We start from the raw sequence: 72,089 nt of genomic DNA, 5'->3' as shown, positions 1-72,089 counted from the left end.
AAACCCCTCAATTTTGGATATTCACATCCCGACCCCACCCCCTGCCCAAAAAACCACAGTGAAAAACTTCTCTAAAGCAAATTTCACACTCCTCAAAACCGAGGTGGAATCCTTCAAAGCCCCCGGGCCTGTGAAAAATATGGCCCAGACCGCACAATCCTTTATAAACGCATTCTATGAACACCTTCAGGAATGCATGGATCATGCAATCCCAAATAAAACCAAGACCCAATCCTCCAAAGGCAGACGTCCTGTCTGGTGGACCCCAGCCATAAACAAACTATACAATAGAAGGAGGAGGCTACTACATGATAGAGCAAAATCCCAAAAAGGGAAGGCATCTCTGATCAGTATTAGCAAAAAACTACGGGCACTCATAAAATCGTCTAAGGCCAGCTTCGAGAGAAAAATTGCACAGGACACTAAGGATAATCACAAGGCTTTCTTTAGTTATGTTAGGAACCTGGGTGGGAATTCCCAGATATGCTCAGAATTAGTCCAAAATGACAAAAAATACACTGAGCCCACAGACATTGCCAACATCCTAGCTGACAGGTTCAGCACAAACTTCTACCCCCCTCCCCACGAAAAGGGCAAATATCTATCCCAGCAGAGTGCTGCCCCCCGACATCTCACATGCTCAGGTTAGAGCGACCCTCTCCAAAGGAAAAAACACAGCATCAATGGGACCAGACGGTGTCCCGGGCTGCATCCTATATGAACTCCAAGAAGAGCTAAACCCAAACATAAAACTACTGTTAAATCTTACTACAGGATATTTACCCAAAGAGTGGCATACAGCAACAGTGGTCCCTCTCCACAAAGGTGGTGCCTCAACGTATCCTGGAAACTATCTCCCCGTAAGCCTGGCTAGCTTGGTCTGCAAAGCTATGGAAAGGATCATCATGGACCTCATAAATAAAGATATTGGGGACCTACAGACACTGGATCCTACCCAGTTCAGCTTTGTTAAGGGCAGATCCTGCCTCTTAAACCTGGTCAATTTCTTTGAAACAGTCACCAAGGCCGTTGACGAGGGGAAGGTGGTCCACACAGCCTACCTGGACCTCACAAAAGCTTTCGATACAATACCCCACTCGCGCTTTATAGATAAACTCACCAGCTTAAATATAAACCCCTATGTCACTAGATGGGTTGCAAACTGGCTCAAGGACAGAATCCACATGGTTAGAATTGCTGGAGCCATGTCAGACTCCAAACCAGTTACAAGTGGCATCCCACAAGGCTCAGTCCTGGGACCTCTCTTGTTTGGTATATATTTCTCGGAGGTACAGGCCAACACGGAAGGACTGTGGCTGACCAAGTTTGCAGATGACTGCAAACTGGGTGCCATAATCGACTCTCCAGCCAACACAAGCATCCTCCAAAAGGGCCTCATAGAAACAGACAACTGGTGCCAGAGCCATGGCCTCAAGCTAAATGCCAAAAAGTGTATAGTCATCCCTTTGGCAAAAACAAAGTGCCCACAAATTACCACATAGGTGGTGATCCATTAAGTACAGAAGAAGTAATTAGGGACCTGGGGACCCAAGTTGATAGAAATCTCTCATTTGACAACCACGTGGCCAAAGTGGTTAGAAAAACATTTTATATAGCCCACCTAATCATGAAGGGATTCACATCTAGATCAGGGGAGGTCATCGTTCCTCTTTACTCATCCCTCATCAGGCCCGTAATTGAGTACAATGCCCCTTTTGGGATGTACCTTACCAGACACCTGCAGCAACTGGAAAGACCCCAAAAGTACCTCACCAAGAGGATCAAAGGGCTCAAACAGATGCCATATGCTGCCTGGTTAAAGAAACTCCAGCTCTACTCAGTGGCTTACTGCCTGCTCAGAGGCAATCTGTGCCTGACATATAAAGCCATGTCCAACCCGGAATTAATGGACATGCTGCACCTCAGAAAATCCAAATTCCATCGAGCTACGCCGAGAGACTTGATCCTCAGCACTGAAATAAATAGGACATGCTGGAGGGACAGATTCATAACCCAGAGGCTCCCTTCACTCTGGAATAAAATCCCAGTCCAGGTTAGGCAGAGTCCCTCATTGACTCTCTTCAAGAGGAATCTTGATGAGTGGATGGGAGATCATAGGTTTACCCCAGGTATCACTTCTGTGTCACTGTTAGACACAGGCACAGTATACTAACCTCAAAAAGGGCATAGCAAAATTAATTTAAAATGGGTGGCGAAAGCCAAACACACTCTGGCTAGGCTTATAAATGCCCTAGGGTGGATAGCCTAGTATGAACTTATGAATCTATGAACCTATGACGCAGGTAGACTAAGTGTGCTATGCAGACTTATCTGGTAGGTATCCTTATTAAAAAGTGTTATTCTTGGCTTGCAATACCTGTAGGGATAAACTGGACCATAGCAGTGGTTTTATCTAACAATGTTGCAGTTGCTGGGGGGAGGGGGGTGAGCTGCGATGATGCAGGTAGACCAAGTGTGCTATGCAGACCTGTATGGTAGGTATCCTCATTAAAAAGTGTTATTCTTGGCTTGCAATAACTGTAGGGAGAAACCGGACCGTAGCAGTGGTTTTATCTGGCAATGTTGCAGTTGCTGGGGGGGATCCGAGCTGCAATGATGCAGGTAGACCAAGTGTGCTATGCAGACTAGTCTGGTAGGTATCCTTATTAAAAAGTGTTATTCTTGGCTTGCAATAACTGTAGGGAGAAACCAAACCATAGCAGTGGTTTTATCTGGCAATGTTGCAGTTGCTGGGGGTAGGGGAGTAACCCGTGCTGCGATGATGCAGGTAGACCAAGTGTGCTATGCAGACTTGTCTGGTAGGTATCCTTATTAAAAAGTGTTATTCTTGGCTTTCAATAACTGTAGGGAGAAACCGGACCATAGCAGTGGTTTTATCTGACAATGTTGCAGTTGCTGGGGGGGGGGGGACCTGAGCTGCGATGATGCAGGTAGACCAAGCGTGTTGCAGGTGTCACACTAAAAAGGGTCTGGGGAAGCTTCCTTACCACACGCAGGCCAAAAGATAACTTTCAAAATCAGATCTTACTGGGGACCACTTTATTCCCACCTCTATTAAACAGAAAAAAAACATGGGAAGCATTTTGGGACTGTTAACACTTCATTGAGGGGACTCTTGACAGTTTAAAAATGTACGATATATATATATATATATATATATATATATATATAAAAGCAGTCTGGTTTTTTTTCTTTGCTTAAAGGTTACTGATACAATTTTTGTTTGCATTCTTTTCTCTCTGCAGCTGACCATCAGCAAACCTCAATGTCTGTCCTTCATCACTAAGTCCACTGATCTCTCCTGGCTACCTGCAAAAGTACTCAGATATTGGCCAAGGCCAACAAGGATATCAAGGCATCCTGGGTTCATGTCATATTGCTGGCCAGAGTGTTTTTACGTAATTTTCTTCCCTGACCTTGCACACAGTCTGGTTACACACCATGAGTCAGACATGCAATGTGCCGACTGAGTCAAACTGCCCTTCCTGCAATAGGATGACATTGTCAAGCCACCCTGACAACCCCCATAAAGCAGTTGTTTGCCTGGCCTAAGGGAAACCATGGTGCCCTCTCTCCTTCCCTTCAAGAATGGGTGCAGCCATCCTCTTCAGCCAGTGACTCTGACACCATGACACTAAGCAAACCTGGGACATCTGCACTACAGTCAGGCTTTTAACCCTTTTCTCCAACAGGATTGGTTGATGTGAGAAGAGTCTGCACCATTGCCTTTTGGTTTGAACTTAAATATTTTTAAGAAAGCAGTGGATTTTAATAGTTTTATATGTCACAGTAGTCAGTATATCTGGCACATTGTAGAACACCTTTATATGCCAAATATAATTTTTTTCCTGCATGGAAACGCTGAGCAAATTCACTCCACCCAGACAGATAACATTCCTGTGGCAGAGTGTGCTGTCAGTAAAGCTGTTTGAGAAAACTTAAGCATTCCTGTAGCATGTGCTGTGAGCTTTTGATTGGACTGCACCTGCCTTTACACCAAGTTGATGACCGATGAGCAACTGCTACCATATACCTTATACATAATTTATGCTAATTCTACCAGTGTTTCCAGGACTTTAAATTATCATAGGACTGCTCAAATATTAGGACCTTGTCATATACCTTCTCCAAGTCTAGGAATGCCCGGTTGGACCCTTTCCTCATCTGTAGCTTCTTCTCAGGTATCTGTCTCACTGCAAACATCAAGCCTGTTGTGCTGCATCCTGATCTGAATCCAAACTGCCCATCTCCAATGCTACTTTCTACTAGTCTGTATATTCACTTATAAATCACCATCTCCAGCAATTTCATGCAGTGTGACACATTTTTGCTACCTTTGTAGTGGCCACAGTTGTGGATGTCCCCTTTAGTCTTATTCTGCAGTCATTTGGGACACATCTTTCTCTTCAGACAAACATGAGTACCTTCAGGAGCCAGTTCTTCCCTAACTCTCCCAACAACTTGATTGTGTCTGTTAAGACTTCATCCGAGCCTGTTGCTTTCCCCTGATTTCATTTTTCTTAGTGTTGTTTTTACTTCTTCTAGGGTGGCTTCTTCTTCCTCCTACATTGTAGGCTGTGAGTAATACAGTATGGCTTTTGTGGGGGTTTCCTTCATTTTGAACCTAGTGGAAGTACTCCTGCCATCTGCCTTTGGTGTCCTTGGACTGTTGAACAGATTGTTGCTGGCATTCCTTATAAATGGTGTCTGATGACTGCCTTGTTTATCTTTCTGTCTTTTCAACATGACTGAGATTCACTGTGGTAACTGCTGAGTCAGTTTTCAGAAGCAGATAGAGTTCTTTGATACCTTGTCCATTGCCATTACATCTCCATTCTTAACTTTTTTGTTAGCCAGACAGTATTCCCTACTATCCCGTTCCTTCTTTTTTATCACCCACTTTTTCCTCCACTTCTTTTTTACTTTTGATAACTACCTGGACTTCTGCATTTGACCTCCAGCTTAACTTATGTACTTTATTTCCATAGCTGACTTGGCTACGTATTGGTTCGATAGTCTTCATATATTTCCTCTTCTTCCTGATGTGCTGGAGCTCCAATTATTTCCTTGAACTCTTGTCGTCTCACTCCAGTCATCTTCCAGGTCTTCAGCTTCATCTCAGATGACATTAGAGCCTTTGTGACCATTATTGTTTAATGCTGTGGGATGACTGTTTCACTATGGCTGACTTTTTAATTTCTTGTTCTGTCATAAAGCTCTTTGCTTAATCAGATGAAACCCACCTGAATTGCATATTGATTCCTCTTGCATTAGATCTAGTGACTTTCTCTACAGGTCAATCATGGTTTGGTGCTTAGCACAGAGGGTTAAAGCACTTAGCTGTAGTTCCTGAGGTGCAGGGTTTGACTCTCACTATTCTCAGTTGCCTACTGTGTGACTCTGAGCAAGTCACTTAACCAGGCATAGATTCATAGATTAGTACTAGGCTAACTGCCTTTGTTGGCCATTTTCAGCCTAGCCAATTACCCCATGTGAGAATCAAACCCTGCACCTTGTGTTTGTAAGGCAAACACCTTAACCATTATGCCAACATCTCTCATTGTTCCCAGTTCATGTCTAAAAAGGGACTGTGTGTCCAGTTGTCCTACATGGTTAACAAATGGGTTTTGTTATTTTTTGTGAGTTTGGGTGTTGGTTAAGATGTTCACCTCACAGACGCAAGGTGCAGAGTTTGATTCTCACCTTTGAAAGGGAACTTGGCTAGGCTTAAAATGGCCCGAAAAGGCAGCTAGCCTAGTATTTACCTATGAACCTCTGATCCTGTGGCTTGGTCACTATCAAACAATTTGCCAGCCAGAAGTCTGGAATGACCCTTTCTTCTTTATTCCCATTGCCCCGTCTGTGAGGACCTGGACAGTCCTCATATCCTGTTCTGCCTATTCTGATATGAGTACTGTGGTCTCCCATTATCAACACCAACTCATTCTGTCCCACTTCTTGTAGGTCTTGCAACTGCTGTATGAATGCACTATTTTACTTGCCATCACAACCCTGCTGTGGGGCACAGGCTGAGATGATAAATGCTGCTCTATCTTTACACTGGGGTCTGATTGGCACGAGTCTGTTTTTAATTCTGATTACATCCATCATTGCCTTAAGAAGAGTCCCCCTCACCACAATTCCTACACCATTTATCATCTGTCCTCCTGAGTAGTAAACTCTGGATTCTAAGCCAAGTGGCTTTAATGCACTGTTTTTCCATCTTGTCTCCTGGATAAACAGGATGTCCAATCTCTGCCTTGCCATCAGATTACCCTCTTCCAAGATGCATCCCATCAGTGAATTGTCAGATATTCAGTGCAGCGGTCCTTAGTTCATTTTTGGCAGGTTGATTGGTTTTACTTCCAGATTTCACTCAACAGAGCGATCCTAGGTAATCAAAGCTGGGTGACTGGACACTGATCAGCCAGTAGCTTATTGACACAGGAGGAGCATTTTAAACTGAACAATAACATCAATAAAATCTGTTGAGGAATATACTAAAAACTAGGTCTAGTTAATGCCATGCCTCCTGTATGCCATTAGAGAGGTACCACAAACCTTGACAAGGTTCAGTCCCAGGCATCATCATAAACTGTTAAACATCACTAAAGAAACTTGGCAAGAAGAGAATTTGAAAGCATCATGGAGCACTATATACCAGCTCACAAGATAGGCTGAAGGTGGTGAGTGCATATCATACTAAAATCACCCAGGCTATGCCGTATAACAGAAACGCTAGGACCAAGATATTCATAGCTGAAGACCAGGTGGTAGTTTTGGTGCCTTCCACAGAAAACACATTTTTGACTAAAACCAGGGTCTTGCTAAAATAGTAAAACAATTAAATGATTTAAAATACAGGGTCAAATAGAATGGCAAGAGAAGGCCTGAACAGATATACCATATTAATGTTTTGAAACCATGGAAAAAAGCACAAAGTTCTGCAGTAAGTTTATTAGCAGAGACTAGTCAATCTGCTGAAGAGAAAACCTGATCTTTATGTCCCAGTTCTAGTAGATGGCACACTATCTAAGCCACAAAAAGAAAACATAAAGGAGTTTCTACAAGTGACGGTGAAGCACTATATCACACAAAAAAGACTTTAATCCACTGGCTTAGCTCTTTCAGCCCAACAATTAGGCCTTCATCAGAACTGACATATATATGTTCTTATTACGTTATCGAAAGATAATGTAATCGAACAGCCAAAACATCGAAATAGCCTCATTTCGAAGTTTGAATTGTGGGATCGCAGTACAGTGAAGATTAGGATATTTTCCCTTTCCTCACTGTAGTACGATCTCGGAGTTGGAATATATATTTAGCAGAGGGTGTGGGGGGTGCAGCCCCCCACAATAAAAGTTTTTAAATGCGGCTGTTTCGATGTTTCGGCCATTCGATTACGTTATCTTTCAATAACATAATATGAACCTATATATACATATATATCTATATATATATATATATATATATATATATATATATATATATATATATATACACACACACATATATAAAAACACAGGGAGTTAAGAAATAATCTGTATTATAGTAGAGGTGTTTTCCCCCTTAGTAATGTGCATTATACCTAAACCTAACCCTGCCCCTGTCTCAATGCTAACATTACACTTTACCATAGAAAAAAATGTCTGTAAAACTATTTCTACATAAGACAGCTCAGACACAGACTACATACAAAAGTTCACATGTACACACACTAAATCAATCCCCTTATCTAACCCTTATTGCAACTCTAACCCAGAAACAGTCACAAACGCATCGTAAATCTGTCTCCTTACATAGCCCTTACTTTAAGCTTAACCTGCCAAAACCTCACACACACATATGCCTAACCATCATGCCAAAACTTTTGGTATGTATCTGAAAGCTTTGGAATTACCACAGAAACCCATTTACCTGTCACAAACCTTCCCCATCAGTTCAATAACTATAAATTTTGACAAAAGTGCATTCAACCACTTTTCTATGCAAAAAATACTTTCAGAAACAAAGGCATTTGATGACCTATGGCAGATACATACCATCATCATCATCAGCAGCAGCAGCAACACCCTTTTCACAGTTTCATACATGGGTTTGGGGTGTCATATCAACTGTTGCCATCTCTCTCATTTCAGTGCCACTCTGCTACCTTTTTTAATAGTCATGCCTGACTGTTGCAGGTTTTCTTTCACACAATCTATCCATCTCTTTGATAGATGCCCTCAGTTTCTGTTGCCTTCTTCCTATCTGTCTCAAATTTTCTTCACAAGATTTTCTTCTGCTTTCATCCACATCTGCCTGAACCAAAGTGATCTATTCTCTCTGACCTTGTCTGAAAGTCAAGGTACTTAGGCTTCTAATTTGATCTCCTTGGATCCATACAGTATACATATGTATATATGTATATGTATATGTATATGTATATGTATATGTATATATGTATATGTATATGTATATGTATATATGTATATGTATATGTATATATGTATATGTATATGTATATGTATATATGTATATGTATATGTATATATATATGTATATGTATATGTATATGTATATATGTATATGTATATGTATATATGTATATGTATATGTATATGTATATGTATGTGTATATGTATATGTATATATGTATATGTATATCTGTATATGTATATGTATATATGTATATGTATATGTATATATGTATATGTATATATATATATGTATATATATATGTATATATATATATATATATATATATATATATATATATATATATAGGTATGGGAACACTTTATAAGTTCGAAATACTGAAATCTCAAAATTCAGTATCTCGAGTTCACAAAGTGGAAGGATCGGAAGAGTGCTACCCCAGAAGCATGAAATTCAAAATCTCAAATGTGGGAGATTTTGAATTAGCGGTTCTGGTGTTGCGCTGTGTTCATGGATTCAGGTAAGTGTTTATGTTTAAGGTTATTTGGTAGGGGGTGTAGTGTGTGTTAGTGTGTGTTGTTACTGTGATATGTGTGTGCGAGAGGAATGTAGTTTGTGTGGTGGTATTTTGTGTCTATGTGTATGTAGTGCGACCTTGGAGTTAGAATATTTATGTAGGGGGTGTGGGGGAGCACAGCCCCCCACATGGGGCTGCAGGGGGCTTGCCCCCTTGAATATCATAAGAGCAGGTGTGTGTGCTTATTTAGTTGTGTGCGTATGTGTTGTAAAGGTGTTTGAAAATGTTGGGAGTTTGAATTTTGCGGTTTTGCTTTTTCGGGATTTAGGGTTTTGTTATTGCGTAGTTTCGGGTATTTGGATTTTCTACTTTATAGGCTCAAGATTCTGTAATTCGAGATTTCAGAAGTATATATAAAAACACATATACATACATGTGTGCGTGTATGTATTCATAGAATACATATTTTAAGTCATTGCATTCCTGTAGTGTATGTGCCATCCAGAACATGGGATTGTAAAATGGTTTTATGCCGTGTGGTTGCAATGATCATGTACGCTTTCAAATGTGCTTCAGTGTCAGTCTGACAATGTGTTCGGCATTACTTGTACCTCCTGTTGCATCACACTGATGAATGGAGTGAGTTGGAGAAGTTATAATTATCTTTGTGGAAAGGTCATGCAAGCAGCTGTGTGGATTCTAAAGTGCTAATATTTTGGATATCTGAACCAGTTTCTGAGCATTAGTGTGTACAAAGTACCGTACATATTGTCTTATAATTACCTTTATAAAAATGTACTTTGTATTCCTATGTAAGTTCTGAAGTACAGGTGCTTTCTCTGCATGAAGCAGTTCCTGAATGTTATTTTTTACACAGAACTCTCAATGTCTTCCACATGCTTTCAGTTTTACCTCTGCCTAGTATAAATCTTTATGTTGTCAGACTTCTGTATCAAGGTAAACCATATCAGACTACTGCATCGAGGTATAATAAAGGAGGTTGTCTAAACCATTCTCTTCCTTCTACAAAATTTACCTCTGTTCTACTCCCTCATGTCTTATTCTCCTCCAAACCACTACTAAGAAAAGAATATTTAATCCAATTAAAACCACTAAGTAATGTTCTTTCATCGGTACCAAAATTTCTACTTAAATCTTTCTAGTTGTTTTTGTATAAAAAAAAACTCAAGGGGGGGGTGAAGCCTAGATTGCCAACTGAGAGCAGTGAATTTTGAGCACTCCATAAACTAGTATGATAATATAGGAAACTTTTACTATTTTCAAGTTTAAAATGTTAGAAATCTATAGATAAACTACTAAACTACATAAATATCAATTTTGGTGGAGATGTACAAAAAATTTCCTGTCAAGTAACTTGGAGATTTATTGAGTCACTGAATATGAACAACTCAAGGAATCCTCATCCAGATGCTGCTTTGAAAAAAGAACTGCAATTGATGATGTCTACCTTACAGGAACTATCTTTGAAGATGGATGGCTTTAAAAATGACTTAGAAAACCTCAAATTAAATTTTCAAAAAGAGACTGATACTCTTAAGGAACTATTACAGCAACACCATACAAAAATAACAAATATAGAGGTTTCTCTAAATGATATTGAAGGGAGACTCAAAGAGGAAGAATTTCAAAAAGAATTTCTTCTTAAACAGAATACATGGCTGCTTAACAAAGTAGATGACTTAGAAAACAGGGAAAGGAGAAACAACATAAGGATCTTTGGTCTGCCTGAAAACATTGAAGATGAAGACATTATTTCATTCCTAACAACCTAGATTCCTGAATTTTTAGACTTAAAAGAGGCACTTTCATTTGGAATTGAAAGGGCACATAGAACACTGAGGAAACCTGCTTCTAACTCAACAAATACTCCACCTATATCCATAGTTATAAATTTTCTTTCATTTCTGGACAAGGAGCTAATATTAAAATCTGCTTGGAGAAAATCACCCTTAAAATACAATCAAAGTCTGATAAGGTTTGACGATGATTATTCTTCCAGAATACTAGAACAAAGGAAAAATGTCTGGCCAATAATAAAACTGTTGAAACAAAACAACATTAAAACACTGCTGGCCTTTTCAGCCAAGATAAAAATACTTTTTAACAATGAGATAAGAACCTTTAATGACTTAGAAGAAGCTACTGTATTCATCAAAAACAACAACATAGTGTCTATCCCAGAAGAAATGGAATGGATGGCCCCTACTTATAAAAGAATAAAAGAAACAAATCCATGGACTTATGCTAGAAAGAAGAAAAAAACTAATTCCAAGAAAGCTGTCCCAAAAATAACTCTTACAACTACATCTCTCAAAGTATCAACTGATGGTACATCACTTGTCATCTGTTTTTATTAAAAAAGGAGGGTTTCTTAAACAACTGAGAAACAGTAATGATTTATTTAGAATGTTCAAAGAATCCAGTAATTCTTCACAAAGGTAGGTCAAGATGGGTTACTATTTACATTATATATAAGCCAAACAAAGCAACATATAATACAAACATAGACGTTTCTATTCCCCTACTTGAGCTCAGTGAATACTTACATTGTTCATTTTTCATTGATTTTACTTATAATAATTTAAGTAATTAAGTAATTCAACAAGGTACCATTCGTCAGAGTTCAGACTCAAAGGTAACAAATTAACATCACATATAATAGCAGTAACATTAGAGTGTTTTGAAAAAAATGCTGTCATGGAGATGAATGCCTTCTTCAGTTAAAGTATGATTTAGAAATGTCATGTGTATCCTGGTTAAATAATAGTAGCAAGCTCTTAGTACAAATGTCATCATTATTCTGTCTAAATGTAGTTAATATCAATTATGGCAGGTATCACAGTTATGAGTGCTGTTTGAACAATCCTGATATGGCATGCATGGATGCAGCTATGTCTGGCAGCTAGTACAAATGTCATTATTATAATGTCTAAACATAGTTAATCTCAATTATGGCAGGTATCATAGCTTTGAGTGCTGTTTGATTAAGCCTGACATGGTGTTTATGGATGCAGCTGTATCTGGCAGCTGTTATATGTTGCCATTTTCATCTCCGGGAAGCTGTGGGTTGCAGCTTGTGATTGAGGTTTACTGATGCTTGTGTATTAGGAAGAGACATTTGGTGTTTTAGCCTGGATCCAGGGGAAGGGGGTGGATAAAACTGTGATGTGGGATATTTTGGAATAGTTTGTTTATACATCTGCTGAGTAAGAGGTAGGAAGGCTGGAAGAATGTGTTATCTCTTGTTGTGGTGGCTTGTTGGGAGTTATTTTTTTCTTTTTATCTGTTTGCTCTCTGTTCTTTTCCTGGCTGCTGCCTCGCTGAAACGGAAGGAATTTAGGCTTGAAGTTGCAGTGAATTGTAGCTTTGCTTCAGGTGCATTGCATGCCTCTGGTATGCAGTACACAGACACACTAACAGAAACAGATGCTCCCAGGTTGCTATGGTAACAGAAACAGAGTGACGATAATGCTTAAAGGCTCTGAGGAGCCTCCGAGATGATTCCCGGCAATGAAGTTTTTGTTTAAAAAAAAAAAAAGATATATATATATATATATATATATATATATATATATATATATATTAATATGTGTAATGAAAGGACTGCTAAACCACAAGTACACATATTGATGGTCTCCCAACACTTCATTTAAATCATTAAGTTGATTCTTGATTAAAAAAAATAATAATTAAATAACTGCAGTTTTATATTTAAAATATATTTTGGTCCAAACACATTAAGGACTTACATAAGAGTGGAAGTCTGAGTTATTGTGAAAGACTAAGACCACTTAGTCTTCTGCAATACCCTTAGCAGTGGTTTGGGAGGTAAGCTTGCTTGGACGTGTTGGGCCTATGGGGATAGCTGATTCTAGGGGTGTTTGTGGTTGCTGGGAAGTAGAGTCATCAGATTTCCTTTGTGGAAATATCTGTGGGAATGGAAGGTGTGTTGAGTGGTTCACTGGCAGAGTTTCCACTGCATGGAACAGGCTGGTAAAATGGAACAGGATAAGTATTGGTTTGGATATTTTAAGAACAGACTGGAAACACACCACCTGAACTAGTGAATGGTTTTCTAGCAAAACTGGATGGGCATTGTTGCCCGTGTTTGAAGTACTGATATGTGTGTATGTAAGGATGGAAATGTACTTATAACAAATAATAAACTAGAAGGGTCTCATAATTTAAAGGCTATGGAATGTATAAACATGCTTGGAAGGAGCTTATAATAAGAATAAGCATTACAGCTTGCGGTCTCTCAAATAACTAAGCAACAGCCAAAAAAAAAAAAAAACACACACACAATAGTTATGTAATGTATGATTTTAGTAAATCTAGACATAAAATATATAATCGTCATATAAGATGCAGCAGTCTGCTGAATTTAGATATTAAAGACAGGTTTTAATAACATGAGCTTGTGTATAATAACACTACTGTCTTAACTTGTCATAAATGACATATACTACACTGAACATCAAGGGGAAGCATGATTATTTTCTCATAAAAGTAAATGTGCATAACAAGTCATATAATTTATTTAACTTGAATTATGGTTTTGTAACCCATCTTGACCATACATAATACTTAGGCTGTTACCAAGGTAACTAATGTTTTATACATGACATCAAACTGACATAGTTGTTCAGGGGAAACAATAGAAGCCTGAACTAGGAATGTCACAGAATGTAGCAATCACAGTCTGAACAAATAGTATTACATTATTAATAATCACTCACTTTAACCTCTGCTGATTATACAAAATAGAATGTTGCCATTTAAATCTAAAAACATTCAGTATATGCCATAAAATGGCAATTTATAAACATGGAAAGGGAATTTGTAATCATTAATCACAATAAGTGATCTTTTTGTTTTTAACCTATAATTTCACTCATTTATAATAAGAAATGAGAGATATGAAAATCCTTATGTGTAGGGAATGGGGAAGGGGAATGCACTGATAATTAAAATGCACTAACTTTCATCAATGTTCACATAAAACAAACTTGATGCTTTAAACAAGTTAGCAACAAACAAAGTGATTACTTAAATGCTGGCAAACAATGAAGTATAACTTCTGATATATCCAGTAAAATACATTGTATTATAAACATTAGGTATAAATATTATTACCATCTATTTATATTAAGTAATATGTTTTGAAAGACTTCATCAATAAGGGTGAGTATGTTAAATAACTGTGTGCTATAATCTTTTACTGAGGTTTTATATATGATACATCCTACTTTACTATGATTGAATTGCTTGTCATCTATCTTTCATGTAAATATTAATTGCTTATAGAATAAGTAGACATTTATATTGTATTAGAATTCTGTCTAATCAACGATAGTACTACAGCTGTTCAAAATAATATAAATATTGCTTATTCCTATTACAAATATTCCCCACATGATAATTCAATTTATGGAGCTCAGATGTTTTAGATTGTAAAGGTATGAATGATAATCTGCTGGACTGAGGTTCATCCATCAGATTAGGAATGATTTCATTCCATGGCTAGTGCGGATCTTAGTTTTGTTAACATTTATTAATTTAAATTTGTTATTTCACAAAAACATTTTTAGTATGCCTGACCAAAACATTACTTTATTGGTAAACACTCAAAAGTATAAACCTGATAATTTCCTTTAAAAGCTCAAACATATACTTTATAGTTATCAGAGGAAAATGTTTAATAGCCACAATTAAACAAAAAATATATAGTCTAAATAATCTAAGATGGATGTAACTTTATTATCTTCAAATAACAATGGCTTAAACAATCCTAGCAAGAGATCAAATCTACTGAAATATTTAAAACTGAACAAAGCACAAATTGTCTCCCTTCAAGAAACTCATTTCAAAACAAATGACAATTACAAATGGAATCCTAAGGAATGTATAATATTGGCACAATCCACTTATAAGACAACGACAAAAGGGGTAACAATTTTAAGGAAAACAAATGTAATTAACCCGGAACTCATTTATACGTATGAAGATAAAGAAGGCCTTATGGCATTAGTAATAGTTAAATATAATAACAGAATATGGACCCTAGCCAGTCTATACTGGTTCCCAGGCACTGGAGCAGGAACTATTAAAAAACACTTGGATTTCATTTCCAATAATTATAAAGGCAACTTAATATTAGAAGGCGATTTTTAACTGTATGTTTGGTATTTCTGAAAGTACAAATAAAAGACCACTGTGTACATCTGCTGTATCAAAAGTTTTAAACAAGTGGGTAGAATCATTTTATCTTGTAGATATAGATTTAAAGAAGATAAATCGTTGTTGTTTTCCCATCAGGATCACAGATTTGGTACACAAACTAGAAGAGATAAAATATTTGCTGCCCATGACTTACACTCTAAAATCATTAATTTCTCAATCACTCCCTGCCCTTTTATAGACTACAATTCATTGACACTAAAACTTCAAAATGGGTACAAACCTTTAACATTTGACTCCAGAATTCCAGCATATATAACTAAAATTAAAGAGTTCAAACCCTGGTTATTATCTGAATTACAGTTCTTCTAAGATATTAATTACACCACAGAGATACATAAAATAATGATATGGGACTCATTAAAAACTTACATATATGGTAAAACCCTTAGTATAAAAAAAAATCAGAGAATGGGATTCTGAATTATTAGATCTACAATCCAAACTTTTGTCAGGAAAAACTGAAAAAAATCAAAATCATTTGGAGATGAAAAAGAAAGTAAACGTATTAAACGATAAATAGAATGAAATTCTAACACATACAACTAGTTTAGCTTTAGAAAAACTAAAAAATAATACCTTGGCCACTTCTCCCAAATATCTACATAATTTATCCACAAGAATCAAAGTGCAATCAAAAGCTAATAACATTAAAAGTATATTACTTGAATAGAAAAGAGAAATTGTCTTGGATATAGGTGACATTCTTGATGCCTATAGAAATCACTATATGGAACATTTCCAAAAACAAAATATGCATATTGATCAATTAAATCTAGATGAAAAATGTTCTAATATAAAAAAAAATATCAGAAAAATTAAAACTAGATCTGCAATCACCCATATCATACAAAGAAACTATATATACAATAAAAGAAAGAGGGTAAAAATAATAAACCCCCAGGTATAGAGTGCATAATTATGGAAATATATAAACTTTTTCCTTCAAAGATACTATCCCTCTTCCATAAAACTCTATTAGATATTCAGTCATAAGCTTTAATACCAACCGCTTGGAGATATTCCTTAATCACACCAATCCCCCTAAAGGAAACCAAATCCCCACACCTCTGTACCTCATATAGACCTATATCATTATTAAATAATGGCCATAAGATATTTATGACAATATTAATTAACAGCATGAAAATACAACTATCCAAAATAATAAATAATGATCAAACTAGATTTATATATCATAGACACACGCATGACAATATTGAAATGATAATTTCTCTTATAGATTATGTTAATAAAGAAAATAAAGAAATACTCATAATTGGCTTGGATATAGAAAAAGCCTTCTATTCCCTAAATTGGGACTATTTATTCAAAATCCTAATGCTATTTGAATTTCCTGCATCCTTTGTTCATCTGCTAAAGAATATATATAAATATATATATATATATATATATATATATATATATATATATATATATATATATATATATATATATATGGGTCCCCTTTACTTTACCAAAACGACACTTCACCGACACACGGAAGACCGAGATGAAATGACCGACAGGTAAGTTGACCGAAAAGGTGATTTGCCAACAGCCGAAAGACCGACAAGGGTAACGTGTGAGCGACTCGTAAAGTGTGCGATAGTGACGGAGTTAGGGCGGTCAGGTAAGTGTGCAATATTGTGGGATTTGGGTTAGGTGTGGGAAAGGTGAGTGTGTGGTACTGTCGGAGTTAGGGTTCGGGTAAGGTAAGTGTGTGTGATAGTGACGGATTGTAGTTTAGGACGGGTTAAGTGAGTTAGGTTTAGAGTGCGGTAGGATGAGTGTGCGATAGTGGCGGGCTTTATGTTTTAGGGTGGGTTAAGTGAGTTAGGGTTAGGGTGCAGGTAGGTTAAGTGTGCGATAGTGACAGTCTTTAGGTGTAGGGGTGGGTTAAGTGAGTTAGGGTTAGATGCGGGTAGGGTAGGTAACTGTGCGGTAGTGTCGGACCTTAGGGTTAGGGTTTTAGGGTTAGTGGATATGTCATTGTGTGTCATGTGTAGTTTACGTTGTTTATGTCGGTGTAATTGTGTTCGGTTTTGTGAGTTGTCGGTGTGTGGTTTCGGTTATTTGGGGTCGGTGTTTTGTGTGTCGGTGAAGTGTCATGTCGGTAATGTAAAGTAGACCCATATATATATATATATATATATATATATATATAGATATATATATATATATATATATATATATAGAGATATACACACACACTCACACACAAATAATTTAGTGTATGTCAAGTTAGGTCCTTTTACCTCTGAATCTATACATGTAACAAAAAGCACTAAACAAGGATGTCCCATGTCACTGATTCTATTTGCTCTGGCTATTGAAGGAATAGCTGTTTATGAACAATACAATTCTAAAATAATGCTATTTACTGATGACATATTACTAACATTAATACAAAAGAGACATTAGAAGAATTAGATATATTAGTTTACAAATTTCACATGACTTCTGGACTCCATTGCTATAGATCAGAATCAAAAATTTGATTTTTAAATAAAAAAAAAACTGCAGACTAAGGGGGATCACATCATAGGGAAACAAGAATCTACCTTAAAATATCTAGGAATTGAGTTATGTAAGGATAATAATGAATTAGTCTCAAAAATCTACAATAATATCATCAACACAATTAAAATCTATGTGGAAAAATGGAACAAAGTACTAGTAACATTTGAAGATAGACTACAGTTAATAAAAATGGTTTTACTGCCCAAGATCCTATATATAGCATTAGCAATGCAAATGTTACCGGAAAGGAATATACTTAAAGAAATAAATTCATGCCTAATAACATTTTTATGGTTTCCGAAAAGAAACAGAATAGCTTTACTACGTCATATCAGACCATGGAAACAGGGAGGATTGAACTTTCCTGGTATAGAAAAATATATAAAAGCATCAGTATCTAAAACAATCTCAGATTGGATAAGTCTAAATTACTTTGCAAATTGGAAAGAATTACTAACTTTAATATCAATAAATGAATTTGATTTACAAAAAAAATATTTCAAATAACAGATAAAAACAAGTTGCCATGGCACATATGTATTAGTATGCAATATAACATAACTGAACCCACTAAAACTCGTATGATTAATTATTACATTGACTCATTTAGGAAAATTATTAATGCAAATATAGATTTAAAAATCTATTTGATTTTTTAACACAATTTATAGTAACAAAGAACTTTCTACATAAAATATATAGAGAAATTATTAATTCCAGGGAACAGAAAGGATTTGTTGGTTGGCTCCAATGTATCAAATAACTAAAAGTTTTAGATATGCAAGTAATAAAAACAACATACAAAATTCCACAACAGGACTGACTAACTTTACTGAGTATTCTGTCATATTCGCAAAATATAAGTAGAATAATTAACAATTCTTAATTTAAAAAAATACCTAAATTTATGAAATACATATATGAAATCATATACAATGACTTTGACATGGGAAACAGTATTTCAAAACTTTATAAAATATTGATAAACTATAAAACAGCACCCAAAACCTCATATTGGAAATATATAACAAAAGGACACTCAATACAGTTAACTGAAGATATTAAAACAGATATCTTATTATCAATAAAATATACATCCTTTACACAATACTGGGAAGTTTTTGATTGAAAATGCTTGCACAGAGCATTCTTAACCCCAGACAGACTCAGTAAAATTAGTTCTTCCATAAAAGGAATATGTTGGAGATATGAGCAAGTACACAAGGCAGATTGGAACCACATTTTCTTTGATTGGTAAGGTTTCTCTAATGTTGAAGAAGGGAGTCCAGCTGTAGGGAAGGGGCTGGCGTTTAGGGGTGTTTTGTAGAATGGGGAGTTGAACTGATGTGGTGAGAGGAAAACAGAATTAACTATATTAAGAGGTTTTTAATGTCACTGAAGACTATTGATTACCTGTGCTACACTTGTTGTTAGAAGGGGGTGCATGTTAAGGAGGTAAGGAGGTTGAGGGGCCATGCTGAGGGGAGGCCATTTGAGTTGTGGGTAGAAATGTTTAAGTGATTTTGATGCAGAGTCTCTGTTTGTGAGAGATGGACGAGGTTTTGTTTTTTTTTCCTCAAAATTTTTCTTTTATTTTTCAAATAAATTTGAATGAATTCCATAGTAATTATACATAACATCTTAAATAACTATGTGCACTATTTACATTAGCCTGACAGTATAACAGATCTTAATGTATACAGTTATTTATAAGTTTGTCCAATCCATTATCAGAGTGTCTGATCAATTATTGTATAGTGTCAATCAATGACAAGACTTTTCCTCAAGGGTTGTTGATAAATGGCTTTGGATAAATTCTTAGTTCTTTAATTTTAATTTACAATAATGCTGTGGTCTGAAGTAGGCTGTAGAAGTCTTCCAAAGTTGGTATTATGTTTGCATTCCATCTTCATGTTATACACTTCCTTGAAATTGCAAGTATAGTCCATACTAGATACATGTTTGACCTATTCAAATGAGGAACTTCATTCACATTTAATAATAAAAGAGCTTTAGTTAAATAAAATGATTCATTAAATGAAGATTGTAGACATATATTAATACCATTCCAAAATGGCTGAGAGATTAAACATATGGGATGTGGTTTGGAAAGCTATACAGCACACATATTTAGGAATCCTCAGAATATATACCTAGGGTTTGGATTGTATTTACTGTTGAGTTTTTGAAGGATTTTACTGATAGATATTGGTAAGGTTTCTCTAATGTTGAAGAAGGGAGTCCAGCTGTAGGGAAGGGGCTGGCGTTTAGGGGTGTTTTGTAGAATGGGGAGTTGAACTGATGTGGTGAGAGCAAAACAGAATTAACTATATTAAGAGATTTTTAATGTCATTGAAGACTATTGATTACCTGTGCTACACTTGTTGTTAGAAGGGGGTGCATGTTAAGGAGGTAAGGAGGTTGAGGGGCCATGCTGAGGGGAGGCCATTTGAGTTGTGGGTAGAAATGTTTAAGTGATTTTGATGCAGAGTCTCTGTTTGTGAGAGATAGACAAGGTTTTGTTTTTTTTCCTCAAAATTTTTCTTTTGTTTTTCAGATAAATTTGAATGATTTCCATAGTAATTTTACATAACATCTTAAATAACTATGTGCACTATTTACATTAGCCTGACACTATAACAGATGTTAATGTATACAGTTATTTATAAGTTTGTCCAATCCATTATCAGAGTGTCTGATCAATTATTGTATAATGTCAATCAACGACAAAACTTTTCCTCAAGGGTTGTTGATAAATGGCTTTGGATAAATTCTTAGTTCTTTAATTTTAATTTACAATAATGCTGTGGTCTGCAGTAGGCTGTAGAAGTCTTCCAAAGTTGGTATTCTGTTTGCATTCCATCTTCTTGTTATACACTTCCTTGAAATTGGAAGTGCTCCACAAACTGACTGTGGTTCCCTCTCTGCTGGAGTCCCTTACTGGTCTATTCATGGGCCTATCTTATTCTCTCTCTCTCTTTTATTAATCACATTCCACATCTATCCCTTCAAGTGAAATAACGTTTTATGGAGATGACATCCTATACAGAAATAGACCAGTTCAAGCTGCTGTTCAAAAGGAAATCATACCCAATGTCAATAAGATTGCCTCAATGTTCTGTGTCTCCAAACAGAAACTTAAAACTGCTTCACTTCTGTTAATCCACTACACAGGATAGCCAACTGGAAAGCATGGTTAAACAGTGTAAGTACCTTGGCCTAACACTTGATAAAGCCCTCTATTTTAGAAGCCACATTGATAATGTGGTTGCAAAAGTTACTACCCAACTGAATTACTCCTACTTTATTTTAAACCATCCCACTAAATTTGCCATAAAAGCTCTGTGAAAGAACCTATTTATCCAAAAGCTAGACTATGCTATACCAATTACTACTCTAAGTCTGCATATTATACCTCTAAAATGCAAAAACATTTCATGCTATATCTAGATTCATTTATATTTTACCCCATCTCTAACATCACTGTCTTAACATGCAAAAGGCAAAATAGCTTCCAGTCATAGCTTATTCCATACTCCTATACACTCTAACTTTCAAAATTCTAAACACTTCTTCCTTCCCATCACTAAGATGTAAACTCCAAATAAAACCCTCCCCTACTCTCCCAGAAGCCAGGCCAACAGCAATCTAACTCTCGTTGACCTGTTCAAAGAGAAAAAAATCTTCAGTAAATCTCTTGCTAATAATTAGAATAATTTCCCAGCACAATTCTGGCAACTTGAAGAGTACTCACAACTTACAGAGTATTCACATTGCAGGAACAGACTAACAAAACATATAAAAGACACATACACATCTACCTGCTTTAGCTAGAGCATCTTCTGTGTGGAGACATGCGTGAGTGGGCGTACCTTCGTTGAAGGTTGTGCGTCAGGGTCGGCAACTCGGCACGTAAAAAATCTACTGCCAATCATTAGCGGACCGGAGTTCCGCTGTGGCAACCCCTAACCGGGAAAAGCCGAAAGATACAACAACAACACATCTACCTGCTTCACAGACAAATGATAATGTCCACCACCAGATATAGTCATCTATCTTGTTGCCATTGTCACACATAAGCCTTAACTTCTAAAGATTCTTATAAAATGACAGAGGGAACTTTCACTATTATAAATGTATAAATGTAAAATCCTTTTTCCTGTACTAATAATAATAATAGTAATAGCAGTAGTAGTAACAGTAGTAGTAATAGTAGTAAAAGCAGTACTAGTAATAGTTGCAATAGCAGTAGTAATAATAGTAGTAGTATTATTAGTAGCATCAGTAGTAGTAACAGTAGTAATAGCAGGAGTAGTAGCAATAATAGTAGCAGTAGTAGTAATAGCAGTAGTAGTAGCAGTAGTAGCAGCAGTACTAGCACTTTTAATGTAGTAGTAATAGTAGTAATAGCATTAGTAATAGTAGCAAAAGCAATAGTAATAACAGTTGTAGTAATAGTAACAGTAGTAATATTAGTAGTAATAGCAGTAGTAGTAGAAACAGTAGTAGTGTACGAAGTAATAGCAGCAGACGTTGCAGCAGTAGTAGCAATAGTAGTAGTAATAGTAGCAGCAGTAACAGTATTAGCAGCAGTAGTAGTAGAAGTAGTAAAACTATTAGTAGTGATAGTAGTAGTATTAGTAACAGCAGTAGTGAAAATGACTGTGTAGTTCCAGCATTTTTATTTGAAGTTCATGCATGTTTTGAATGAAAGTGCTTATCTGACATTGTTTTAAACAAGTTTTTATTTTAAAAGGCTACTGGATTAAAGTTCTTGTGGATTTTATCTACACAGTAAATAGGTATATATATATATATATATATATATATATATATATATATATATATATATATATATATATATATTTATATGGATTCCTTTCACAAGTTCGAACTTTCAAACCTTATGTGTATATATATATATATATATATATATATATATATATATATATATATATATATATATATATATATATATATATATATATATAGGTCCATTTCTAAATCTGGAAAGCTCAAAATCCCAAATTTCAAAAGACTGAGTCCAAAATCTCAAAAGCTCAAAAAACTGAAAACTCAAAATACTGAATCTCATAATATTGAAAAAACACAGGACACCAACACTTACTATATTCCAGCACAACTACATAGAGAAACATATTACTCTTCCCCAGCTGTGGCAAGATCATACTCCACAGAAGAAAATGCTAAACATATCATTACGTGCTTCATGACTGCCTCTTGTAACCTTAGTCATGTTCCCTTTTAATTTGCTATATTACAACATAACTTATCTTAGTGTAGTGAAGTGTGATCTTGGAGTTGACTTTTTTAAGTAGCAAGGGGTGTGGGGGTGCAGCCCCCCACATGGGGTGAGCAGGGGGTCTTGCCCCTCTGCTTATAATTGGAGTACGCTAATATGGTTTGTCTTTTATTTGTTTCTGTATGTACTTGTGCTGAAGTATAGTAAGTGTTGGTGTCCTGTATTTTTTTTGGACTCAGTCTTTTGAAATTTGAGATTTTAAGCTTTCAAGATTTAGAAGTGGTCCCATCTATATATATATATATATATATATATATATATATATATATATATATATATATATATATATATATATATATATATATATATATATATATATATATATATATATATATATATATATATATATATATATATATCTGTGTGTGTGTGTTCACAGAGGCACATTTTATATATGTATCTATATTTACATCTAATCTATACACACACACACACACACACACACACACACACACACACACACACACACACATATATATATTTAAAAATCTTCATTTTTCCTTTGATTCGATGAAATGGGAGTTTAATATTTTGAGTTCTGACAAAGTCAGATTTGATAAAATGGAATTTCAACAAACAGAGGTCGACCCATATATATATATATATATATATATATATATATATATATATATATATATATATATATATATATATATATATATATATATATATATATATATATATATATATATATATATATATATATATATATATATACATACGTATATATGGATCCACTTATAATAAGTGAATGACTCAAATATTGATGTTCACAATACTAACCACAATAGATCGACTTCAGAACTGTGGACATGCTACTATGCATGCATTTAGCAAAAATCTCAGTGCATGCAAAACCAAAGTAAAAAAGTAAAAAAAATAAGTATAAAACATAGCTTCCATATATCCTGCTGGTTAAGGAATCTGTCAAAGTTATTTTAATGATTATTTATTGCATCTGTTGAGAGGAGAGTGCTGATCCCACTGGACCATTTTCATACTCTGCCCACGCTAATAATACTATCAGTAATGCATAATTCACTAAATAAAATACATCCAGATGGTTAATAAAGATTGCACATTAAATTATCCATTATCACAAAGTATCAATGGCATGATCCGAATTATTCTTATAATGGATAATATCTAATTTTTGACCCTAGGATGGGTAAGGCCAATCTATAACTGGGATAGGTTATATCAAGCACATGAAAAGGAAATTGTCTGGGCTTAAAAATGACCACAAGGGCAGCTAGCCTAGTACTTACCTATGAACCTATAGATTTTGTAGCATTGGTATTTGATGTATAACAACTTGCATTTGCTATGCAAGGCTTATTCCTTGATACTATCCAGTATATTCAGCTAGCCTATGACCTTGTTCTAAGCATTTGAAATTTGTGAACAGCAATGGTTCTCCATCTGATGTCTCTGCCTAACACTGGATACTCCATTTTATTCATGGAGCTCCTTCTTAATGTACCATTGGCTTGCAGAAATCCTTCTTACAGTGCAGCATGCTGTCAATAATGACTTGCGTAAGCATTCTGAACACAGAGACATATTTAATATTACATAGATCTGTTAAGCTGAAAAGTGCAATTGATGACTTAGTGCATACATGAACCAGCATCATATATAAAGTGGGCATTTGGAAGTAGATAAATTAACCAACAGATACTTGGCTAAATCAAGTTTGTCATCACTTTGACCAAAACAGTGTGAGGGGAATTCCTCCTTACACCCAAAGTGCTGTGACCTCAGAAATGACTATTTTGATACTATGTGGCACAGACTGCCTGGCAGATAGTGCAGATGTTTAGGGACATGGGCTGTTATGGAGCTGTTTCCTATAACCCATGCTGTGATTTTCACAGCTAGCACATGCCTATTGTGTAACTCTAAACATGTCACTAAACCAGAGGGTGTACTCAGATCAGACTTTGAAAGGAAACTTGTATCCAATTAGCTTACTTAGTTGACAAATAAGTAAAAAACCTCCCAGCATGATAAATATGATTGCACCTTCTCCCCACAAAAGACTATATATTTAGACTGGCTAAGGGCACTTTTTAACACTGTTTGGTAAATTCAGTGAAATGGTATTCTCTGCTTAAGTGCATGTAGCTTTCCTTTGTTTCATCATCTTCTGTCCATCTTTTCTTCTTTTCCGTGCATCGCACTATGGTTTTCTAGCTCTCTCGCTCCTTCAGACGTCTTATTTTAATGTTCTTTCAACTTGTGCATATCCTTTCAACAACAGCAGTATGAGTGGACATCATAGCACCCATTTCTTGTTTTTAGTATCCTTGCAGAAATGTATATCGGAAGTAAATAGAATCTTGTGATCACAGCACTGCAAAATGACTTTACTATGTTATAAGTATACTGGAATCACAAGTACATATGTGGCAATGTGGCCACATCTTGTAATTCACTATTATCATTATAGTATCTGTCTCCTTAGGCTTCTGTTCTTGACTTTCGTTGACTGTTTAGTAGTCAGATTTTTTTTTTTTTACTTCTAAATTAATTTCTCAGTTATACATAAATGACGGAATAAATGGTACTGGTCATGTCTGTCTTAGTCTGGTCCAGTGTGTAATTTCTAAAATCTTTGGAAATGGATTGCATGAAGGTAAACATTGATTTGGTTAGGTAGAATGACTTGTCACATTTAGCTAACTCTATGTTTTATCATCTCAATTTGAACAGAGTTAAATATCTTTCACATTTAAGGCCTCTTGTAATGCTGTCATATAGTTTCTGTCTTTTTCTGATCATTGCAAACATCCAATGCTGTAACAATTCTTTGCTTCTAAATTAATTTTGTCTGTTCATGGCTTTCTTTCTTTTAGAGTGATTCTTGATTTTTCTTTCATTTGTGCCAAAGAACAAAACATGTCATTTAAAATGGCAATGTTTCTTTGCCTTCCTTTGCTTATAAGGGGAAGTATTTTTTGTATTTGCTTTATTTAGAAGAGTACAGCTATATTTCTAGTAAATATTGTTTTGTTCTGACAGATAACTCATTTCGTGTAGCCATTTGGGATGCATGCATTTCCCTGTCTTTTCTTCTTACTGTTCACAGAATCCCAGATAAGAAACCTGGGGGGGGTCAACATTTTCTAGCTGTTGAAATCTCATTGTCTCTGTCAAATGCAATAATGCATGAGGATGTGACATGTTTGCTTCCTTCAGAGTTCACAATATAGCTGTCGGCTCACTTATTCAGCTGCAGGATAGCGTAAAATACATTTAGCTTCAGGTGACTACACAAACTGCTTTTGCATTTTTATGTGTCTTTGAAATGTATTGTCTCCAAGCCTCTCTCTGTACTATCCTCAATGCATGTATACTTCCAAAACAAAGACACACAGTATAAAATGAAATGTTGACATTGCCTTTTTCATATTCTAATGAAGCAACTTTGGAGATATCAGTCAGTGGATTAACCATATGGTGAACGTTTATGAAATGGTCTAAGTCAGAATTACAATATAAGTAAAATAATTATATTAAACTGATCAATACAATAAAAATTAAGTAACACAGTAAGTTACAAGCTGTATGTAAAATAAATAAGTCTCCCAAAAAGAGTGAAAATTCTGCAATGGATGCACAAACCTGTGAACAGAAATATGCAAAAGGACAGTTGTCTAGATTTTGTTTTACACAGGTGGCAAGCCTCTCACATAGAAAGATAGAAGGTAACATGTCTGCAGATTAATACATGTCAAGTCATTAATTAGTAATCAAAAATTAGAATCAAACCTTCCACTTTGTGTTTGTGAGGTAAACACTGTAGCCATTATGCCAGCTTCCAACTCCTTATAGCGTCAATACTGCCTTCCGCTTAATCTTCACTGAGGATGCAATTACCCAATAAAATGCAAACAATTTTATATAAACAGTCACATATCTTTCTTTTACCTTTCACAAATTCAGAGAAAAACAGATTTTTTTAAAGCAGGCTGGTCACATTTACGTAGTTCAAGCAACTGTATTTAGGTTGAAACCATAACTCCAAAATAAACATTTTATGTCTGTATTTTACTAACCACAAATTGGCGACCTTATCAGCTGCCCACACAAGCTGGTGGCCGTAGTTTTATATATATAAAACTACTGTATGAAATATGCGGCTGGTTAACAACAAAATGCAATAACATTTTAAAACATATAAGAGAAGATGTAAATCTTTGTAAGGCCATGTATGCATCTGAAGTTGCTTCTCATATAATGCACTGAGATTATTGTGCTGTTTCAATGGATTACAAGTGATCCTATTTGAGTATCAACTTTCATTGGTCCCTTTTTTTGGAGACTTCGAGGAATACCACAGATTTCTCTAATGTACTTAGATAACCTGTAAATGATTAATCTCCGAAGGTTCAAGCTTAAACTTATCAAGAGTACCAGAACTTGTCAATGATTTGGGATGCATGGCTAGGCTTAAAAAGGCCCTTGTGGTTTTTAGATTAGTAAACACCTATGAACGTATGAAGTGATAAGAAGACTCTGATAATAAATATATAAGGTACGGTGATTAAGCATTTGTTTATTTTTTATTTTTTTCATCTGGGGCTTAGTCTCTATCACTTAGATTATTATTACCAGATCTTCCATCACAAACAGATTATGTTCACAGGTTCATAGATTCATAGGAGGTTACTAGGCTGATGGCCCTAGAGCCCTTACAAGCCTACCCATATTTATCCCAAGTTACCCCAGGTGCCAGTGGTTAGGTAAGTGAAGTTTGCAGAGGTAAGGGTCTATAATAGTTAATACTGGCTTCCTCTTTCCAAGAGGGACATGGGTGCCACCCTAGGAGTGAATTTGCCATCACCCATCCATTGATCTAGGTTGAATTTGCCATCACCCATCCATTGATCTAGGTTGAATTTGCCATCACCCATCCATTGATCTAGGTTGAATTTGCCATCACCCATCCATTGATCTAGGTTGAATTTGCGGTCACCCATCCATTGATCTAGGTTGAATTTGCGGTCACCCATCCATTGATCTAGGTTGAATTTGCCATCACCCATCCATTGATCTAGGTTGAATTTGCCATCACCCATCCATTGATCTAGGTTGAATTTGCCATCACCCATCCATTGATCTAGGTTGAATTTGAAGAGGGTCAGGGAGGAGCTCTGTTTCACATGAATTGGAAGCTTGTTCCAGGGAAGTGCAAGTCTCTGGGAGATGTATATATCTCTCCAGCATGACTTATTCATGCCAGAGGATAGGTTAAGATCCATGAGCAAGTGACCCTCATGTAGTTTGATTTACGAATGCATAGCATTTCCATCAGGGCTGGGTCAGAGACTGCCCTGTAAGTTAGGCACAGGTCACCCGTTAGCAATCTTTAGTAGACTGAAATCAATGACAGGGCTTTCAGTCATTCTGCATAAGACTTGTTTTGTGTACCCTGTAATTTATTGGTGAGAAACCTCTGTGGTCTATCCGATTCTTGCAGGTGTCTAGTAAGGTCCATGCAAAAGGGAGCATTGTAATCAACTACTGGTCTTTTGAGGGGCAAGTATAATGGAATTATAACATCCTTAGATCTAGATGCAAACCTTTACTTATAAAATGTGCCACATTGAAGGATTTCCTTACTGCTGTGGATATATGGTGGTCAAAGTTCAGGTTGCAATCAACTGGAGTACTCAGATCACATACCACTAGGTCTGGACTTAGGAAGGTGCTGCTTATAATGTAATTAGCAGGAATGTCAGCTTTCCCAAAGGGAATAATAATGCATTTTTTGCATTAAACTTTAATCTGTGGCTTTGGCACCAGTCATTTGTCTGTGTTAACCCTGTCTGCAGTATATTAATATCGTTGGGGGACTCAATGATTGCTCCCAATTTCTAATTGTCAGTGAACATGGTCAGTCAAAGGCCATCCAAGTTTGCCTGGACTTCTGAGAAATAGGTTCCAAACAGTAAAGGGACCAGCACAGAACCCTGTGATACGCCACTGGGAACTGGTATTTTGCTAGTGGAGAAGTCACCCACTTTGACAGTATGTTTCCTGTCAGTGAGCCAGTTGGTAACCCATCTGACAATGTAGGGGTTAATTTCCAATTGGTAGGGTTTCACTATAATACCTGAGTGGGGGATTATGTCAAATGCCTTGGCTATGTCAAGATAGGTGGCATGTCTTTTCCTCATCCAGGGCATTGGTGACATTCTCTATGAAGTCAACCATGTTTAACAGGCATGATCTAACTTTAATGAATCTGAACTGGGTTGGGTCCAGGGTTTGCTGATTACCAATGTGCTTGTTAATAAGGCCCATAATGATTCTTTCCATGGCTTTTCAGATGAGGCTAGTCAAGCTTATGGGCCTATAAATGCCAGGGTCAGTTGATGGTCCCCCTTTGAGTAGAGGGATTACTGTTGTTGTCCTCCATTCTGCCAAAACATAGCCAGTTTGCAGGCTGTGGTTAAACAGGGATCCAAGTTGGTTTGCTAGGTCATGTTTTAAGTTGTTTATGGGTCCCTATTAAATTGCCAAACGTTTCAAAGTTCGAATGTCATACTGAATGTCACACCATATGATTAAACTTTGAAAAGTTTGAAGGTGAAAAGCAATGGCTCCATATGCGCAGAATGGGAAAATTTCCCTTTTCTGCACTGAAGTGCGGTCTCGGATTTGGTATATTTAAGTAGGAGGGGGTGCAGGGGGTGCTCAGAGCATTAAGGTAAGTTTTTTTTTTTTTTTTTTACTTTTTATTATATATATATTCGAGGTTTCAAGTTTCGCTCATATGTTGTCGAACATATGAGGTTTGAAATTTTGAAGCTTTGAATATATAATATAGACCCGTTTAAAAGGCAACCTGGGATGTTGTCTGGTCCCATTGATGCAATGTTTTTGGCCTTGGAGAACACTGAGATGACCTGCTCTCTTGAGTTAATAGGCTGAGAAATCATGGCAAGTATAATTTGGGGGATGACTGGAGGGGACAGAAGGTGAAGTTTGCTCCAAATCTGTCAGCTAGTGGGTTGGCTATTACCTTCAGTTGAGTATGGGTGATGCCATTTCGGTACATAGCTGGGAATTCCCTTTTAGATTTTGCAAGTAGTTAAAGAATTCCTTGTGATTATCCTTAGCTATGGAGGCTATTTCTGCTTAGTAATTAGCTTTGGAGGACTTGACAAGACCTATAATTTGTTTGTTTAAGTTATAGAGGGATTTCTTCCTCTGCTGAGCCAGTTCCTTCTTGTTCTTGGACATTAGTTACTTTTTCTTGTAATATAACCTGTTTATACTATGGGTCCACCAAGGTATTTTGTTTTTGTGGCAATGCCTGGTTTTAATCCAGTCAGGTACAGCCAATTCCATACAACTGTTTAAGTGGTTATACAGAGTATTGGTGTATACCTCTGCATAGGAGTCCATGGTATGTGCATTTGAGAGGGCTTTGAAAATTCTTATACTATCACTTAGTAGAAGGTAATTTGTCTTTGAAACATTCTTAAGGGTTTTTGAGCTTGATGGACTTGATGGGGTATCTTTGAGCTTGATGGGGTATCTGATTTTATTATTACATTGAATGAGACTGATTTATGGTCCAATCTTATCAGGATCATCATCATGGGGAGGTGGGGGTGAAATGCTCTCCTATGTTATGTCCAGGACATCTGATTCTCTTATGGGTGTGCTCACTAGCTGTTCCAGAGCTTTTGCAATGGCAAAATCCAAGAACCTCTGACCCAACTTGTTTGTTGTTATGTATGTTTCCCAGTCTTTAGTAAGATAATTAAAATCACCCATGAGTAAGGCATTGGGCTGTATCGCAAGTGACTCCAGTAAGTCCAGGTATGCGGTATGCTTTTTCTGTTTCATGGGGGGGACCTTGTTAGCTATCATGTGGTAGGGGACTTTGATTATAATTAATTGGACATGGAGTAGCTCAAGAGAGTCATACTGTTTGACTAGGCTCGAGGTGTACTTATCCTTAATGAAGTTGGATACACCTCATTTGGTTCTTTCATGCTCAGTTTATGGTCTGAACGCATGGAAGAAATTGTATCCCTGCATGGCAGAGTGCTTTCCATGCCTTTGAACCATGTGTCAGTGACTGCACATTTGGCAGTGAGGAGTGCTTCCAGGGAGTGCAGTTTCTTGTTTAGACCCCCTACATTAAGTAGCAGTACCTTGAGTTTATCTAGACGGGATTTTGTTAAATTGGGAATTTGGTTATTTTGACACTGCCTAAAAAAGGCATAGTGGGGTGCCTAATGCCATTGCCAGTATCAAAAAGCCTAGAGGAGACAGGTACAGACCATCCCAGACAGACAGATATTAGATCCATTTGACTGACATCAGACACTAAGCCAGCTGTTAAAGGCAATGATTTTGTATTTGCATTGTGGCATCAACTTTGGAGAAAGTAGAATGTTGCTTAAGGCTGGGCTTATACCTGCCTGTGACACATAATCGGAAATTCAGTCATGTATCTCTTTTTTTTTTCTCAAAATTTATTTTTATTTTTCAAATACATTTGAATGAATTCTATAGTATTTATACATAACATCATAAATAACTATGAACACTATTTATATTAGCCTGACACTATAACAGATCTTAATGTATACAGTTAATTTATAAGTATGTCCAATCCATTATCAGAGTGTCTGATCAATTATTGTATAGTGTCAATCAACGATACGACTTTTCCCCAAGGGTTCTTGATAAATGGCTATGGATAAATTCTTAGTTTTTTAATTTTAATTTCCAATAATGCTGTGGTCTTCATTAGGCAGTAGAAGTCTTCCAAAGTTGGTATTCTATTTGTATTCTATCTTCTTGTTATACACTTCCTTGAAATTGCAAGTATAGTCCATACTAGACACATGTTTGACCTAGTCAAATGAGGACCTTCATTCACATTTAATAATACAAGAGCTTTAGTTAAATAAAATGATTCATCAATTAAAGCTTGTAGAAAGTTATTAATACCATTCCAAAATGGCTTAATTTTAACACAATCAAAGAAAATGTGGTTCCAATCTACATTGTGTACTTGCTCATATCTCCAACATATTCCTTTTATGGAAGAACTAATTTTACTGATTCTGTCTGGGGTTAAGAATGCTCTGTGTAAACATTTCCAATTAAAAACTTTCCAATATTGTATAAAGGATGTCTGTTTTATCGATAATAAGAAATTTGTTATAATATCTTCAGTTAACTGTATTGAGTGTCCTTTTATATATTTCCAATATGAGATTTTAGGTGTTGTTTTATAGTTTATCAATATTTTGTAAAAAGTTGAACTACTATTTCTCATGTCAAAGTCATTATATATGATTTCATATATGTAGTTCATAAATTTTAGGTATTTCTTTAAATGAAGAAGTGTTAATTATTCTACTTAAATCTTGCAAATATGACAGAATACTCTGTAAAGTTAGCCAGTCCTGTTGTGGAATTTTGTATGTTGTTTTTATTTCTTGCATATCTAAAACGTTTAGTTCTTTGATACATTAGAGCCAACAAACAAATCCTTTCTCTTCCCAGGAATTAAGAATTTCTCTATATATTTTATATGGAAAGTTATTTGTGACTATAAATGGTGTTAAAAGATCAAACCACATTTTTAAATCTATATTCACATTAATAATTTTCCTAAATGAGTCAATGTAATAATTAATCATATGAGTTTTAGTGGGTTTGATTATGTCATATTGCATACTAATACATATGTACCATGGCAAATTGTTTTTGTCTGTTATTTGAATTTTTTTTAAATCAAATTTATTTATTGATATTACAGTTAGTAATTCTTTCCAATTTGCAGACTAATTTGGACTTATCCAATCTGAGATTGTTTTAGATATTGATGCTTTTATATATGTTTCCATATCCGGAAAGTTTAATCTTCCCTGTTTCCATGGTCTGATATGATGTATTAAAGCTATTCTATTCCTTTACGGAAACCATAAAAATTTTATTAGGCATGAATTTATTTCTTTAAGTATATTCCTATCTGGTAACAGTTGCATTGCTAAGGCTATATATAGGGTCTTGGGCAGTAAAATAATTTTTATTAACTGTAGTCTATCTTTAAATGTTAATATTATTTTGTTCCATTTTCCCACAGAAATTTTAATTGTATTGATGATATTATTGTAGTTGTTTGAGACTAATTCATTATTATCCTTGCATAAGTCGATTCCTAGATATTTTAAGGTAGATTCTTATTTCCCTATGATGTCATCCCCCTTAGTCTGCAGTTCTTTTTTATTTAAAAATAAAACAATTGATTTTGATTTATTGAAATGACGTCATGAAGTCATGTGAAATTTGTCAATTAATATATCTAATTCTTCGAATGTCTCTTTTGTATTAGATAATGTTAGTAATATGGCATCAGTAAATAGCATTACTTTAGAATTGTATTGTTCCTAAACATATATTCCTTTGATTTTTATATTGTTACAAATAGAGTCTGCCAATATTTCAATAGCCAGAGCAAATAGAATCTGTGACATGGGACATCCTTGTTCAGTGCCTTTTCTTATATGTATAGATTCAGAGGCAAAAGGACCTAACTTGACATACGTTAAATTATTTGTATATATATTCTTTAGGACATTAACAAAGGATCAAGGAAATTCAGATATCATTAGGATTTTGAATAAATAGTCCCAATTTAGGGCTTCAAAGCCTTTCACTATATCTAAGCCAATTGTGAGTGTTTTCTTTATTTTCTTTATTAACATAATCTGTAAGAGAAATTATCATTTTAATATTGTCATGTGTGTGTCTATGATATATAAATCCAGTTTAATCATTACTTATTGTTTTGGATAGTGGTATCTTCATTCTGTTAGTTAATATTTTTATAAATATCGTATAGTCATTATTTAATAATGATATAGGTCTATATGAGGTACAGAGGTTTGAGGATTTGTTTTCCTTTAGGATTGGTATGATTAAGGAATATCTCCAAGAGGGTGGTATTAATGTTTGTGACTGAATTTCTAAAATAATTTTATGGAAGAGGGATAGTATCTTTGAAGGAAAAAGTTTATATATTTCCATAATTATGTAATCTATACCTGGTGATTTATTATTTTACCTTCTTTTATTGTATCTGTAATTTCTTTGTAGGATATGGGTGCTTACAAATCTAATTTAAAATTTTCTGCTATTTTTTTTTTATATCAGAACATTTTCCATCTAGATTTAATTGATCGATATGTATATCTTCTTTTTGGAAATGTTCCATATAGTGATTTCTATAGGCATCAAGAATGATACCTATATCTGAGACATGTTTCCCTTTCATGAAAGATACTTTTAATGTTATTAGCTTTTGATTGTATTTTCATTCATGTGGATAAATTATGTAGATATTTGGGAGAAGTGGCCAAGGTATTAATTTTTTTGTTTTTCTAAAGCTAAACTAGTTTTCTGTATTAAAAGTTCATTGTACTTATTGTTTAATACTTCTCATTTTTTTCATCTCCAAATGATTTTGATTTCTTTCAGATTTTACTGACAAAAATTTGGATTGTAGATCTAATAATTCAAAGACCCATTCTCTTATTTTTTATACCAAGTTATGGTTTTACCATATATGTAAGCTCTTAATGTGTCCCATACCATTATTTTATTTATTTCTGTGGTGTAATTAATATCTAAGAAGAACTGTAATTCAGATAATAACCAAGGTTTGAACTCTTTAATTTTAGTTATATATGCTGGGAATCTAGAGTTAAAGATTAATGGTTTGTACCCATTTTGAAGTTTTAGTATCAATGAATTGTAGTCTGAAAAGGGGCAGGGAGTGATTGAGAAATTAATGACTTTAGAGTGTAAGTCATGGGCAGCAAATATTTACTCTCTTCTAGTATGGGTATCAAATCTGTAATCTTGATGGGAAAACAACAAAGATTTATCTTCTTTAAATTTGAAAGTATCTACAACATGAAATGATTATGCCCACTTGTTTAAAGCTTTTTATACAGCAGATGTATGCAGTGCTCTTTTATTTGTAGTTTCAGAAAAGTCAAATATACAGTTAAAATCTCCTCCTAATATTAGGTTGCCTTTATAATTATTGGAAATGAAATCCAAGTGCTTTTTAACAGTACCTGTTCCAATTCCTGGGAATCAGTATAGATTGGCTAGGATCCATATTCTGTTATTATATTTAACTATTACTAATGCCATACGGCCTTCTTTATCTTCATACTTATAAATGATTTATGGGTTAATTACATTTGTTTTCCATAAAATTGTTACCCCTTTTGTCTTTGTTTTATAAGTAGATTTCGCCAATATCATATATTCATTAGGATTCCCATTTGTAATTGTCATTTGTTTGAAATGAGTTTCTTGAAGGAAGACAATTTGTACTTTGTTCAGTTTTAAATATTTCAGTAGATTTGATCTCTTGCTAGGATTGTTTAAGCCATTGGTATTTAAAGATAATAAAGTTAAATCCATCTTAGGTTATTTAGACTATGTATTTTTTGTTTTATTGTGACTATTAAACATTTTCATCTGATAACTATAAAGTATATGTTTGAGCTTTTAAAGGAAATTATCAGTTTTATACTTTGAGTGTTTACCAATAAAGTAATGTTTTGGTCAGGCATACTAAACATGTTTTTGTGAAATAACAAATTTAAATTAATAAATGTTAACAAAACTAAGATCCACATTAGCCATGCAATGAAAATCTTTCCTAATCTGATGGATAAACCTACGTCCATCAGATTATAAATCATACATTGACAATCCAGAACATCTGAGCTCCATAAATTGAATTATCATATAGAGAATATTTGTAATAGGAATAAGCAATATTTATATTATTTTCAACAGATATAGTACTATTGTACATTAGACATAATTCTAATACAATATAAATGTCTACTAATTGTATAAGCAATTAATATTTACATGAAATATAGATGACAAGCAATTCAATCATAGTAATGTAGGATGTATCATATATAAAACCTCAATAAAAGATTATAGCACACAGTTATTCAACATATTCTACCTTATTGACAAAGTCTTTCAAAACTTATTACTTAATATAAATAGATGGTAATAATATTTATACCTGATGTTTATAATGCAAAGTAATTCACTTGTATATCAGAAGTTATATTTGTTTGTTTGCCAGCATTTAAGTAATCACTTTGTTTGTTGCTAATTTACTTAAAGCATCAAATTTGTTTATGTGATCACTGATGAAAGTTAGTGCATTTTAATTATCAGTGCACTCCTCTTCCCCTCATTTCCTACACATAAGGAATTTCATATCTGCCATTTCTTATTATAAAATGAGTGAAAGGTTAAAACAACAAATTCACTTATTGTGATTAATGATTACAAGTTCCCATTCCATATTCATAAATTGCCATTTTATGGCATGTACTGAAAGTTTTTAGATTTAAATGGCAACATTCTATAAAGGTTAAACTGAGTGATTATTTTCAATTTAATACTATTTGTTCAGAATGTGATTGTTACATTCTGTGACATTCCTAGTTCAGGCTTCTATTGTTTCCCTTGAATAACTTTGTCAGCTTGATGTCATGTATAAAACATTAGTTACCTTGGTAACAGCTTAAGTATTATGTATGGTCAAGATGGGTTACAAAACCACAATCCAAGTTAAAGCAATTATATGACTTGTTGTGCACATTTACTTATATGAGAAAATCATCATGCTTCCCCTTGATGTTTAATGTAGTGTATGTCCTTTACGACAAGTTAAGACAGTTGTGTTATTATACACAAGCCCATGTTATTAAATCCTGTCTTTAATATCTAAATTCAGCAGAATGCTTAATTTTATATAATTATTATATATTTTATGTCTGGATTTACTAAAATCATACATTACGCAGCTATTGTGCGTGTGTGTGTTTTTGGCTGTTGCTTAGTTATTTGAGAGACCACAAGCTGTAATTCTTATTCTTATATTATCTCCTTCCAAGCATGTTTATACAGTCCATAGACTTTAAATTATGAGACCCTTCTAGTTTCTTATTTGTTATATGTATATTTCCATCCTTACATACACACATATCAGTACTTCAAGTACGAGCAACAATGCCCATCCAGTTTTGCCAGAAAACCATTCACTAGTGTATGTGGTGTGTTTCTAGGCTGTTCTTATGATATCCAAGCCAATATTTGTCCTGTTCCATTTTACCAGCCTGTTCCATGCAGTGGCCACTCTGCCAGTGAACCACTCAACACACCTTCCATTCCCACAGATATTTCCATGATGGAAATCTGATGACTCGCTAGCACTTTTTGGCAACCCCAAACACCCCTAGAATCAGTTATCCCCATAGGCCCAACATGTCCAAACAAGCTCACCTCCCAGAACACTGCAAAGAGTACTGCATAAGACCAAGTGCTCTTAGTCTTTCACAATAACTCAGACTTCCACTCACCAAAATAAATTTTAATATAAAATTGTGCTTATTATTATTTTTTTATCAAGAATCAACTTAATGAGCTAAACAATGTGGTTTAAAACAGCCCCTTTATATATATATATATATATATTTTTTTTTTTTTTTTTTTTGCTTAAAAACCAAAAACTTCATTGCCAAGAATCATCTCGGAGGCTCCTGAGAGGTGTTAAGCATTATTGTCACTCTGTCTCCATTACCATAGCAACCTGGAAGCATCTGTTTCTGTTAGTGTGTCTGTATACTGCATACCAGGGGTTTGCGATGCACCTGAAACAAAGCTTCACTTCATTGCAACTTCAAGCCTAAATTCCCTCCCTTTCAGCAAGGCAGCAGCCAGGAAAAGAATGGAGAGCAAACATATCTGCCACAACAATAGACAATACATTCTTCCAGCCTTCCCACCTCTTACTCAGCAGATGTATAAACAAACTATTCTCTGCCAAAATATTCCAAATCACAATTTTATCCACCCCCTTCCCCTAGATCCAGGCTAAAACACCAAATGTCTCTTCCTTATACACACGCATCAGTAAACCTTAATCACAAGCCACAACCCACAGCTTCCTGAGGATGAAAATGGCAACATACAACAGCTACCAGACACAGCTGCATCCACACACACCATGTCAGGCTTATTCAAACAGCACTCAAAGCTATGATACCTGCCATAATTAATATTAACTATGTCTAGACAGAATAATAATGACATGTACTAGCTGCCAAACACGGCTGCATCCATGCACACCATATCAGGATTGATCAAGCAGTACTCGTAACTGTGATACCTGCCATTATTGATATTAACTATATTTAGACAGAATAATGATGACATTTGTACTAAGAACTTGTTACTATTATTTAACCAGGATACACATGACATTTCTAAATCATACTTTAACTGAAGAAGGCATTAGTCTACGACTGTATTTTTTTCAAAACAGTCTGCTGTTACTGCTATTATATATGATGTTAATTTGTTACATTTGAGTTTGAACTCTGATGAATGGTACCTTGTTGAATTAGTTAATTAATTACTTAAATTATTATAAGTAAAATCAATGAAAAATGAACAAGATAAGTATTCATTGAGTTCAAGTAGGGGATTAGAAACTTCTATGTTTGTATTATATGTTGCTTTGTTTGGATTATATATGATGTAAATAGTAACCCATCTTGACCTACCTTTGTTTGTGAAGAATTATTGGACTTTTTGAACATTCTGAATAAATCATTACTGTTTCTCAGTTGTCTAAGAAACCCTCCTTTTTTAAAATAAAAACAGATGCCAAGTGATGTACCATTTCAGTTGATATTTTGAGAGATGTAGTTGTAAGAGTTATTTTTTGGGACAGTTATCTTGGAATCGTTTTTTTTTTCTTCTTTTTAGCATCAGTCCAAGGATTTATATTTTTTATTCTTTTAAGAGTAGGGGCCATCCATTCCATTTCTTCTTGGATAGACACTATATTGTTTTTTTGATGAATATAGTAACTTCTTCTAAGTCATTAAAGGTTCTCATCTCATTGGCAAAAAGTATTTTTATCTTGGCTGGAAAGGCCAGCTGTGCATTAATGTTGTTTTGTTTCAACAGTTTTATTATTGGCCAGACTTTTTTCCTTTGTTCTAGTATTCTGGAAGAATAATCATTGTCAAACCTTATCAGGCTATGATTGTATTGTAAGGGTGATTTTCTCCAAGCAGATTTTAATATTAGTTCCTTGTCCAGAAATGAAAGAAATGTTATAACTATGGATCTAGGTGGAGCATTTGTTTAGTTAGAAGCAGGTTTCCTCAGTGCTCTATGTGCCCTTTCAATTACAAATGAAAGTCCATCTTTCAAGTCTAAAAATCCAGGAATGAAGGTTGTTAAGAATGAAATAATGTCTTCTCCTTCAGTGTTTTCAGGCAGACCAAAGATCCTTATGTTGTTTCTCCTTTCTCTGTTTTCTAAGTCATCTATTTTGTTAAGCAGCCATGTATTCTGCTTAAGAAGAAATTCTTTTTGGAATCCTTCCTCTTTGAGTCTCCCTTGAATATCATTTAGAGAAGTCTCCATATTTGTTATTTTTGTATGGTGTTGCTGTAATAGTTCCTTAAGAGTATCAGTCTGTTTTTGAGAATTTAATTTGAGGTTTTCTAAGTCATTTTTAAAGATATCCATCTTCAAAGATAGTTCCTGTAAGGTAGATGTCATCAACTGCAGTTCTTTTTTCAAAGCAGCAGCTGGATGAGAATCCCTTGAGTTGTTCATATTCAGTGACTCAATATATCTCCAAGTTACTTGACAGGAAAATGTTTGTATATCTCCACCAAAATTGATATTTATGTAGTTTTGTAGTTTGTCTATAGAGTTCTGATGTTTTAAACTTGAAATTAATAAAATGTTCCTATATTATACTAGTTTATAAAGCTCTCAAAATTCACTGCTCTCATTTGCCATCTAGGCTCCGCCCCCCCAGTCATGTATCTCTTCATATGGTCCAGTAAGGTACATCTTAAGTCATTCACCTCCACATAGACTATGATGGAGTCATACTGGTACTGAACCTGGCCCCTGACAGACAGCTAACTGTAACCTGCTCCTTATCCAGCCTGGTGAGAGGAATCAGTGTGTCTTACAATGCAGTCACCTATGGCCATTACCTTTGGTTTTGTGGTGTTATGCCTTAAGGGCTTATTTGTTGAAAGACTGGTGTGTGTTATTATGTGTTGTTGTTGGTTTTTGCATTACGTGTGCAAGTGATTTCCATTTGGAAGGCCTCTGATCTTTTGATAAATTACTATTGATTATCTTCGCATATATGCATTTATGTGTTGAGTCCTTATTTAGTGTGGAAAGTGTGTGTGCTGACAACCTGTTTGGCATTTAATTTGTCCTTATGTGAGAGTCTTACATCCAATGTCATAGTGTAATTACATCTCTCACATAAAGTATTTGTTTTTTTCAGGAATAAGTAGTTGTTAGTATATATGAGACAATTGATACATTGCCTCAGGATGCCCATGTCTATCAGGCTGACCACAGAGATGATGGGAAACTACCTGTCCATGACAGCAGGCTTTTACTGTATGATTTATTAAGGAAAGGAATGGATTCATTTGAATGGAGTGTGTTGGTAGCACTGAGACTAGAAGAGGAACCTATACTTAGTGTAGGCTAAGGTTCAACAATAAGGCAACAATGCTCAATGCACAACTGAGTTGCTCGTAGAGCAGCAGAAAAGCTTGGACAGGTTTCATTGAAAGCTATTTATGGAACAACTGAGCTTCTAGGCTTTTGCATCTATACAGGGTACTGTTAACTATCACTACATGAAGAGCAGCACCATGCAAGCACAAAGTTTAAATGTGAGCAAAGCAAAACATGTCTATATTATATTATTGTACGATGAATATAGAGAACTCTATTTCATCGTACCGATAATATCTAAACAACAAAATATTGAACAAATGGAAAAGCGAATTTTTCCCAGGGAAAAATTGGCTGCTTCGTAAAAAAAAAAAAACTTAAACACAAATTTAAATGGGGGGCTTTGCCCCCCACACTCCCCGATATGGGGAGCTGTGCCCCCACACACCCCTATGTAAATATACCGAGGCCGAGATTGAACCATAGTAGAGGAAATGGCAAAGTCCCAAAGACTTCCCACCACATTTTTTCCCTGGGAAAAAAATTCAATGTTCCATAACTTTGCTATTTTGCCATTTCGACAGTATCAGATCAACTAAATAGCATTCGTTATTTAATCCATTCGATACTGTCATATAGACCCAAACAAAACAAGGTTTAAGCTAACTACCAATCTGGAAAGCACACAATAAGCCTTTGACCAGAAATCCCCAGAACTAAAACACTAAGCTAAGCAGATTTCTTAAAACAGAAAAAGTGGCGTAGGTAAAAGAGAAAGCAGCTGTATCACTCACAGACAAAAAATATAGGTTGCCTTTCCTCACCCAGCAGGTAATCGCCAGCAGTGCTTTAGTTTATGCAGGCTTGAAATATTTTCATAAAAAGAAAAAGGCACAGAAATTCACTGTACATTTAAGTATCACTCAAGAAATAATTTAACCAATAAAAAACATGTCAAACGTGCAACCTAGATAATTTAAGTAAATATCTCTCACATAAGCCAAAAACACTAAGCCAAGCAGATTTCTTAAAACAGAAAACAAAGTGGATCATTTAAAACAGAAAGCAGTTCTATCACTTGCAGTCAAAAAATATATGTTGACTTTCATCACCAGCAGTGCTTTAGTTTATGCAGGCTTGAAATATTTTCATAAAAAGACAAAGACCCAGAAATTCAGTGTATTTAAGTATCACTCAAGAAATAATTTAACCAATGGAAAAAAATATATGTGAAATGCACAGCTTAGGTAATTTAAGTAACGATCTCTCTCATAGAACAAAAATACCAGGCTAAGCATATTACTTAAAACAGAAAACAAAATGGAGCAAGTAAAACAGAAAACAACTGTATCATTGACAGACAAAAAATATAGGTTGACTTTCCTCATCCAGCAGGGAATCACCAGCAGTGCTTTAATTTATGTAAGCTAGACATCTTTTCATGAAAAGACAAAGACCCAGAAATTCCCTGGGTATTTAAGTGTCACTCAAGAAACAATGTAACCAATGAAAAAACATGAAATGTGCAGACTATGTGTCTCTCTCAGGTAGATGAAAAACACTAAGTGAAGCAGATTTCTTAAAATAGAAAGCAAAGTGGAGTGGGTAAAACAGAAAGCAGCTCTAACAGAAAGCAGCTCTATTACTCACAGAAAAAAATATATAGGTTGAGTTTCCATACCCAGCAGGAAATCACCAGCAGTGGTTTAGTTTATGCATGTTTGAAATCTTTTCATAAAAAGACAAAGACACAGAAATCACCTGTATATTTAAGTATCATTCAAGAAACAATTTAACCAATGAAAAACATGTGAAATGTGCCCCCTAGCTAATTTAAGTTTCTACCTCTCACATAGAACAAAAACATCGGGCCAAGCAGATTTCTTAAAACAGAGAAAATGGAGCAAGGAAAACAGAAAACAGCTCTTTCATTCACAGATAAATTGTTAATAGATGGATGTCAAAAACATACTTTGAAAGCAAAACTCAAAAGTTGAAGCTCTTGACATCCATTTTTAGAACATATAGCAAATACGTAGGAGGGTCTGATATAAAATATTTTTAATACATAGATGTTTTAACTACTGATGTCTTAAAGCTTCAAAAAGCCTGAGTAGGATTCTACAATGCTGGCAGAATATTTGCCACTAACATCTTTATGCTCCATTATTTCACTAATAACTGGCTTATTACTCTTCCAAACACACGATCGTACCTGATAAAAAAAAAATTAGAAAGATTGTGTGGCAACATGACATATATGACAGCTTTCAAAGCTGTTACTCGTTTATGGTCCACCTTTCTTTTATCAGATTTGCTTACTATGTATTTTTAACAGACTAGGTATTGCAATGCTGTTACATATGGATCTCGCTATTGCCTCATTTTCAGAATGTAATCAGTGTACTCTGATTATTACTTATTATTACTACTAGTTTTCTCAACAAGTGAAGATGACAAAATTAAGGGGAAGGAAAAAAAAAGCACTAGGCAAATATACCAACAGACTGTAATAAGGAATTATCACCGGAAAACTACTGTAATAACCAATTATCACCAGACACATGCAATTTATAATTGATCACCAGACTGATCACCAGCCAGACAGGGACCATAAAAAGTGACTGTCACCAGACACACAAGTACAATAATAAGTGATTATCAATATATGAATGTCCCATAAAAAGTGGTTATCACCAAACACAAATGTACCATAATAAATGATTATCATTAGACAGATGCATGTTATAGCAGATTATTAGCAGGCTTCCAAGAACAAAATCACCAGAAGCATTTGTCATAATAAGTGATTATCACTGGGTGATTTTTAACTACCCTGCCATTAACTGGGAAAACTACTCATATTCCAACACCTTTGCCCAGCGGTTCTTGGAATTCATAAATTCCAATGCCCTGGATCAACTAATCCATAGTCCCACCAGGGGCTCCAATATCCTAGACCTGGTCATTACCAACATGGGAAATTGATGCTCCACACCTATGGTCACCCCCTCGTTAGTCAGGTCTGACCATAAGCTAATCATCCTTAACATCCACATCCCACCCCCCCCCACAGTAAGGAAACCTCCATAAAAAACTTCTCCAAAGCCAACTTCATGCTACTCAAGTCAGAAGTGACAAACTTCATGACACCCATGCAGATGGGAACTGAAAGTTCAACTGCTGAATCCTACACTAAGGCACTGTACGAGCACATCCACTCATGCATGAATCATGTCATCCCAAATAGAACCAAGATGCTCTCATCCAAAAAAGGAAGCCAATCTGGTGGCCTCTGCCATAAACAAACTTTACAACAAAAGGAAGAAACTGTTGCACAAAAGAGGAAAATCCCAGGATGCAAAAAACTCCCTTACCAGCCTCAGTAAGAAACTGAGACCCCTCACAAAATCCTCCAAAGCTAGTTACAAAAATAAAATTGCCAAAGATTCCAAAGACAACCACAAGGCATTCTATAACTATGTCAAGAATCTAAATGTCAATGCTCAGATCTGCTCTGAGCTAAAACAGAATGGCATTAAATATACTGATCCCAAGGATATTGCCAATATCCTGGCAGATCGATTCAGTGCCAACTTCACCCCCCTCTCACCCCCTAAATGGCCCATCTCAATACCGGAAGATTGCCAAATTCCAGTAATAATGGCCATACAGGTAAAAAAATGCACTCTCCAAAGCTAAGAATACAGCATCCATGGGACCAGATGACATCCCGGGCTGTGTACTACATGAACTACAATATGAACTGGCACCTCACCTAAGTGTCATGTTTAATCATAGCCTCACCTCAGGTTTTGTGCCCACTGAGTGGCACAGAGTTACAGTTATCCCACTCCACAAGGGGGGATCCACCTTGGATCTCGGAAACTACCGTCCCATCAGTCTGATGAGCCTTATCTGCAAGGCCATGGAGCGTATTATCAGGGAACTTATAAACAAAGACATTGGCAACCTTCAAACACTGGACCCCACCAAGTTTGGGTTCGTAAAGGGCCGATCTTGTCTCCTGACCTTGATTGACTTCTTCAAATCAGTTTCCAGAGCCATGGACAAGGGTAAGGTGGTCCACATAGCCTATCTAGACCTTGCCAAGGCCTTTGACACCATCCTCCACTCTGGAATCATAGATAAACTTACTAAGCTGGGCATTAATCCCTACATCACCCAATGGGTTGATAACTGGCTTACTGATAGAACCCACACTGTAAAAGTAGTCGATTCCAAATCCAGCTCCAGACAAGTGACAAGTGGAGTACCTCAGGGTTCAGTCCTGGGACCACTCTTGTTTGGCATCTACTTCTCTGAAGTACAGGCCAACACTAAGGCACTCTGGCTAACAAAGTTCACAGATGATTGCAAACTGGGAGCCATTATTGAATCCCCAAATGATGTGGATACTCTACAAAAGGGCCTTTCAGAAGCAGATGCTTGGTGCCAGAGCCATGGGCTCAAACTCAATGCCAAGAAACGTATAGTTATCCCCTTTGAGAAAAAAACATGTACCCATGAATTACCATAAAGGTGGCAGTACAATAAACACTGAAAGTGTGATAACAGACTTAGGGACACAGGTGGACAGTGCTCTCACCTTTGATAACCACATCGCCACAACAGTCAGGAAATCCTTCTATGTGGTACACCTCATCACTAAGAGCTTTTCATCCAGAAAAAAAGGAGGTCATTGTCCCACTGTACTCATCCCTCATTAGACCCATTATAGAATACAATGCCCCATTTGGTATGTACCTCTCAAGACATCTGCAACAACTGGAAAGGCCGCAGAAATACCTCACTAAAAGAATCACAGGCCTAAAGCAAATGCCCTATGCTGACCACCTTAAAAAACTTCAGCTATACTCTGTCACATATCGTCTACTCAGAGGCAATCTCTGCTTAACATACAAGGCCATGTCAAACCCAGAGCTGTTGGACATGCTACACTTAAAAAAATCCCAATCCCTCAGAGCCACATGCTCCAGGGATCTAAACCTTGTCATCACAATAAACAAAACATGCTGGAGGGATAGGTTCCTGACCCAGAGACTCCCCAGACTCTGGAATAGATTGCCCATACATGTCAAGCAGAGTGCCTCTTTGGCCCTCTTCAAAAGGAACCTTGACAATTGCATGGGAGAAAGGAAATTCACACCGGGGATCACATCAGTCGCCCTGCTAGACAGGGGTCCAGGGAAGTAAATAGTGTGGGAAGAAATAGCCAGGGAACTGTTATGGCTAGACTTGTATAGGCCCTAGGACTGATAGACTAGTACCAACCTATGAACCTATGAACCAGAAACACACATACCATAATAAATAATTATCAGAAGATGCACACATACCTTAATAAGTGATTATCACTAGGCACATGTACTATAGTAAGTGATTATCATGAGAAATATATTGCCATAATAAGTGATTATCATGAAATAGACAAGTGCTTTGAATATCACAAATACATGTTGACATAATACGTATCACTAGGATTTCACATGTACCATAATGAATAAGTGATTATCACAAGAACATGATGTCATAAGTTATCACCAGGCACAAATGCACCATTAAAATTAATGTGGTAGGGCCATACCTCTCAGCTTTTTAAAGCAAGAAACTTGGACAAAGCCCAAAATAATGGGGGGCAAAGACCAAAAACTAGGGACAGGTTAAATATTGCTCTTATAGATTTAGCAGCAAACAACAGCAGTGCACATGAATATTAACAAACCAAATAAAGCAGGAAATAGGAATGCAGGATAAAAATTTATTCCGGTACCTCGGCCCCAACAGCCTTCAAAGGAATAAAATACAGACTTCAAATGCAGTATATATACTAGTGCTGCCAATTAAACAAAATTACATATAATTGAAAGAAATTAAGACATTCCAAATTTAAAGAGACATACACAATTCATAATATTTCTGTCAACTAAATGACAATAAATAACTATCAAATTAGCTTTAAATATTAATTAAATGTTTAAATTAACCTCTAAATTTAACCCTCGAGGCTTTAGTGTTCCATATTTTAAGATAAATCTACTTTCTAAATTCAATAGACTTTTTAAATAATTACCTCCAAAAGATGCATTAGGTTTTGCCAAAGCACTAAAAAATAATGAATCTACAGACCCTTTATGTGTGTTTTGAAAATGTTCATATATCGGACTGCTAGTTCTAGCATTACGTACATCCCCAATATGTTCTAGTATACGTCTTTTTAGTTGTCGCTTTGTCTGACCAATATAATATTTCGGTACTAAACAGTCACAACCAATAATGTAAACTACACCACAAGAACAGCAATTAAATTTGCTTTCAGCATAATATTTAACCCCATTTATAGCACTGCCTGATAGATTCTTAACCCTCCTACATATCTTACATTTACCACATTGATAGTTATTTATTGTCATTTAGTTGACAGAAATATTATGAATTGTGTATGTCTCTTTAAATTTGGAATGTTGTCTTAATTTCTTTCAATTATATGTAATTTTGTTTAATTGGCAGCACTAGTATATATACTGCATTTGGAAGTCTGTATTTTATTCCTTTGAAGGCTGTTGGGGCCGAGGTACCGGAATAAATTTTTATCCTGCATTCCTATTTCCTGCTTTATTTGGTTTGTTAATATTCATGTGCACTGCTGTTGGTTGCTGTTCCTTTTGGTAAAGCTGGAATTTGGATTTATGATGGCTAATACTGAAAATGAAGGAATTCTATTTGCCAGCTTGGCTAGAGAGAGGGATATGAAGCTGGCACAATTTGATCCTTGGACAACTTTCGGTAATTATGGTCATGATAAGAAATTTGAAGATTTAAAAAGACTGAGAATTAGGGAGACATCCTTATTCTATGATATCTGTCTGTTAGAAAAATATGTCGAACTGTCTATCACACCGAGAGGTTTAAGAATAGACAAATTACCTGCATACAAATTTGCTGAGGATGATAAAGCTAATTTGATAGTTATTTATTGTCATTTAGTTGACAGAAATATTGACAGAAATATTATGAATTGTGTATGTCTCTTTAAATTTGGAATGTTGTCTTAATTTCTTTCAATTATATGTAATTTTGTTTAATTGGCAGCACTAGTATATATACTGCATTTGAAGTCTGTATTTTATTCCTTTGAAGGCTGTTGGGGCCGAGGTACCGGAATAAATTTTTATCCTGCATTCCTATTTCCTGCTTTATTTGGTTTGTTAATATTCTTATAGATTTAGCAAGTTGCTAGAATAATAGGATTTGTGTTAACATGCACATTACTTCAACTCTGAGTGATTTCTAGAAAACCACATTTATGAGGAACAGACCAAAAATCTGAGGTGAAAATATGGACAGTTGAAAGGTATTGGCATGGCATAACCTCACCATAATTAATGCTCATTGCAGAGTACACCCACACGCGTGCACACACACACACACACACACACACACACACACACACACACACACACACACACACACACACACACACACACACACACACACACACTCATTCACACACACACACACACACACACACACACACACACACACACACACACACACACACACACACACACACACACACACACACACACACCCGCACACACACACACACACACACACACACTCGCGCACACACATACACACACACACACACACACACACATACACACACGTAAGTGATTATCTCCTGGCAAACACATCCTATGCATGAATACTATAGGGTAAGGATGCACCTTAACAGGTGTCTGTGACTGAGTGATTAACAGAAAAACTGTGTTTAGCTGTTATCCCCAGTACCTGCTGCCAATTGAAGGGTTATTAGTGATAGAGAACTTGCGAGAACAATAATGGTAACGCTGTGCTGAGGGGAAAACAAATGGAAGTGTCAGAGTGTTAGAGTGGATGTTACAGAAGGTAAACAATGAGTAAGACAGGGACAGGTACAGACTTACCAGGGGCATATGGCCAGCAGTAATGGGCCCCTGGGAGTACATACAGCCACTTATGTACTCTTGAGAAGATGTTCACTATGGAATAAGCCTGTGGTAGCACCTCTGAAAAGCAATGACATTGCAAGGAAAACCCTGGGTCCAATGGCAGCAAGATATAGGCTCATATAAGACATTGCATTGACTGATGAGCCCATAGATGTTCCTTGAGTGTACTGCTGACCAACAGTGAGCTCTTGAAACACTGGCAGCCAGAGATGGGCTCCTCAGAACAATCACAGCTGAAGATGGGCCCCAGGAGCAACAACACTCATTGATGATCCTCAGAGCACTGCCAACCACTGATGGACACTCACAGCACCAGTGTCCACTGGGTGCACTATCAACCAGTAATGGGCCCCTGGGAGTGCTGTCAGCCAGAGATGGGTTCCTCAGAACAATGACAGCTGAAGATGGGCCCCAAGAGCAGCAACACTCATTGATGATCCATAGAGCACTCTAAACCACTGATGGCCACTCGCAGCACCAGTGTCCACTGAGTTCAATATCAACCAGCAATGGTCCGCTGGGAGCACTGTCAGCCCGAGATAGACCTTTGGTAGGACCGTCATCCAGTGATAAGCACCATAGAACATTACCATTTGCAAGTTGTTTGAATGAGAGTCACCCAGAGAAGGCAAAGCCTTGCATTTAATGAGATTTATTGAAGCAGTGACATTGGATTTCACCAAGGGAGTGTGTTTTCAACACCTATTTGAAAGAGGATATAGTGGGAGTATTTCAAATTTTCTGAGGAATATTGTTCCATAAAGTAATAAATAGTTTATGGAAAGCAAGTTCAGTGCAGTTCAATTTGAAGCAAGGACTTGGTGAAGGAATTGTGATGTTAATAGAATGAGTAATCAATCTAGCATAATTTTTAGTGAATGACAATATTCAGGAATCTATTTTGGTTACCATAAAACACCTAATAACCCGAGACAACTAAGGGAAAATGTGGGTTGCCCTGTTTTCTGTGGTTCCAAAGGGAATAGTGAAAACGTTATGGGATTAAATGCAGATGACGAATGAGAAGTCAATAGTGCCATGTCAGGAGTGGAAACGCATTTTGCTCAACAAACAGCCAATGAGTTTGGTTTTAGAAAATGGATTTATAAGAAATCCTACATCTGGACAATGAATTCTACTTCTGGCGAGATTTTTGATGTTCAAATGACTAATTTTCAGAAAAATACTAGCAAAATTTAAATAGTTGCAGTTAGACAGTAGCTAGCTCAAAGAATGTATATCGCATAAATTTGTACCCTGGGAACTCACATTTTCAAAGTTTCTGAACGGGGTTATCAAGGGATCAGGGATCAGAGTTCTTCAAAGAACTTTTAGAGTTGTTTGATGACAGCAGTCTGAAATTGCTAAGAGCAATTATTAATAACAGTGAAAGGAAAGGGGAGAAGTTACTTAATGAGACTGACAGAATAAATCAATCTAGTACTAAAGACTTGCTTTTTGACTCACAAGGGTTACATATTATGATGTTTTTGATAAAAAAGACAAACAGTTTGCATTGAACAAGGCCAAGAAAGCCAAGAAGTTAGAACATGATGAATAGGCATATGAGAACAAAAGTGCCTATCCTTTATTATGTTCACATACGCTCATGGGGGGATGAACAACCAATCCTTTATCACCTTGACATACTCCCATGGGGGGGGGGATGAATGACCAATCCTTTATCACGTTCATATACTCTCATGGGAGATGAATGACCAATCCTTTACCGTGTTCACATACTTTCATGAAGGATGAACGACCAATCTTTTACCATGTTCACATACTCTCATGGGGGGATGAACCACCAATCCTTTATCACATTCACATACTCTCATGGAGGGATGAATGACCAATCCTTTATCACGTTCACATACTCTCATGGGGGATGAATGATCAATCCTTTACCATGTTCACATACTCTCATGGGGGATGAATGACCAATCCTTTATCATGTTCGCATACTCGCATGGGGGATGAATGACCAATCCTTTATCACGTTCACATACTCTCATGGGGGATGAATGACCAATCCTTTATCACATTCACATACTCTCATGGGGGATGAATGACCAATCCTTTATCATGTTCAAATACTCTCATGGGGGAATGAATGACCAATCCAGAGGCTCCCTTCACTCTGGAATAAAATCCCAGTCCAGGTTAGGCAGAGTCCCTCATTGACTCTCTTCAAGAGGAATCTTGATGAGTGGATGGGAGATCATAGGTTTACCCCGGGCATCACTTCTGCGTCACTGTTAGACAGAGGCACAGTATACTAACCTCGAAAAAGGGCATAGCAAAATTCATTTAAAATGGGTGGCGAAAGCCAAACACACTCTGGCTAGGCTTATAAATGCCCTAGGGCAGATAACCTAGTATGAACCTATGAACCTATGAACCTATGTTCACATACTCTCATGGGGGGATGTACGACCATTAAAGTTGCCCTCATGATAGTTCAAGGGAAATTAAAGCACTTAATGATGGAGCGATGAACATTAACCCAGACCCTTTGAATTTTTTAAACCAAGAGGCATATCCACCACTGAGATGTCTGGGAAGGCCTGCAAACAAAAACAGACAGGAAGAAAGGGGGTGCATGAAGAACACTGGAGACCAAAACATCCGAGGCCTCACTTTTAGAGAAGGGGCAGAGGAAAAGGGAAAATGTGGGAAAGGGAGTATTAACTTCAACCACTTGAACCAAACTTGTAGAGTTAATAAAGTTTTTTTTTTTTTTTGAGATATATTTCTCATGTGGATGTGGTTCCTGTAACAGATACAGCAACTGTATTGCTTCTATTTATACCCCAACACCTCCAGCATGTTGCATCAGCACTCAGGAGAGAAGCATAGAATGGTTACAGCATAGGAATGCTACCTTGTTGTGTGAGTAATGTATCTCCTTAGGCAGTCCAGCCCCTTGTCTTTGGCTGACGGTTCTTCTTAGGACCCTGGTTCTGATTTGAGGTTCAATAGTACAAGGCACTTTCCATGACATTTCCCTGATTATCCTCCCAGGGAGAGGAAAGTAAGCTGTGTATCTTCACAAGTCTTACCCATGACTGTCTCCTCTTGTATTCAGCACATCTTCACAAGTATTATCCATGGCTGTCTCCTGAAGTATTCAGGAGACTATCTGAATCCCACAGACCATTATTAAGGCTTCATACATCTGTGTATCAGGACCAGTCACTGCAAACTTGACTTATACTTCAAACAAGTTCATATATTATTTTATAGCACCATTAAAACACTATTACAAATAATAACCCCATTCAGTACAAATACAGGATAAAATTTCAAGAATGATCCTTGGAGGTAGAACCATAAAGAGAAAAAGCTGTACAACAGAAGAAACAAAGTAATTCTAACTAACAATAAAGCTTTTTCATTTGCCACTAACAGAGCCAGGCTTAATGTATCTGAAAATGATCATATACAGAAATAAATGGAGAATTAATTTTAGTTCTCAGGACTGTAGCATTCCTGACACCTCTGAGGCAAAACATTCTGAACATCAAGATATCATTAATATCCCTACATGCAGATCTTACTCAATTTCTAGTAAATCAATACAAGTAGTTTTTCACCCTGAAGCAGTCAATCAACCTCTGTGTTTCATCCAAGGCCATATTGTGGTAGGCCTGCCTATGGCAGAAAATATTAGTTCCATGGACACATACAATATCCCTGGTAGATTCCTTATTAGTACTAAGCAGAATGTTATATACTCAGTCAGTGTACATTTTCTGAGCAAACGTCTTTCCGCTAGCTTCATCCCTAAAACATGGCAGCATGGTACATTAGTTCCAATTTGCAGTGGTGCATCCACAGCTAATCCTGCAAATTCCAAATTTCCAGCTTACAAGTATAGTCTACATGGTTATGGAAAGGATACTCATAGATCTAATTCAGAAGGATAATACGATTGGCAATTTACTAGTCCTAGACATGTCCCTGTATAGGATGTGTAGACCCATTAAGGGTAGAACATACCTAGTAAACTTAGTAACCTTCTTTTAAGAAGTCACTGCTACCTTAGAAGAAGAAATGTCAGTGCATGCAATCTACCTGGATATGGACAAAATATTCAACATCATCTAACAGACAGGGATCATAAATGAATGCAAAGATTTCAGTATTACTGCCATGTGATATACTGTAAGCCACACTGATCTCCTTAAGAATCCAGCTAATAAGGGAAAGTGGTCTAGTGTCCACAGCAATAGAAGGCAACAGTAGGGACAGCACATGGTCTTCTAGTGTCCACAGCAATAGAAGGCAACAGTAGGGACAGCACATGGTCTTCTTAAACCTCTCTGATTTGGCCAGTGCATGTGTTCAATGACACTATTTTTATCCTCCGTAGAAAACCCCCTAGTATACTCTGAAAGGGAACAATGGTTCATGACTGATGAAAGTGCTAGGCCTGGACAACTGATTTGCCTTTGAGAAGCTTAAGGAATGGTACTTATTCTCAGTCTGTGATTACCTTCTATGAGGGAAAACTATACTTTTACATTCCAGGCCAGGACACATTTACTCTCCTTCAACAGGACTTCACAAAAAAAATAAAACTCCTCATACAACCTGAGACAATACTCACAAGCCAGACCAACTCTCATTACCCCTAAAACCAAACTCCACAGCACTGTACCTGCACTGTCATACCAACTCTCATTATCCTTAGCAACAAACTCCACAGCACTGCACATGCTCTGTCACACTATAGGATCATAGGAAGTTACTAGGCTATTGTCCCTGTGGCCTTTATAAGCCTAGCCAAGAATTTAGCCCATGTTTAGATAAGTCAGCACCCAATGCCCCTGTCCAGCAGGGACACTGGTGGAATCCCATGGATGTATTTTCTGTTTCCCATCTAGTTATCCAGGTTGTGCTTATAAAGGGGTAAATAGGTACTCTACTTGACATGTAGAGGGGGTCTATTGCACAGATGAGGGAGTCTCTGGGACACAAATCTGTCCCACCAACATGTCCTATTGATGTAACGGACCAGGTTGAGCATGCATGCAGGTTTCTCAAGTGGAGCTTGACTTGCGGATATGCAGCAGTCTCATCAAGGCGGGGTCCAAGATCAACTTTTATGCCAGACAGAGGTCACCTCTGAGGAGATTGTATGAAAATGAGTAGAGGGATAGGGCTTTTAGCCTGTCTGTGTATGGTAGATATTTGAGGCCCTAGATTCTGCTGGAGAGGAACTTCTGTGGCCTTTTCAGCTGCTGCATGTGCTTTGTGAGGTACATGCTGAATGGGGCATTGTACTCAATAATGGGCCTTATAAGGGAAGAATACAGGGATACCACAAACTCAGAACCACAAAGAACCAAACCAGGTAAATGCAGTAGAACCAGCAGAGAAACAGTCCATGCCAAACAAAGTAATATCCAACCATTTATTGAGCTCTTTCATCAGCTCCGTCACCTGACTTCTTCAGAATAGGTAAGAATACAGGGATGTTATGACCTCCTTGTTCCTGGATGAGATACTCTTACTAATGAGGTGTGCCATGTAGAAAGCTTTCCTTACAATGGAAGCAACATGGTGGTCAAAAGACCGGTTGCTATCAACTTGGGTGCTCAAATCCCTCACAACTGATTGTGTGACATTGTTATTAATGTGATAATTTGCGAGAACATCGCTCTCCCCAAAAGGGTTGATGATGCACATTTTGGTATTCAGCTTGAGGCCATGTTTCTGGCACCAGTCATTTGTTTGGGTGAGACCCTCTTAGGGGATCTCCAAATCACTAGGGAATTGATGACAGCACCAAGCTTGCAGTCATCTGCAAACTTTGTCAGCCATAGCTCACTGGTTTTGGCCTGCACCTCAGAAAAGTATATCTCAAATAACATAGCCCCGAAGACCTAATCCTGGGGAATGCTGCTCATTATGGGACTACTGCTTGAGGTGATATCCCCTATTTTAGCTAGGTGGGTTCTATCAGGGTGCCAGTTAGCTACACATCTGGTAACATACAGATTGATGCCTAGTTGAGAGAGTTTATCTATTATGCCTGAGTGGGGAATAGTGTTGAAAGCTTTGGCCAGGTCAAGGTAGGCAGTGTGCACTGTCTTCTTCTTGTTCATGGCTTTGGTGACTGTTTCAAAGAAGTCGACCAAATTTAACAGACATGACCTTCCCTTGACAAAGCCAAACTGTGTGAGATCAATTGTTTGGAGGTTGCCAATGTCCTTGTTAATGAGGTCCATGATAATCCGTTCCATGGCCTTCCAGATCAGGCTAGTTTGGCTGATGGGTATATAATTTCCCAGATCGGTGGATGCTCCACCTTTGTGCAAAGGGATGACAGTGGCTGTCCTCCACTCAGCTGGGATGAAGCCAGTACTCAGGCTTTTGTTGAATAGGGCACCTAATGGTGCTGCAAGTTCCTGCCTAAGTTCATGTAAGATGTAGCCAGGGATGTTATTGGTTCCCATGGAGGCTGTATACCAACTTTCATTACTCCTAGACCCAAACCCCACAGCAGTGCACATGCTCTGTCACACCAACTCTCAATACCCCTAGAACCAAACCCCACAGCAGTGCACATGCTCTGTCACACCAACTCTCAATACCCCTAGAACCAAACCCCACAGCAGTGCACATGCAGTGTCACACCAACTTTCATTACCCCTAGAACCAAACCCCACAGCAGTGCACATGCTCTGTCACACCAACTCTTATTATCCCTAGAACCAAACTCCACAGCAATGCACACGCTTTGTCCTCTCGTGCATCTAGTCTTTGGCAAGATCTCCTTATCAACCTATAGGAAATCAACACTTATTCCAAATTCAGAATACAGCTCAAATAGCATTTATTCATCCATGACAAGGGGTCCTACTTCAAGACAGGACATACCAACTTACCTCTCTTCTTTTTTGAGTTTTTTCTCCTCTCTCAAGATTTAGTGAAGCTTGATGCACTTTAGAAACTAATGCATATATTGTAGATTACACTCTGCTTGATTGTACATTGCACTGTGCTTGTTCACTGGAATGTATATATACATTTTTTCTGTGTAATTAGTTTGAACTATTCTGATATTTCTTATAATTTTGCATTTTTTGTTTGTGAAATGTTTTGTATTTCACCCAAGCTGAGCCTGAAATTGTCAGTATTGATCAGTGTAGTACAGAAGTAAACAAACATAAGTAAATAAATAAATAAAAGCGTGGAACAACCACAGTCAATTTTTTTGATACCATGAGGCCATATGCTTCATGGTATTCCCCTCCCACTTAAATGTGATTTTACAAATGGGGTAAACCCTGCTTGGTGCCATTTTGAATTTCTCCATTTCTCAGTACACGCTCCTGTGTATGCACTGCCCTTTCCCTCGGCATTGTGTGTGCATACCAGTAAGTATGCTGTTTTATTCTTCTACGTTGTTATATCCAAACCTTATTTGCTTCTTTTTGTCTGTTACTGCTGGTGACTTTAGCTATGTTTATATCCATACATTATTTGCCTATGTTGTCTGCTACTGCTGGTGTATGTTTATGAGAATGTCACTTAGTATCAGGTTTATACTGTAACGGCACTCCATTTGCCGAGTCGGCAATGAGATCTGGTTTCCAACACGTCTACAAACTGTACTTCTCCTACCACATGTACCTTAGCCTCAGTGAGACACACTATGGGTGTTAATATAGTAGATTGCGAGACTGCTATGGCTTTATATTAATGCAGCCAGAATGGTATTTTGTTTGTAATAACATAAGATATTGTCTCCAATATATTTCACCTCAACCTCAGAGAGACACATTATAGACTCGTACATCATATTGTTGATGCAGCTACAACAGTGAGTTGGGTATTATTGCATCTCCAATTACCATATTCTAGTGTTGCATGGACTTAGGTATCATCTTCCTGCATTTTTCTAACTTTAATGTTACACAGACAGGCTAATGCTGCCACTAGCATTTGTTCACATTCTAAAAGCAAGCCCTGTGCAAGGATATTCTGAGCACTCTTATTGTTGAAACAATTGACTGAATTTGTATTCCAATGTTCTATCGTATTTTTTTGGTGTAAAATGTTGCAATAACATGTTTCTCTTTGTTACTGTTTTGAAGTCTTCTCTCACTTTTAGTCACTACTCTCCTGTTTATTCTCTGTCATAGTGAAATCCGTATCCATTCTTACCACCCTGTTGCTACCTCTTTCTACCTCTCCTCATCTAACTATCCTTCCCTTCTTTCATATCTCTCACTGATACTGTACTCCCCTTACTACCTCTTGACCTTTAGTAATGCACTGCTGTGTAACACTGTGTATTTCTTTTCACTTGCAGCTTAGTCATCAGCCTGACCACTGTCTGCCTTTCCTCTGGCTACCCCTGTGGAATCTAACTAGCATAAAGAACAGAAGAGGAGTGGTGACCCATACTTTATAATAAAGTAGGTGCTTGCCTACTTGTGCTACTAACTTGTTACCAATATATTTTAGCTCAAAAAAGCGTTTTAGCATTTCTACCTCAGTAGTCTACACACATGCTGAGCCCCCTCCCCCAATGTTCTGTATTCTCTTTCCCTTGCTACTTCTTTTGGTTTGTTTATTTTTACTACGCTTCTTCTTCTTCTCGGCTTTTTCCTAGTTAGGGGTCACCACAACAGATCATCTGTCTGCTCATTATTGGCAGTGGAGTTTTACAGTGTCGAGTTGCCAGCACAGCACCCAACCTTCCACAGAAGGCACACACACTCACATCTAGGGCCAATTTACAGTGTCCAATCCACCCACTGCATGTCTTTGGGATGTGGGAGGAAACCGGACACCAAGAGGAAACCCACGCGACCACAGGGAGGACATGCAGACACTGCACAGAAGACATCCCAGCCGAGAATTGAACCAGAGAACCTCTTGCTGTGAGGTGACAATGCTAACCGCTGCACCACCATGGCTGCCACTTACTTTTTACTACGCTCTTATTCCATTTTTATTTCCTTGTTAATGTCCCCATTCAGCCACTAGGTGGCAGTCTTTCACCAAGTTTTATATACTCCTCAAATATTGTAGCTAGCCAGAGCTAACTTTCCAGGAGCGTAAACTGCTTAACGTCCTTTCAGCTTTTAGCCCTAGACTCCTTTTGTTTCAAACCCAACCCAATGGGCACCACAATCCAGCTAAAAAGATGTTCTTGCCCACTGCCTTTTGAGCAGTGTCTAAACATAATCACAGGACGGTCTTTACAAATGAAGCACTCTTGTTCTTCTCTTGCCCTCACCTACGTGCTTTTCCCCAACTTTCAGTCAGCCCTGCTTCTCCCCGACCTACCTGCTTACTGCCATACCCTGCAGATTGTTTTTCTTGAACTTCTTGTGCTTCTCCCAGCCAGGCGCTTACCCAAAAGACTTTCACATCCATCGAAACCTAGCTTACTGATAACCAACTAATGCTAAATCCAAAAAAAAACTAAACTCCTACTTTTCCTCCCTAAAACAATGGCACATGTCAAATCCTCCTTCTCCATTACTACCCTTGACAAAGCCAACATCATACCTAAATTGCATAATAAATTGCTTGGCGTCACTATTGATGATGAACTCAAATTCGACATTCATATCAAACAATGCATAAAAAAACACGCCAAAAACTTGGCCTCCTACACCGTAATCATAAATTGCTTTCACCCTCCACCAGACCCTCCCTTGCGCTATCTATTCTCTTACCCTCTCTTCTGTATGCTGCACATGTCCATACTAACCTTCAGTCATGTCTTCTTACCAAATTAGTGCAAACATACAATAAAATAGCTAGATTCACCTCCAAACTCTTCTACAAATTCCACCACTGCCTCGCCCTCCAGTCTTTACAATGGCCTGAATTCCCTAAACTTTTTCTTCTTCCACAACTTCATATCACACACTCATTTATTTATAACCCCACTTCCTGACCCTCTATCTGTAATATTGTATCTCCTTATAACCAATGACATCTGTCAAACATCTCCTGGACTGCTACAAACCATCAAAAAATATTGGAAAATCCGTATATAAACACTGAGTAGCACACTCTTGAAACTTCCTTCCTCTTAACATAAGAAGTATGCCCCATAAACACCAGTTCAAACTTGAGCTCAAAGACTACATCCAAAAGACCTGGTCCTGTCCCTGTCTAGCTCCCATCAACTACTTCTTTTATTTTTTCTAATCTTACTATCTCTTTTTTCTTGTAAATATCTCTGCCATTTTAAATATTTTTTTTCCTTTGAAGTATTTGGCTGTATTTAATGTTTAATTAGTCCCTGCTATTAGATCCATTGTAAGTTTTACTTATGTTGTATCACTGTAATTGTAACTGGAGCTTTTCTCCTCGGGTCTCCACTGAAAATGGGCCACTGGCTCAGTTGGACCAACCCGATTAACAAACAACAATAAATAAATACATACATGCATACATACATACATACATACATACATAAATAAATAAATAAATAAATAAATAAATAAATAAATACTTAAATAAATAAATATGGTTGGAATGAACCTACCGTCTTACTTATTTGCCCCGGGGCAGGGGGGCAGGTGTCACAGACAAGGTGCACGGTATGTAGGGTTAGTATCCCAGGAAATGAATAAAAAGGCCAAACTCGAACCACAAAAAGCATACCAGGCTTAGATCCATCTAGTATCACAGAGATCCAAGTCTGTCTGCGGTGCTCAAAATATTTGTGAATGAACAGTTTTGGTAAAAATGTGGGATATGCCTTTAAAAGTGCCTTATATCTTGAAATTTTTACAAAAATTAGTCAAGTCATTATTTGTATTGGATAAGAATAATCATTGCAAATTAGTTCTGTAAAAAAATGTCATAACATAGAAGCAGAAAAAAAACAAAACAAAAGTATGTTCTTCAATTGGGAGGATCATTGTAGGGCAGAACAGAGACTCTGCCAAAAGATTTCTGGTTCCTGGACCTGGATGGTCCAGTGAGGTCCTATTATGCATGTAATCAGGGGACCTGAAAGGCCTAGCTAAGGTCTATTGCTGTGACCTTTCTTTGCAACTTTTTGCTAGAAGGGTTGCGTGGGAGTGAGCCTGTGAAGTGGAGTGGCAAACTTCATAACACCCATGCAGATGGACAATAAAGGTATGACTGCCGAATCCTACACAAATGCACTTTATAAGCACTTACACGAGTGCATGGATCATGCTATCCCTAATAGAACCAAGATGTTATCCTCCAAAAAAAGGAAGCCAATCTGGTGGTCCTCTGCCATAAACAAACTCTACAACAGAAGAAAGAAACTGTTGCAAAAAAGAGTAAAATCCCATGACTGGAGGAACTCACTGGTCAACCTCAGTAAAAAGCTGAGATCTGTCATAAAATCCTCCAAAGCTAGTTACGCAAACAAAATTTCCATTGACTCTAAAGACAACCCCAAAGCATTCTATAGCTATGTTAAGAATCTAAATGGGAACACTCAGATCTGCTCTGATTTACAGCATAATGGTACTAAATATACAGAACCAACTGATATTGCCAACATCCTAGAAGATAGGTTCAGTGCTAACTTTACCCCCCTCTCACCCCCTAGAGGGCCCATCTCTATACCGGAAGAATGCAAAGTTCCTATAATCACGGCTGCACAGGTAAAAAACACACTCTCCAAAGCTAAGAACACAGCATCCATGGGACCTGACAATATCCCAGGCTGCATTCTACATGAACTACAGAATGAACTGGCACCCTACCTAAGTACCATGTTCAATCATAGCCTCACCTCAGGCTTTGTGCCCACTGAATGGCGCACTGCGACAGTTATCCCACTCCACAAAGGGGGAGCCACAACGGACCCCAGGAACTACCGCCCCATTAGCCTGACAAGCCTGGTCTGCAAGGCCATGGAACGTATCATCGTGGAACTCATAAACAAAGACATTGGTAATCTCCAAACTCTGGACCCTACTTAGTTTGGATTTGTAAAAGGCAGATCATGTCTCCTAAACCTGATTGACTTCTTTTAAGCAGTCACCAAAGCCATAGATGAGGGTAAAATGTTTCACACAGCTTATCCAGATCTCGCCAGGGCTTTCAACACCATCCCCCACTCTGGAATTATAGATAAGCTCACTAAACTAGGTATACATCCCTATGTCACAAGATGGGTTGCCAACTGGCTCAAGGACAGAACCCACACTGTGAAAGTAGTGGATTCCAAATCCGACATCAGACCAGTGACAAGTGGAGTACCACAGGGTTCAGTCCTGGATCCTCTCCTGTTTGGTATCTACTTCTCTGAAGTGCAGGCCAACACAGAAGGTCTTTGGCTAACAAAGTTTGCAGATGACTGCAAACTAGGAGCCATAATCAAAACTCCTAACGATGTGGACAAACTACAAAAGGGCCTCACTGAGACAGATACTTGGTGTCAAAGCCATGGCCTGAAGCTCAATGCCAAAAAGTGTATTGTCATCCCCTTTGGTAAAAACTCTGTACCCATGAACTACCACATAGCTGGTAGTCTACTTAATGCCGAAAATGTGATAAGAGATCTTGGGACACAGGTGGACAGTAGTCTCCCCTTTGATAATTACATCACCACAGTGGTCAGGAAATCCTTTTACATGGCTCATCTCATCACAAAAGGATTCTCATCCAGAAAAAAGAGGTCATCGTTCCCCTCTACTCATCACTCATTAGACCCATTATAGAGTAAAACGCCCCTTTTGGTATGTACATCACAAGACATCTACAACAACTGGAAAGACCACAGAAATACCTCACAAAGAGGATTACTGGCCTCAAACAGATGCCCTATGCAGACCGTCTCAAAAAACTACAGCTTTACTCCATCGCATATCGCCTACTCAGGGGCGATCTCTGCCTAACATACAAAGCTATGTCAAACCCAGAGATGTTGGACATGCTCGACTTAAAGAAATCCCAATCCCTCCAAGCTACACGCTCTATGGACCTTAACCTTGTCACCACAATAAACAGAACATGTTGGAGGGATAGATTCCTGTCCCAGAGACTTCCCATACTCTGGAACAGACTACCTATCTATGTCAAACAGAGCTCCTCATTAGCACTCTTCAAGAAAAATCTTGATGACTGGATGGGAAATGGGAAATTCACCCCGGGGATCACTTCTGTGGCTCTGCTCGACAGGGGCACAGGAAAATAATTTTCTTGGGTGGCGAAAGCCAGGGTACATTTTTTAGCTAGGCTTGTATGGGCCCTAGGGCCGATAGCCTAGTACCTACCTATGAACCTATGAACCTATGAGTGACTGCTAAGGACTGAAAAACTGACATATAAAGTAATTTGTAAATGCTGTAAATAGTGCAAATGCCATTGTGCAAAGCTAAGTGGACAAATTTCACATTTCTATTTTTAAGATAATCCTGTGCTTTTATATATATATATATATATATATATATATATATATATATATATATATATATTTGTGCCTCCAGTGTATTTAATGGCCCAACAGGATATACACATACCTCTCAACCTCTTAGTGCAAGAAGTCTGAACAAAGCCTAAAATAATGTCTGGACAAAGGCCCAAAAATAGGCAGATATTTTAAATATTGGTCTTATAAACTTAAAAAGTTGCTAGAATAACAGGATTTATGTTAGTACACATTTTCTGAAGGATATGATGTTGAAATTCAAAATATGTCATTGTTTAATGACTTCAACCCTCAGTGATTTGCTGAAAAAAACACAAACATTATGAGGAGCAGACCAACAATATAAAGCAAAAATCTGGACATTCTACAAAACTCTGGACAGTTGGGAAGTATGGATGTACATGACAGCACTGATAATTCAGTTAAAAGTCATCTGTACCACAGCTGTCAAGAAGTACGCACTGCAACGTATGCTAATGGGTGTTATCACTTCCAGCCAGAATACATGAAGGTGGTATGTCTCTTCCAATGTCAATATACAGCTACTGAACTGCAAGGCAATCACAAAAAAATATAATTCCACAGGTATAAGAAGACAGACAGACAGACTGATGTTCACACATTGTTCTGTTCATTTAGGGCAAGGTAGGGTGACTGCTGAAAGTTAGTAGACAGCCCTTGTAATCCTAGGAAAAGGGGGGGGTAGGGGGAAATATATATACTACTTCTGATATTGCGTTACCTCAGTGTATTCCCCCTCCTCTGAGGTACAGTAATCTTCAAGTTACTCAGATCATAAATGATCTTCTAATGGCGGGGCATTATTGTTCCACTATGGTCCTCCTTCCTCTCTCTCTATTACTACTGCATCCGGTGCTGTTTTTTGATCTCTCAGTCCTATATTTGACTCTTTAGAGCACAAAATTCTTTCAGACTATCTGTGGATGTACTGTTTGGGCTGCAGATATTGTTCTTGATTCGTTTGCCTTTGGAAATTCAAAAGAACATTTCTAGTCTTAACAGCTTCTCCCATTACCTTGTAATTTGGTATTTCGCACTGTTTGATTTAAGTTTTGTTGTTGTGGTTGTTCTGCATGTATATTTTAATTCTAATAGGGGATAGGGTCTCTGAACTTACTACTATGCAGGTGATACACAACCTTACCCCTTCTTTGCTCCTGTCAAAATGTTACTGGCTTATTCGCTTGCTACGGATTTGGAATCTATACAAGAATGGTTGAAGCATAATTATCTGAGGGTCCACACTTCCAGTATACTGACCACAAATATTCTTGCTGCTTTAAGGTAGCTAGATTATCTGAGTCTAACCCTCACCACTTTTGCGGAGGTAATATGCTGCAGTCATAGTGTAGCCGTTGATGATATTGACACCTATGGTACAAAAGGTGTCATCTGTTGTCAGATGAGAATGCTTCCGTTTAATGAGCATAACTTGTATCAATCACATTTTCCCTCCCCATGCTAAGGACCATCCCTGGGCTACATGCCTCTATCTCCCCCCAGAGCTCTTTGAAGTTATATATATTTGAGCCCCCACCACCATGATTGTATTTAACAAACATCAGGTGTTCACTCTCTTTTATTGTCAAGCAAGTGAGGGGGTTTTCCCCAGACGGGTTGGTTTAGAGAATGAAGAAAGACACTTTTTATTGACATACAAATTATTTTTAATGATTCATTTTTTGTGTTGTTTAGTCACATACCATGCACAGTTTGAGGCATATCTGTAAAGACACAACACATATCAAGACAGTTTGTTTGTCATGAAACTAATAATTAGTGCCAAAGCCACAGTCTAAAACTGAAAGCCAAAAATACATAATAGCGTCTATGATAGACAGGATACCTCTAAGACTAGACTCAGTGGTTAGGGATTCAGGAGCATATGTGAACAGTGACATAGCCTTTCACCATCATGTGTCATCTGCTGTAAAACCATCATTCTATATTGCCCAACTCATTAGTAAGGGTATGACATTAAGATCTAAAGATGTCATTATCCTGCTGCAGCTGGCTCTCATTAGACCCATCAATAAGAATGTGTTTTTAGGTATGTACCTTAGAGGTGTATGCAGCACCTGGAATGCTCACAGTAGTGCTTTGCAAAAAAGAATACAAGGACTGAAACAACTGGAACATGCAAATCAACTCAAAGCCTTATCTTTATAACTCAGTCTCCTACAAACTACTGCGAGGTGGCTATACCTAGCTTACAAGTCAGCATCAGATCTAATATAGAGAGACTTGGTGGATATCCACAAGTCTTGGTGGTATAGAGGTGAGCATAGCTACCTTCCAAGCAGTTGATCTGGATTCAGTCTCTAGCCAAAGAAAGGAGTGTGTACATTTAGTGGAATGCAAGATGTACTTGACACAAGGACCTCATCCTCATTTGCAACATAAACAGAACATATTAGAAGGGCAGGTGTGTTTCTCAGAGGGCTTTCCCCTCTGCATTAAGGAAGTTTTCAATATTTTGGTTTCAGTTTTTTTGTTTTCTTTTGATATTATGACACACACACACACACATATATATATATATATATATATATATATATATATATATATATATATATATATATATAATTGTTATTATTTATTTACATTTGTTGACCGGGAGAGTCCGACTGGACACAGGTCCATTTTCAGCGGAGGCCCGGGGAGAAAAGCTCCACATATATGTATATATATATATATATATATATATATATGGGTCTAGGACTATTGCACGAAGCTGCAATAGTGAAACTCAACATCACCGAACACATTTTAACGAAAGCGCTTTTACCGAAAAAGCACTTGTGTTGAAATGTGTCAAAAAAAGCGTTTATGCAGGGGGGCTATGCTCCCACCCCCCCACTTTAATATTCTCACTCCAAGACAGCACAACACCTCTCATATGTTACACTGTAGTGTCAGTAAACAGTGCATCTGTTGTGGGAATAGAACCTACAGCTTTCTACACCAAAGGTAAGCATGCTAGCTGTTACAGTACTGACACTGCAGAATTCTTAAGTAAAGAACTTAAGAGGTATGATTGTCATGCACAACAGTCTAACACATAGATTACTGTAAATTAATGGAATAAAAACAAATTTGTTTAACAAAGCTGAGGATAATACAATAATTATGCATGGATACATTCTGAAAAAAATATAATAATTTCTTGAAAAAGTGATTGGAACTTCTGGTGTGAAAATAAAGTCAGTGCATTTTTTTGGTTAACTTGCATTGGCATTCAGTATTGGTAATACTTTGCAGTCATAAAACAAAAATAAATATTTTTTATTATAGATGAGTATAATGCAAGTATTCTGAAACAAAAATGCATTAAAAAGCTTAGGTGAAGGGGCACTATTTGAAAATGCTTTGTTTTATACAGAGACTGTTAGAGATTGCAAAGCAGTTGTTGAACAATGGCTTCTTATTGCAGAATACAAAGTAGCTGGAGTGCAGCCTGTGTGAAAAATTATATGACTATACTTGATTTATTATAGACTACCTGACCTAGGCTTCTTGTTTCACCTATTCTCTATCTAACGTGGCCACCCACACATTTTTTTCATATTCTGAAAAGAAGAATTAAAAAGAAACATAATAACAGTAACTGTTTTTTTGTCTTCCTCTCCAAGAGACCATATTTCAGTTTCAAAGTCTCACAACAACAGAAGTCATCTAAAATCATTTGCAAATTATAGTAAAGCCCTCAGTTAATGTGGTCAAAAGATATAATACCATAATGGACATTAAAAGTTGCATATGCCAGAAATAATCAGTTTTCTCTTACAGATATATCTGATGCTCAGACATTGCAGAGGTTAACAAGGTAAAGCTGAAGGAGGGGACATTGTCCTTAGCATTTATATTTTTAAATATACATGTTTTGACATTGCTTATCTTAAAATTGTGGGTTTGATTCCATCATTTGCAAAATCCATGATTCTGAGAAAGTCACTTAGCTGGACAGCATATCTAGATGTCCTCTAAAAGGAGACTATTTGTCCCACATGAATAAAATAACATCACACTGTATTAGAAGCATCATGTGAAGCTTCTCTGTTGTATATCACCTCCACAACCTCAGTTTTAAAAAAGACAGATGCCCCTTCAACTGCTGTCTCATTACACAGTTTTGTGCATCACTTTAACTGAGGGCTTCTGCCCTACAATACTAAAAAAATAAATACATTTCAATTTCAAGTACTTAGTTGTACCTCTAAACAAAGTATGCATGAATCTGTATTGTTTACATCAGACCAGCATTCAGTGCAGACAAAAAGTCACATATGACATTCATCTGCGATGACTAAAGCGGGTAAATGACAGTAATTGATGTTTTTTTCATGTAACACTGTTAATATTTACTCCCGTAAACGTTATTCTGAACTGTTGTACTAAGAGACAGCATGCAAAGAAACAAATCAGGTGGTAACTGACCTGGTCTAGCAGCGATTTGACATTTTGGTTAAATAGAGTAAGGGCAGATAAGGGTTTGTGAATGAATCATCTTCAGAGGTTTTTAGTTAAATCTTGCAGTTTGTGTCTTTAGACAGCAGACTATACTAAAGTGTCTAATCTTTTTCATAAGCTGACAATGTATGGGTATGTTTCTTCAAATAAAAGGGGGGGCTGCAGAAGACAGGTGAATGGGTGGGGTCAATGTGAAGGGGTGTGGTCACTCAAAAGGGGGAGGGGCTATGCTCAAAACCACAACAACTATAACTTCAATTAAATACGCTGCCCTGGGTGCCAAACTGTCATAATGAGAGTCCAATCAAGACAAAATGAAGTGTAGAAGAAAAAAATATTTCAATGTATTGGCTATATGACAGCTTACTTAATATCTAGATGGAAACAAAAATGTTGTCAGGCATGAAAAAATAAATTACTTTTTAAATACATTACTGGAATGCCAGTCAAAATCAAGTATAAAAAAACAAGCAGCACTCAACTCAAACTACTTCTCCTTGCACTGCAGTTCTAATTATAATTTATATTCAGCTTTATTAAAGTACCAAGTAACATGCTGAAAGTAGCAATCTCTGTGATACCCCGACTTGTAAAAATGTTTCTTATCCAAAAAAGACCTGCTGCCTGACAACAACTATCTACTTGTTTCATGCAGAAAACATGATCAAAGTAAAAAATGAAAAGCAAACAAGAAACAAGCTCAAGATACATTGCTTAAAGGTTTACTGTACAGGTAATGGACCACACATGATAGATTGGCATTCTGTTTGGTTTACAGGTAAAGCCTGCAAAGATGATTAAAGTCTCCAACATATGTAATAAGCTTCTTAAAACAATGTAATCCTGTCCTTTATTACAAATACTGTCATATGCATTTCAGTACCCAAGGCTTATACATTATCTAGTTATGTACGTATTCTCTGCATGGCACCAACAGAAAGGCTTTCAAAGTTGACAATTCTTTAACAGTATGCTTATTAAAACTTATTTGCATCTTACAATCTTAGACAAGCTTACCTGATGGTCATTAAAGCATTGTTACGTAAACACAGAGCAACAGGCACTTTCTGAGTAAAAAAAGCATAAATCAACAGTATAAAAATATGACAAACCAGAACATTCTGCAAAATCAAGGACAGAATAAAAGTAGCACTTGTGTCTACCTTGGATGGGGGGATACTCTGCACATTTACACTGCATAACTGCTCCTTGCCTTGCTTGGATGCATCCAGAGTCACTACATGGGGGAGTGGGGTGCAACAAGTATGTCACAATTTGAAATGTCTCTGGCTGACTGTGAAGGCCCTGACACATTTGTCATACCTCTCGACCTCAGAACAAGAAATATGGACAAAGCCATACATAGAAGTGGGACAAAGGCCCAAAAATGAGGACAATTTTTAAATATTGCTCTTATAAACTTAGAAAGATAATAGAATAGTAGGTCTTGCATTAGTATGGATTTTCTGAATGGTACGAAGTCTGAAACTCAAATGTCTGTCATTATTTCCTAACTTCAGTCTTGAGTGATTTGTCACTAATTTGCCAAAAAACACAATTTTATGAAAAATGGACCAAACATGTGATGCAAAAATATAAAATAGCCACACAATACAGCTAGTAACCTGTCAATGAAGGCACACTTTTTTAATATTAGTACTGCTAACTTGAGCAGCTGACAAAATAAAAGAATCTACATAAATTTCTGAAATAAAAGTAATCTATAACTGATTATTACAGTTATTTATTAATTGTAAACCCTCCACATTTTCTTCCAAAATTGTCATTTTGCAGCAGGATTATTAGGGGAAGAGCAACACTTTGAGCCAAAATCCGGGACAGTTGAGAGGTTTGGATATGCATAATTCTATAAATTAATTTATTTGCACGTACCTCTCAACCTGTTAATGCAGGAAATCTGGACAAGGCCAAATATACTGGGGGAACATATATACAGTACTATAAATTGTTGTATAAACTGAGACACTTGATTGAATAACAGGTCTTACTTTAGCATGCATTTTTCTGAAGGTTATGAAGTCTGAAACTCAGTGTCTGTCATTATTTAGTGACTTCATTCCTAAATTATTTGCCAGAAAACCACAGATTTTTTATGAGGAACAAACCAAAAATAAGAAGCAAAAATCTATTAATTCTGTGAAAATCTGAATAGTTGAGAGGTATAGTTCAGCCGGGGCTGTCTTTGAGTTTGCCATCCTTCCCCCTCACAAAATCATGGTCGAATGGAGCCTCCCCCCTGCAGCCATTCCAATGAACCATTACTTGGCTGTTTCACCCCCATTTACTATAAACACTAAAGTGCATACTACTTTACTTATACGATTATTTGGACTTCATTTGAAAGTTTTATTTTGCATTTTACAGCACAAACACTATAACATAAATCAATGCAATCTCACAATGAAAACAGACTTAGCATTAAAACTTTTCTGCCCTTGAAGCTCACATTCATTGAAACAGCATTGAAACCCACATTCAAAGAAAATACATTTTGCCAGTGGCAGATAAAGATTAACTTTGGGCTGTTTTCAAATCATAGGCCCCTTGGACATGAAACATACACGTGGTATTTGATACACCTTGCTGATTGTATTAAATTATATTCCTTGTACAATATAGTACAGTAGTTATGTTTGAAATTTGTTTTGAACATTTTTCCAGTAAACAATGAAACAAAATACATGCACCAATAATGACAAAATTGCTCAATTCAGAACATTTTTCCAGTAAACAATGAAACAAAATGCATGCACCAATAACGACAAAACTGCCCAATTCAGAACATTTCTATCATAAAAGTATACTCAAACTTCTACAGTCCACCAGTATCAGTAAATATGCAAAATCTCTGAAGAAGTAAAAGTCATCTAAATAATTCCACACTAAAGAAATCTGTAACTCATGAAGAGGTTGATGCTAGCAAACAACTTTATATTTCATTGTTTCATCTAAAAATAAAGTGCCTGTTGCCCTTGAGGAATAAATTGCCAAAGTTGCATTAAAAAAACAATAAGCTAGTAATATTACAATAGGGAATTGATGGAAAACTGATAACAGGTTCATAGTTACTAGGTATCCTCACCAGAAAGCACTGCAGTATCCAAACCCTTTACAATACAGTACAGAATCAGCAATGCATCTACTTATTGTGGGAGTAGAACCCACAGCCTTCTGCATCAAAAGCAAGTACGTTACCTATTGTACTATTAACAATTCAAGTAGACTTGTCATAAGCAGCACTAAACTTGTGTTCCCTGCAGTTCTCAGCTTCTTGTAAAATCTACTTGACACTCAGCTGCATCTCTGAACTTTGCAACACAAGAAATCTGGAAAAATCCAAAATTGGGGGGGGGGGTGCAAAAGACCAAAAAACAGGGACACATTTTAAACATTGCTTGTATAATGTTGGAAAGTTGTTAGAATAAAATGCTGTGTTACCACCATACATTTCACTGCCAAGTATTAAACCCAGGACCCTGTGCAAAACAATCAGAGCAACACATCACTATGCCAAATTATCTGTTTTATGAAAGAAAGGAAGACTGAAACTTAAATGGCTACCATTTAGTGAATTCAGTTCTCACCATAGCTGTCAACATCTTAGCACAAAACACCTGAACAAAGCTAATAATGGGGGAATACAGCCCCCAAACATATTCACTGAACTCAGTTATCACCATAACTCTCAACCTTGGCACAAAAAACCTGGACGAAGTCAATAATGGGGAATACAGTCCAGAAAATAGGGACAAATATCCATTGAATACACCAGAGTAAACCCACACAGAACATGCAGACTCCACACAGAAGGCACCCCAGCCAAGAATCAAACCAGACAACCTGTAGCTGTCAGGCAACAATGCTACCACTGCACTACTGACTGTGTTAAGTAACGAAAGAACAGAAACCACAGATTTTATGAGGAACAGAACAGAACAAATATGAGGCAAAAATCTGCAAACGTTTTACAAATGGTGGTGGGTAGGGAATTCAGGGTCTTGCCAGTTGAACACAAGGTACAGGGTTCAAGCCTTATTCTCTACCCACCACTATGTAGTAACTGGGGCATTTTACTTACACACACACACCCTTCTGATCCTCCATAGAGGCTTGATTCTGTCCTCTGCAATTTCCAATCTTCCGTAGTGGCCTGATTCTGTCCTCTGCAAGCTAAGTCCTCTGTAGCAGCCCAATCACCTCCATAACAGCTGGCATAGGCTGTTCATAGGTTCATATGTTGGTACTAGGCTATTAGCCCTAGGGCCTATACAAGCCTAGCCATAACAATTCCCTGGCTATTTCTTTCCACATTATTTACTTCCCTGGACCCCTGTCTAGCAGTGAATTTCCTTTCTCCCATCCAATCATCAAGGTTCTTTTTGAAGAGGCCCAAAGAGGTGCTCTGCTTAACATGTATGGGCAGTCTATTCCAGAGTCTGGGGAGTCTCTGGGTCAGGAACTTATCCCTCCAGCATGTTTTGTTTATTGTGATGACAAGGTTTAGATCCCTGGAGGGTGAGGCTCTGAGGGATTGAGATTTCTTTAAGTGTAGCATGTCCAACAGCTCTGGGTTTGACATGGCCTTGTATGTTAAGCAGAGATCGCCTCTGGGTTTCCCCATGAGACGTGAGTAGGCTGGAGCCTCCAGCCTGTGGGTGATGCAGTCCAGTGTCCTTCTGGTCTGTGCGATCGTCACCGCACAGACCTCTGGGCTGGCAGGGCAGAGTTCCCTTCCTTCCCTATACGGACTGCCTAACTGAGCAGTCTGGAGTTCAGGAAGTAAGCACACATGCATGTGTGGAGTTCTGGACTGCCTAATTCAGCATGCATGCGTGGAGTTCCGAGACACTCGTGAATTTTTAATTTTTTATTTTCATTTTCTACAGTTGGAGGATGCAATTATTTTTCTTTTTACAGGTGGGGGGGCCTGCAGTCCTGCAGTCCTATAGCACGAGCCACCCCTACTTTTACTGTTACTAGCCTTGTCAGTAAAAGTAAACGATATAAAGTCTTTGTAACTATAGAAACATAATTTGAAGAACCTAATACAACTATTTGAAACTAGAGTCCTTATATCACAATTACTCTGCTGAAATTCTTCATAAGTCACAATTACCAGACACATACAAATATTATTATTATTATTATTATTATTATTATTATTATTTTGCAGAGGAGGAATTTTCGTGGATTCCTTATAACCCTTCTTACTTTATTATTTTCTTTCCGTATCTTGAAGAAAGAGTGATGTGTTAAATATAACATAAAACATTCTGTTTCTTTGCCAGGTTCTACACTTAGACAAGTAAAAATGATACTATGATACAAGGAAAACAGGCGCTTTAATATGGAACAAACAAAGATAACTAATAATGACCTCTCTTAATGAAGCTTGGGCAAGTAAAGCTTGCACTTCGAAGCACTGGGCAGCTGAGTGATACCCAGATCAGAGTCTATTTATAAACTTAGCATTGAAAATCAGATACTTCT

Source organism: Protopterus annectens, chromosome 8.part0 (genome assembly GCF_019279795.1).
Source record: "Protopterus annectens isolate FY-2018-M chromosome 8.part0, PAN1.0, whole genome shotgun sequence".
In the NCBI taxonomy this organism is placed as follows: Eukaryota; Metazoa; Chordata; order Ceratodontiformes; family Protopteridae; genus Protopterus; species Protopterus annectens.
This window is presented reverse-complemented; position numbering follows the sequence as displayed.